General features: G+C 48.6%; 2 protein-coding genes across 2 annotated transcripts; both read right to left on the minus strand.

Annotated features, from left to right (window-relative positions):
• Positions 1-299: 299 nt before the first annotated feature.
• Positions 300-10766, minus strand: KIF18B (kinesin family member 18B; the record flags this gene model as incomplete). Its single annotated transcript, XM_080922458.1, has 15 exons — positions 300-376; positions 594-679; positions 1105-1188; positions 2209-2734; positions 2993-3198; positions 6470-6585; positions 7134-7302; positions 7654-7751; positions 7884-7958; positions 8432-8608; positions 8717-8914; positions 8993-9103; positions 9332-9436; positions 9731-9888; positions 10448-10766. 15 exons carry the CDS (start codon positions 10764-10766, stop codon positions 300-302), a joined length of 2505 nt encoding a protein of 834 aa, XP_080778584.1.
• A 20286-nt stretch (positions 10767-31052) lies between these two features.
• On the minus strand, positions 31053-38287 carry C1QL1 (complement C1q like 1). The gene is made up of 2 exons (XM_080922775.1): positions 37451-38287; positions 31053-31659 (listed from the first exon to the last, which is right to left on the minus strand). Exons 1-2 carry the CDS (start codon positions 38045-38047, stop codon positions 31480-31482), a joined length of 777 nt encoding a protein of 258 aa, XP_080778901.1. The 5' UTR covers positions 38048-38287; the 3' UTR covers positions 31053-31479.
• Positions 38288-71164: the final 32877 nt, after the last annotated feature.

Raw genomic sequence — 71164 nt, forward strand, 5'->3', positions numbered from 1 at the left:
CTTTGGGAATGAGAAAGCCCAACAGGATCCTTTAATATATCCACACGGTTAACACGCACAAAGAAATATGTATATACCAAGAAGCTGCGTGTGGCCAAGATTAATAAAGAAGGCACATAGATGAGTGGTTTGGGAGGGGCGTTAGTAGAATTAAGGCATGGTGGTGTTAATTGCTTGCTCCAAGGTGAGGAAGGCAGGTCAGGGACTCTTGGCATTGGCAGCTCCAAGGACAAGAAAAGGCTTCTGGCAGATCAGAATAAGCGTGGATGCCAGGAGTCCCTCGTGGTCAGGACGCCCATTTAACAATATTCTGTCACCCCAATCAGTCCCTTTTGAGTCTTCTGGTCATCAAGGCAGTGGGGGCTCAAGGGTGGATCTGCAAGCCAGTTAGATAGAGAGAGGTACAAAAAGACAAAGTGACACTCTGTTCCACAGCTCTTACCTCATTCTGTCCCCCTCTTCCCTCATGAGGGTCCCTGAAAGGCTTGAAAATAATCCAGGCACTCCTTCTACAGGGGTCCCCATACACCCTGCCCCTTACCCCATTTTCATCTGCCACCTCTGTCCAGCCATACCTGTCCTCAGCTCGTTACCTGGGACTGTGAAGGGTCTGTCCGGCTTCTTCAAAGTGCTACTTGGGAGGCGAGCAATGCAGCTGCGGCCTCGGGAGACTAAGGGCCTGAAGGAGGAAAGTCGGAGACAAGGTGAGAAGATCACAGGCATGTTCTGAACCCAGGCGTGTGTTGAAAGGGGTTAGCTAGGTACTAAGCCTCGAGGGCAGAAGCTAAACAGCAGTTTTCAAAACCATGTGAGAATGGGAGGCACAAGGAGGACTAGACTTGTGAGAAACAGTCAAGGAGGTGGAGGCAAAGTTTCCAATCAGCATTTAACCAATGAACAATGACTCTCCCATGGATAGGGGGCTAAAGCCCACATCATCTCTGGGAAAATCCCGTGATAAACACCAGACTCCAGCCAGAGAACTCGGTGTTGGTCCTGCCCACATCTCTTAGCTGCTTTCTCCGAGGTGAAAACCGGTGGGGACCTGTGCTCAGTCAGTGCCCACTGCTCTAGTTGGAGCTTTCTCCCTGCCACCAGCCTCACCTCACAGCGCGCCTCTTCTTGCTGGCAGTGGTTGTAGGAAGAGAAGGCTTGTGGCCCTTTGTGCTGAGCATGAGGACAGGCACACTGTGGGGGCGGGAGAGACAGGTCAGGAGGAAACCAGAAATGCCACCGACCAGTCTCCTCTCTCCAGCTGCCTCGAGCTCGCAGGCAGGAAGGTTGGGCCAAATGACCTGAGGCTTCTTTCTGCTAAAAGGTGGTCTCTCTCCCTGCCTCTCTTAGCCTGGGCTGACAGCTGAGTGACAGCCCTGTTCTAGGAGAACATCCAGATGTCAGTTTCTTGTGTGTCCTGGGAGCTGGAGTTCAAGCAATTTCACCCTTCCACCTGCCCAGCTCTGAGCCTGTTACTGTGAGCCGACTGACTCAGGGGGCATGGGCTGAGGATCTGACGGCCTCTGCCTTACATGTCCGGGTCACTCTGCCACTTGTTCAGGCCTGAGCAGATAGCTGTTCCCTTCCCCCACCGTGTAGTTAGAGGACAAAGGTAACAGCTGTCTTCAGACTAGAAAATACTAAATAAAGTTTTCCTTCCCTAGTGTCCTGCCTTGACCACTTTGGGTTTTTTGAAACAAAAAACTGTGTACCCCTGGCTATCCTGGAGCTCATTATATAACCCAGGCTGGCCTTGAACTCACAGAGATCTGCCTGCCTCTGCCTCCCAAGTGGTGAAATTAAAGGTATGTGCCACTATGCTATTTCTTATTCTAGACACTGGGATAGAGAAAAACCTGGAGTACCAGTAGATGAAATAGCTATCTGTCTGTGGAATACAAACTCAGAACAGGTCATGGAACCAAAACAGAGCATAAGAATAGATAGGGCTGGGTCTGTTAGTTCTTGGTTCCCTCATGACCCGTCCTAAGTCAAGGTCCCATTAGCTACTCATGAGCACGCCACAAACCAGCACAGAGTTGGAGGAATAAGGCAGGTACATGTTGTCTTACAACTGCATACTCTGCTTTCCTGGGCCTGGGCACAAGGCCGACAACTGACCAAGAAAGAGAAGACAGATGGCAAATGTCTCTGCTCCAAGAGTCAGGCTACCTTCCACCTTCTGGCAGACATGGGAGATGCCTGGAGACTCACCTGGGAAGGAAGGGCTGTTCTGTGTTGTTCAGCTCCGGGGAAACGTCCTCCCAGGTAACAAGTTCATGGAAGCTGGGTTTGGAGGGGGACTCCTCAGAGACATTGAAGGTGGTGTTGAGGTCACGAGAGGGTAGGACCAGAGGAGTGGAACAGTTCTGTAAGGCAGAAGGGCCCAGGGGTGCCCGGCTTTTAATGACTGTGGCTGGGCAGACTCGGGAGGAGGGAGAGGGGGAAGAGGCCCTTTCTCCTCTGGGAGTTCTGGGCTCAGAGGCCGGCTGGGCCTTAGGTAGAGAGCCCCTCCTTAGGCAGGGAAGGAAGGACTGGCGCTGGCGCTTCATCTCCAGATTTGGGGCTGGTAGGATGCCTGGTTCTTCGGGGTTCAGTTTCCTTTTTTTCTCCTTGGTAGGCTTTTGGAATGTCTTATCCAAGGTGCAGTCAGGTGCAAGTGGGATCCCCAGAGTGTGTGTGACACCATTCAGTTGCTTTGCCATGGTCCGGGTTACTGGACCACAGTACCTTGAAGATTCTGGTCAGAGAGAAGGAACATGCTGAGTCAAGACTGGGGCTGGACAGAGAGAAAGAGGGGGGATACAGCAGAAAATATGGGGGCGGACAACAGAGGCACAAAGAGCCCTTAGCCCCTCGGTTCTCTTTGGCCCATTTGTCCATAGAAAAACCTTAGTTAGGCTCCAGTCTCCCACCCCAGCATAACCCAGCAAGTGAGGTTCCAGTCCACTGTGGCTACAGATGGGCTTTAGAGGCTGTACTAATAGGTGACACTCACCAGACTCTGAACACAGCTCTTGAGCTAGCAGGTCCCCCCTGGCCACACCAGGAGACCTGGGGCTCTCAGCTCCCTGCTCAATGCTTTTCGAGAGCACTAGCTGCTGCACGGTCTCAAATTCTGAGATCATGTCAGGAGTCAGGAGGTTGGCTGCCTGCAGCCGGGAGTACTGTCGCTGGGCTACGCGCAGCACCTGGAGGGCCAACCTGGAACAGAAGACAGAGAGTTTACATATAACTTAGACTGAGGCTGACCAGGCAGGTGTTTTGTGTTGCACACTGTCCCATCGCTCTAAATATGACTGAGGGCAGTTGGGCTCCTCTGCCTGGTCCCAGACTACATTACCTGCTTCACCCTCCTCCTGGCCATGAGTCTTACTCTAGCATACCCTTAATGAAGGCCAACACCCCTACAGGCAGTGGGAGGTGTCACCTATCATACATGCCCCACAGCAAAGACAGTGACCTGGGAAATAGGAAAAAGGTGCCAAGTGACCTTGGTCTTGGGAGGTTTGAATTCCTCCTCAGCTCTGCCACTTTATAACGCTGTAGTCTTTTGGTCTCTTGTGGCCCAGACTGGCCTTAAACATGCTATATAGCTCAGGTTGAGGTTGAACTATATTACCCTCTGGTCTCCACCTCCCAAACGCTAGGGTCACAGATGTGTGCACCACTCCCAGCTCAGTGCTGTGACTGATGTTCATTTACCTAAAGGGTAAGATAACAGTTCAGAACCAGATCCAGTCAGTCCTCCTCAAATCCTAGCTCAACATGTCCCAGTGGCAGGATCTTAACTCACAGGTTAACTTTGAAACAGGTGGTAACAAGTGCAATCACCTCATAGGGCTGCTGAAAATATTAACTAAGGGTTTATTACTAATTTATTGTTTGTTTTTTTAAGACAATGTTTCTCTGTGTAGTTCTAGCTGTCCTGGAACTAGCTCTGTAGACCAGGTTGGCCTTGAACTCAGAGATCTATCTGCCTGCCTCTATTTCCTGAGTGCTGGGAATAAAGGTGTGTGCCACCACATCTGGCTTTATTGTTGGCTGAGTTGGTTTCCCCATATAACTTTGGTTGGTCTGAAACTCAGAGATTCGATGTCTAGCCTTCTGAGTTCTAGGACTAAAGGCATGTGCCCTCATATCCAGCCTAAGTAACTTACTTTACATGCAGGATATTTAAAGAATCCCCATCACACTAAACTATTATTTCTGTAAAATTGTATCTGCTGTTTTGGAATATGGGGAGATTAAATAAGATGGGCTATGTTGACTGTGGCTCTAAGACCCTTAAAGATGTATTTAGAGATGTGTTTTCTAGCAAATGGCAGGGATCCTGAAAAAGTGCATGAAAACCAACACACATTTCACATGCACGGGGGACTATTTAAAGGAAATTCTGAGGGTAATGTGATTATTGATATTGTAAATTTAGATTCTCATAAAGAAAAATTCCTTCCTCTAAGGCATGCCTGTGATAAAAGAATAAACACAATTACCTTGGCAAGGACTATTCACGGCAAATGATTTATCCTCAGGTAACCACCTGTCTGGACTCTCTGGACCCCTTCACTGCCCTTGGTCAGCATGTGCTCAAGAAACACAAACTCATTTGGAAAAGCAGCCTCAAGGCCTTTGTGAAAGCAGGCAGGACATTAATTAAGGAGGACACAGCAAAAACTCTGTATCTTTTTGAGCCACTATTTATGAGGAAGATTTGAACTCTTTAGAAAGAGTGGATATTGGGAGAAATATATACCAGCCTAGATATCAGATGACCCGGGTCTTACGGGCTCCACTGTGCCCTGGATAAAGGGCACAGCTTCCCTTTGTATACATGAGCTTTCAAATTAGGTTTCAAGCACACATAAGCTAGAACAACTGTTTTGTCTGTCTTGTGTATTAGATCTCAGCATTAAGATTTCATGTGACACCTTTAATCATAGCATGGGAGACAGAGGCAGGTGGACCTCTGTGAGTTGAGGCCAGCGGAGTCTACATAGTGAGTTCCAGACAGCTAGGGCTATGTTAAGATACTCCTGTCTCAAAACAACAAAAACAGAGCAAACAAACAAGATTAAAAAAAACATTTTTACAACTAAAAATTAAAAAAATCTTGAAAAAAACTGAAAAGTATCTCACATCTATTCAATGTCCTGATGGCCCAAATTCTAATCAACTCAGAGTGAAATTTATCTGGTTAGAGATTTTCCAAATGCAAAACTACTATGACAGCCTGTAATAACTGATTCTTGGGGACCCTGTGTCATGTTTTATTAGTTTTCCATCTCAAAGAACTTAGAGGCATAAGAGCTGTGATTTTCAAATCAGAGCCTAGATGGAAGTAACTTGTCAGAGGCCACAAAGCCACAGGCAGAGCCAAAATGGTGACCGAGTGGCCTTTCTCTTTATAATGGGGGATACCAGAAGCAAGACACCGAGTCATCCATAGGAGCCTGTGGTTGGGAGGCCAATGGGACATCCCACCCATGTACCCCTGGCTCCTCAGGGTCCAGAGAGCTGGCAGCCTGAAACAGATAACGAGCCTTTGATTATTCAGGCCGCAGCATTTTTGCTGAGTCGGGAACAGACACTCCCCCAACAAGAAATAAGATTAAGCAGGCCCTTCTGTCCAGAAGCTTTAAATATACTGCCTAGTGTGAACCATGTTGGGGAGGGGAGAGTGGGGCTGGCAGCAGCAGTGATAAGTGGCTGGGGACATGTGCACTGGGGGGCATGGGAAAACCAGAGAAAATCCCCTATGTGACCCAGAGAAATGATCCAAATCTTTTCTTCTTTGGCTTGGGGTGGAGGTTCTTATTTACTTCTGGGGAAAGTAGCCACAATCTGTCGTTAAGGATGTATAGGAAACTGACTCCCAGTTACCCTCTTCCATGTGGGGCTGTCTCTTCCTGGCTGTGGATGGCAGGTCTGCCCATAGACTGGAAAGCCAGCTGCCAGCCCCTGCAGCCTGCCCTAGAACTTGCTGCCTGTCTTGGGGTTGGTAAGATTTGGTGAGTGGAGTGAGGATGAAGGTGGGGGTGGGGTGGTATTGTTTGCTTTCCATGCCTGTCTGATGGCTAGAAAACAGCATGGGGTAAAGATGATGAAAGGGGAGTTAAAGCAGGTAATGTGGTAGTGGTGCACGCCTTTAATCCCAGCACTCCAGAGGCAGAGGCAAGAGGATCTCTGAGTTTGAGGCCAGCCTGCTCTACAGAGCAAGTTCGAGGACAGCCAGGGCTACACAGAGAAACCCTGTCTCCAAAAGCCAAAAGAAAAGAAAGGAAAGGGAAAAGGAAAAGGAAAAGGAAAGGAAAAGGAAACGGAAAAGGAAAAGGAAAAGGAAAGGAAAAAAAAAGAAGAGACTCGACTGTTAGCTAAGCACCAGAACTTTCATGACATTCTGAACATCAGCTGTCACCCCAGGAGGCTGACCTGTCACTTCCCACCTTGGACTCATTGGAGATCAGACACCTACTGTTTAGGGTTGTCCACATCCAGTTTCTGTGGCAAGTGTGGGCTCATGCCTGGCTCTGCCTGCACAGCTGGACTAGGGGATCCTGGCAGGTTCGGTTCTGGCATCTGGGTTGGAAGCTAAAGGAGGAGAAGGCATTAATGGAGTAGCTAGGATGATCTCCTAACATTTTTCTCCTGTAATGCTGACACGACTCAGAAGACCAAGGGACCTGTCACTAAGCCCAAAGACCTGGGTTCAATCCTGATAGAAGGAAGACTCAACTCTCACAAATCATCCTGAGTTATACATATGCACAGGGGCTGGAGAGATGGCTCAGCGGTTAAGAGCACTGACTGCTCTTCCAGAGGTCCTGAGTTCAATTCCCAGCAACCACATGGTGGCTCACAACCATCTGTAATGGGCCCTCTTCTAGTGTGTCTGAAGACATATGCACTATGTGGACACACAACAACACACTAAATAAACATATGTTCAGAAATAAATTAAAATCCTTCCCTCCTTCCTCCCAGCCACTTTCAAGCACATTAAGAACCTGACAGATTCAAGACATGCATGTGGGCAGAGAAAAGGGAATTGCCTTCCTAATATCCCACCAGCCCAAGTCTTTTTAAGGCCCAGGTTTCACACCCCTTTCCACCCCCACCCTCGATCCCCCCAGTCCTACCTGTTTGTCCTGGGGGAACTGCTCCTGCTCTGAAGCATTTTCTTCCACAATTTCTTGTCCCTGGGCACCTGTCCCCAGGCTCTCCTCCTGAAGAGCTTCATGTCTTTCATGGAACTCTGGGGTATAAGACTGGCTGGAGTGCCCAGGCTGTAATGAGGAGCTAGAAAGGCTAAGGAAGAAATTACTTTTGAGAGGTTATTTTGGAGGAGTAAATATGGAGGCAGAATTTTTTGGTATATGGGTGGCAGAATCCATCTGCAACATGTGACAAATGGGTAGGCACTGGGAATAGGAGCTGGCAGAGACGTACAAGTTAAGACAATGAGACCCAACCCCTATGCTGATCTTCTCCTGATGAGGAGACAAATATTTATTTGGGCTGGGATGTTAGTTTTCCATCTAGGTAACTTAGTTGCTGGGTCCTGGTGAGGAAACCTTTGTTTTAGGTGTTGGAACATAGGCAAATATTCCTTCTGGAGGTGACTTGAAGGATGGGGCAGGAAAGAGCAGCCGAACTCACCTCTGCGGCATGCTCAGTTTGGGGGGCTGTGGCGAGTGCTGCTGCAGGGACTGGGCCTCAGTCTCATACTTCCGAACCTTCTCCCTCAGGTAAGCCACCTGAAACAGAAGCCCAGTCTACAGAGCCCCAGGTGTCCACAAAGGCCAGGAGTAGGTACAGAACCCCAGCAGGACTCCAAACTTCTGTGTTTTGCTCCCTGCCCCAAGTCTGGTTCCCAGAGGGTGCCTCACCTCAGCCCGGAGCTGCTGGCAGATGATAGGATACTGACTAATGTGATGGTCCAGGCTGATCACGTTGCTCTTCAGCTGAAATGAGGACACAGAAGAGATTGGTTTATTCAAACAAATAACAGCTAGCCCCATGATAGGGATAGGGAAGCCCACTCATGTTACTGAGAATCCCTCTCCAAAGTCAGTAATGTGCCTGGGAACAAACCAAAGGGCAGAGGATTATGTGCAGCCTGAGCTCTGATTCTGACTCTAACACTCTAGCCAAGCAGAGGGCTGCTCTGTAGCAGCTCCAGGTGAGTGGAGCTCACTGTAGAGACAGGCAGGGTAGACCAGAATTCCTCTGCCTTTGGAGCCGTCAGTGCATATCGGTACCTATGCCACTGTTTTGAACATAGGGCTTTGCTGCCTGTAGCAAGTCTGGACCATCCCACCCCAGTCTAGCCGGAATCTTCCTCAGGACAGAATAATACTGACAAAGACATTCGTGGGTACAGGCCACTTTCCCCACCTCCTCTCAGGTTGGGGGCTCCCTCCCCACTGGTTCGCACCGTGAGTCTGATCTCCTTGGCACGGTCAGCGTATTTGAGGGTGTTATAAGTATCCTCATAGGTCAGGCTGGAAGGACTGACAGCAGCAATCATCACAGTGCGGCAGTTGCCCCCGATGGAGTCCTTGAGCAGGCGGGTCAGTTTGCTGTCTCGGTAGGGCACATGAGACTTTCGACCCTGATGGCAATAAGCACATAGCTGGGTTAGGTTGCCCTGCCCTGGAAGGACCACTGGGCTCAGGTGCTCATCTTCTCCTCTTGGGGTGCTGGGCAAGCTCTGTGGTACCTTTGCATCGGCCAGGGCATTGAGGACATTAATGAGAGCTAACAGAGAGCGGTTGATGTTGGCTCCCTCCCGCAGACGCTCTCCTTTGGCATGGGTGTTGGATGCCCTCTCCGAGCCAGCCAGGTCTATCAAGCTCATCTTGGCTACTTGAAGGGTCTGGGTCAGTCCTGGAACCCGGTCCTGCTGCTTCACAAAGATCTGGGGAGCAGAGGGTAGGGGTGAGGGGTGTAGACATCAGACCCCTCAGCTTTAGGCTGAGCACATGCTGCTGCTCACCTGGAAAATGGCATGAGAGCGGGAAGATGTGGCGTTGGCATCTGTGGGGTGCTGTGTGCGGCTGCAGTTGCCTCTGGTCAACATCTCGAGTAGCTGCTCGGCTGAGGCTGGCTACAGAAAAGACACCCAGGGAAGGGTTGTGTCTTACCACCAGGGCTTTTCTCCTGGCAAGAAGGCTGTTCTTCAGTGCCTGTCACACTCTACCACCATCACTGTCACCACCACTGCCACTCCCTGCCCCCAATCACCTCCACAGTATCCAGGAGATTTCCAAACTACATTTGAGGGAAACCCAGAGATCAGTGGAGTGGGTGGCCACACCTGAGGCCCAGTGAATACCTGGTGGAAAGAAAGTCCAGGTATCACAACACCCTTATCAGGGTCCTCACGGATGGTAAGGGGTCCTTTGGGTTCCAGGAGGTCACGGATCTGCTCATTATACACCTTAGGAAAAAGAGAGGAAGACACCTGAGGAAGATCATCCTCCCTAGGACAGCAACACAGAGAGCATACACTGGGGTGAGGAGGGCCAGACTCAGTAAAACTGATGTTCAGCCATCAACCCTAAAGTGGTACTGTGCCGACGATATGAAATGACAAGAGCAGGAAGGACAGGTTCCTTTTTCATGTGGTCTCTCACTGGTGTGTTCCCTGGAGCCTCTTCCCACCCCCACCCCGCCCCTCTGCAGGTATTCTGAGAATGAAGTATGTTGTGGGCCAGAGTGGAAGCAGCCTTACCTCCAAGTAACTGATGAGCACCTCAAATTGCTTTTCTTCCTGGCGGGCTTCAAGACGCCTGTACAGTTCCATGGTGGTCAGGTACATGATGCCAGGCTCTCCCTCCCTTCCCAGCATAGTGTGTGTCTTCCCAGCCCCAGTGGCTCCATAGGCAAACACTATAAAGGACAGAATGCGGAACAGGGTGGCAGCAGGGCCAAATCTTCCTTCCCTAGATCTGTCTGAACACACTTCCACTAAGCTCGACCTTCCCAAGTCACTTCTCCCTGTTGCCTATGACCACAGTCCCAAGGCTTCAGTCCTTGGTACCCCTCAGCGCTCAAGTTTAGCCTGCAGATTTCTGGTCAGTAGGATCTGCACTGGAGTTGAGAACTATCCCTTCCTTCTCTAGGATACAGTTGTCTTCTGATGCAGGTCCACAGTCTCTGCATGCACACATGCACACGTGCACACACGCACACGCACACACACACACACACACACACACACAATTTTATGATCAGTGTTTCCTCCCTCTAGAGTGTTGTAATCATTCAGAGTTCAGACTTGGTGTCAAACTGATTGGCTATTGTAGACTAGGACCCAGTAGAATGCCTTGCATGGTCAAGTGAATGAATGGACCCCACCCCAAAAGCAGAGCGATCAGAAGATAAATGAAACTCTTTTCTCAGAAAGAAACAGAGAAGCAAGCCAGAAGCTATCCAGCAGAGTTCTCACCTGAGCAGTTGTAGCCCTGGAGAAAGCTGTCAAGGATTTTCTGTGTAGTGTGCTGGAACACTTCCTGCTGAGTGGCCACCTCACTGAAGACCCGGTCAAAGACAAATGTCAGGTCTTTGCCCTTTTTCTTGGGGCCATTGTGGGAACCACTCCATTTTAGACCATGAAATCCCACATCACGCTCCTCAGGGTCAAACACCAGCATCCGTTCATCTACCACCTGAATCACAGGCTGCCGCTGACTCTCCAGCTCCTTAGGGGTGGGGGGCCTCACCCGCACGACCACCCGAACCATGCTGTCTTCCACAGCCATCACCATGGCAACGCCTGTGCAGAGACAAAGACCACACCAACTCAAGAGTATGCTTCAGTATTGAAGGTCCTTTCTCCCTTCTTCCTAGTAGCCAACCTTTACTCTACTTTGTCCTCCAGAGAGCAAGACATCAGTACCAGAATCAATTACTAATACACATCTTTCTCACTTGAAATAGCATTTGTCATATTCAAATAGCTTTGTTTCTAAAAGTCTTTTACTGGACTTCCTATATTTTCCACTAAGCCATTTGGTTATAGGGCCAGTGAGGTGGCCCAGCAGGTAAAGGTGCTTGCTGCCAAGCCTAATGACCTAAGTTCAATGCCCAGGACTCCTGCACGTTTTTATCTGACCCAACATACGCTTTGTGTGTGTGTGTGGCATGGCCCCCTCATGAGAAATAAAATGTAATAAACAATTTGCCTATACTCATACTCCTACCATACTTTTCCTATTGTTAAAACACACTTTAAATTTAGTATCAAGACTCTCTCACTGGACTTTTTTGTAACTTTATTAGTTATTCACAGGCATTTGCTGTGCTATTTGACTTTTTAAGAAGTTTTATTGGCGATAGCCTAATTTTGAAAAAATATAATCCCAGTTACAGAAAAAGATGAAGCAGGAAGACTACCAGTTCAGGGCCTGCCTGGGATATAGAATAGGGTCCCATCCCAGGTAAATAAGTAAGTAAATAAGAAAGTTGGAGCTAGGAGGCTAGAGAGATGGCTCAGCAGTTAACAGCACTGACTGTTCTTCCAGAGGTCCTGAGTTCAAATCCCAGCAACCACATGGTGGTTCACAACCATCTGTAATGAGATCATGCCCTCTTCTGATGACAGCTACAGTGTACTTATATATAATAAATAAATATTAAAAAAAAAAAAAGGGAAAGTTGGAACCAAGTTTGTGTGAAGCTCTGACTTTCATGGTAGTTCCAAGAGGGAAATAAAAGAAATAAATTGAAGTTGGAGTGCAGCTTCATGGGACAGTTACACTAGCACAACTGAAGCCTTGGGTTTGATCCCCAGGACTGAAAATACAGTTCTAAATACATAAGAGAATGCTGTCCTTTTCCCTCAAAGACAACCCTGATAGTATTACAGCTACAATGACACCAAATTTACATACTTATTGAATAGTTTAGGCTGGGTGTGGTGGTGACAGCTTTAATCCTAGCACTTCCAAGGCAGAGGAAGAGTTCTGTGAGTTCTAGTACAGCCAAGGCTCCTAGGTAGACCTAGTCTCTAAATCAAAACCACCTAAATAAACAAAACATTTTAGGCAAAAGTGTGGCTACTGATAGTTAGCAATTTTCAGTGGCTATTTTTCTTTTATGTACTGATTTTTATTTTATAATATATTTTTTGAGATAAGGTCCCAAGTAGCTCAGGCTGTTTGTTTGTTTGTTTTAAACTATGTAGCTGAGCTCTTTATCTTCCTGCCTCTACTTCCCATATGCTGGAATTACAGGTGTATACCATGATCAGGTATTTTTTATGACTTCTATGTCATGTTTAAGATGACTTTGTGGGGGGGGGGGTGGCTGGGATGGGGAGGCAGAGGCAGGTTAGTCAATCTCTGTGAGTTGGAGGCCAGCCTGGTCTACATAGTAAGTTCTAGGACATCCAAGGCTACATGGTGAGAGATCCTGTTTCAAAAAAAAAAAAAAAAAAAAAAAAGGTGGGGGGGGACTTTGCAACCCTATAGAAGAACAATACCAACCAGAGCTCCCAGGGACTAAACCACTATCCAAAGAGTACACATGGAGGGGCCCATGGCTCCAGATGCACGTGTAGCAGAGGATGGCCTTGTTGGGCATCAATGGGAAGAGAAGCCCTTGGACCTGCCAAGGCTTGATTCCCCAGTGTAGGGGAATGTCAGGGCAGGGAGGCAGGAGGGGGTGGGGAAAGGCGCCTTCATAGAAGCAGGGGTATGGGGTATTAAATAGGGGTTTATGGGGGGGGAAACCAAAAGGGAATAACATTTGAAATGTAAGTAAAATATATCCAATTAAAAAAAAAAAAGACATTTCTTCTCCAAAGCAACTCGTTTTTTCTTACAGTCTTGCCCAATACCTTCCTTTCTTACATTTTGTTCTTTATGGAGATAAAATTGTTGTGAATAGTAAAGTTCTTAAAAATATCTTTTTTCCAACTGGCAAGCAATTATCTCAAGATCATTTATTGAAGACAACTTTTTTCCCACCTATTTCAAATGCAAATAGAAATTTTTAGAGTCATGAGCTTATCGTGGGCTTCGCTCCACTGTCGTTGCTTTCTTGGTGCACCACTTGTTTGAAAAGACTTTGTGTCTTATTGATACGGAAGCTTCCCACCTAGGACCTGCTGTCTCTTTCCACACATTCACAACTTTATAATCTTCAGTAAAATTTCCTAATTTTCCTCTCATGAATATCGCACTCTTGATTAGGTTATTATATAGGTCATTGCTATATTGTAAATAGACACCTTTTAAAATTGCATTTCCAAAACCATATCTTGCCAGAATATAGACAGGAAAGCTTTGAATATCTGGATGCATAACCTGCAATCTGCCCAGAATGCCAAATGTTCTTATTAGTTCTAATAGACTGCCATTGATTCTCTTAGGCCTTTCAATTAAATGATAATATAGTTTGCAAATAATGACAGTTGCTTTCTATTTCCAGCTCTTTTTCATTTGGTTGCCTAGCCTCCACTGCCTGGGAGGGATGCAGGAATGGGTACTTGATGCAATGATTACACTGTGTCTCCTGAATCTGTTGATGCACAGGGTAATACAACAGATTTCCCAGGGTTAATCCAGTAATAATTCCAGAGGCTTCCAGCCTCTAGTCATATGCTATTCCTTCATATCTCTGTGCCTGTCTATTTGTCCTTTGAGCAGAAGTCAGTTTAGGCCAGCTCTAGGGACATATTAACATGGGTGAAGGAATAGGAGCTGTTCCTGAGGGATATAAACAGAGGAATGCTTTCCCTATAGAGGTTATATCTGCTGATCAGTCACAATGAAGGTCATTCAGCAAAGGAAAGTGGACCTTCTGCTGAGTATTCTGGCCAACAGCTTGGGGTTTCCTTGAGGAATGAGGAAGAAGTGAGCTGATTTGAAACTCCTGTTCCTTCATGAACTCCTTAACTTCTTCCCAGCACCAAACAAGGGAAAGATACCAACCAACAATAATCCTTTTATGTGTGTATAATTCAGTTTCATCCCGGCAATCAGATTGTCATAATAAACATATTAGCGAAGTGCCCACTCTATCACGGTCTGTTCAAAGTAGCTCACACACATCATCTCCCTCTATCTCCACTGCAACCTCACAAGATAGATAGTATTATTACACTCATTTTTCAGTGAGAAAATTGAGACAGAGAGGGTTAAGCAACTTGCCCAAGGTTCCAATACTAGTGAGTGATGGCGCACCAGTTCCAACCCAGGCAGTCTGACCGCAGAGCCTGCTGTCTTGTCTGATAATGATATTATATATTATGCTCTGATGGTCACATGACGTTAATAGTCCCTTATGTTTAATATAATGACTATAACCCCTTTTAAAGGACTAGATCATATGTTTTAAAAGCACTTGCAGATATGGACTCTGTCTCATTTCCAACACTCAAGAGTTTCCTTTTCTCATTTTACACTCACACCCCCAGGAGACCTGCTTCTCTGTGGGAACATAAAGACAGAGCATGCTTAGGTCTACACTGGCTGCCTCCCCAGCAGTCCCTGAGGCTGGGGGGGGGGGGGAGCTGAGGAGGAGCCACAGAGCAGCCTAACATTCTAAGCAGGAAATTAAAAAGGGCACTGGCAAGGAGTACGCATAACCTTTACAGCTCTCTTCTCCCGCCTCCCGAGGGCCAGAGAGGCCAGTCTGTTTGCCTAATGAGATGTTCTCTTTCTTCCCAAGACAGTGCTAGGGGCACCAGGTGCAGAATGTAAGGTAACGCTTGGCATGGGTGCCCCAAGGACGCCTGGGTCCTGGTCTGTGTTCTGCAACCGACTAGTGGGGAGGACTCTCCCTGAGTCGTACAAGCCCATCAATGTCATATTGGCTTCTTGCTTTGAGAGCCAGTGAGAGCAGCTACCAATCAGCTCCCACCCCAGGGGGATGGGGAGATTAATGAGAGAACGTTTGTCAAGTTTGCTTTGATCCTCGTTTGGAAAGAGCATTTTAGCCCAAAGTACAAGGGAGATGATTCTTTAATAAGATCTTCAGGGTTTGCAGGCAGCCACACTCAAGTCCTATTTCTAACCCTGGGCAGCTCATTAAAGCCCAGAGGCTAGTACACTCCTGAGCTGGGGCTGGGAAGCCAAGATCCAGATGTTTTAGGGATGGTTTCTTCTGCCCATCCTTGTAGGGATGGGATCAACCTCTGAAACCCTAGAGGAGAATTTCTTAGGCCTTGTGGGGATCCCCCTGCAGACAATGATAGCTAAGAGAGAGGGGAAGGAGGGAGTTTGGCTCTCCCACAGTACTCCTACACGGGTAGCTAAAGCCCCTTCACTGATGTTCATCATTCCTCATTCACTTGTATCTTGTCTCACACACTCACCCTAAGTATTTGGAGGCCTTTCCCAGCATGCAGCAGAAGCTGACTAATACTTCTCTTGTGAATGAATAATGGCCAGAGAAGAACAGAGGCTTAACCCAAAAGCCTAAAAATAAATATCATAGCTAACATTTACAGAGCACTTCACTGAGCGTATCTACATGGAAAGCACTCTATGCTAAATGCTTTACAAATGGCTTCCTTTAGCTTTCCCAAGGATCCAGTTTTGTGAGAATTGTGGCAGGAGTCGTGGAACAAGGACAAGCCATCGAGCAGATGGTAAGCAAGACTAGAATCTAAGTCCACACTGAGACACTACTCCATCCTTATACCAGTTCAGCCAATAGGTCAATTTAGTAGGTTTTTTGCCCCGATTGTGGGCTTCGTATGTCCCTCATGTTGGTATCCACAGAACAGTGTGTTACCATAGCTGGTCCTTCTTGCCCACAGCTTGTTTTTGAAGTAGAATATCATACATAGGCTATGCCTTTTCTATCCAGGGCTGGGTGTTGCACATGTTCTAATGCTGAGTTGTAACGGTTTTTCATTCTCTGATGTGGATATACAGCTCAGGTTGGCCTTGAGATCCTGGTGCCTCTGCCTCCCAAGTGCTGGGACTATATGCACATGCCACCGCATGTCTGCTTTGCTTATTCCCTCTCTTATAAATTGTGATTTGTTTTTCTTGTCTTACCATTCTGGCTAGAAATTCCAGTACAATACTGACTGGAAGTGGCGACAGTGAGCATGCCTGCATCTTTACTGAGTCACGGGGATGCTGTTATTCCATACTGTGCGAGTTCAACGGTATTTGTCTCCATTCCCAGGTTACTCTGACACACACCTTTGGCAGTACAGAGGATTGCACTTAAGACCTTGAACATGCTAGTTTCTGGTTTCTGAGGTTTTATGTGAAGTGTTGACAAGTACACCCGTAAAACGGGTAGACTTGTAATTTTAATTGTGTTCAAAATAAAATCTAGATTCTTAAGATGGAATGAAAGGTTTGCTTTTCTACATGACTCCTGGGAATTCAGTGGGTTTTTTTTTTTTTTTTTTTTCCCATTTGTGTGAAGGTAAATTTTAAACTAATTTAATCACCTCGTTGGCCTTTGATCAACTAAAATTTTCTATAGCGTCTATTTTGGGAGGATTGTGGTAGGGGTGGTAAGAACTAAACTCAGGCTTCAGTGCATGCTAGGGAAGCATTTGCCACTGGCTGACATCCATAACCCCATGCCAGCTCTCTGTTAATTACAATTATGGCATTCTACTTAACTGACTTCAGTGTATTTTTAAATGTGAATTTAATTTTTTTCTTTTGTATTTGTGCGTGTGTCTCGAAACAGTCCCACTCTGACTGGTCTTGAACTCAGAGATCCTTCTCTGCCTTTCAGGCACTGGAATAACAAAAGGATCTTACTGTGCCTAGTTTGTATTTATAATTTGTTTGTGGAGAGAGAACGTAGTTTATACAATATTACAATAATTACAGTTGATGTATCACTAGATAAAAGCTTTACGAATGTCTCTAATGATACTTTTATACTTTTTAAAAATGATTTATTTGTTTTATATGAGTACACACTATAGCTGCCTTCAGACACACAGAAAAAGGCATCAAATCCCTTACGGATGGTTGTGAACCACCATGTGGTTGCTGGGAACTGAACTCGGGACTTCTCAGCCCACTTTTATACTTTCTAAAAAAGGTATTAGGGCTGGGAATGTAACTACTTGGCAGAGTGTTTAGGGTCTTGGGTTTTATTTCTAGACCTTGAAAAGAAAAAGAAAAAAAAAAGTACAAATGGAGCTAAATCAGGCAACATAAAAACAAAGTAATGGAGAATGAGATGCCTTAAAATCCTGACTGGCTGGGGGTACTGTTCCATAATGAAGTAGGCGGAGAAGAAATAGGATAGGGACACTGAGAGAAGTGCTGTAAACAATGAAAATCCCATTCACAAAGTTAAAATTAATGTATGTATGTATGTTCTCCCGAGTCAAGCTTAACTACCTTCTGTGCCTCGGTTTCTCAATATGCAAATTGTAATATTTTTATTATTATCTGTCTCATCAGGTTTTTTGTTAAGCTTGAATGAGATTGGGGTTTTTAAGGGCCCAACAGATATTAGATATCGCTAGGACAGTTATATGATACAGCATTTCCCCATAATGCACTAAACCAATGAAACCAATACAACCAGGCTCTACCTTGTACATGTGACGTCAATAGCTCAAATGTTCAAGGCTAAAAGAATCCATCATCCAGGTACTAACAGAGGCCTGGTTTTCTTTCATGCACGCCAGTGTTTATGAGTGCCCCAGTAACCAAATTGACTCCCTCCGTACACACACAGCTTCGTAATCAGCTCTGACAAGAGGAGTGGAGAGGAGCGTGGCTTTTCCATTCTCTCAAGCCGGGCGTCCCAGCTCTCCAGTTCTGACCTGTAGAAAGACCCAATTCCACCTCCCACGCGAGGAGGGGTAGCTGCTACGGAGTCGGGTGCAGCTTTCAAAGAACCGGGTATACACGAGAGGCCCCTATACGGGACCCAGACCGTGGGACTCAGTGATCGTGATCGGAAGTGCGCTAGGTGTAAAGGAAGTACCCTCCTACTCGTCCCTGACCTGCCCAAACAAGTGCTGATTCAGGTTCCAGCCGATTGCAGCGGGCCCGCGCGTACGACAGCTGCACACTGAGCCCGCGGGGCCGCCCCACCGTGGACCAAAGCTTACCTTTCGTCGGTTCCGACCGCTGCTGTCGCGGGTCGCTTACGCGCCCCTCCGCCTCCAACAGGAGCCCTCCGACTCAGGAGAGAGCTCCCAACACCCGATTCCACCGAACCAACCTTCTTCCGGCGCGGCGCGTTCAAACTAGCTGGTCCGCCCATCCGCGCTTCCCATTGGTCACCGCCGAGGCCGCTGATTGGCTGTTTCCTAAGTAACAAAGACAGCCTGAGGTGCGCTTGCGCGCTAGTTCTCTTGCTTGCTCGGTGGTTTTTGGCAGAATCAAACTAGATTGAGAATTGCCGCCAGAAAACCAGTATTATCGGTGTAACGAAGGGACCCGCCCCGTCTCTGTGGTTTTTGGGCTGAGTTCAGCATTGGTTACAGCGACCACACATTCGACAAAATTTTAAATCTGCTTTTGTGGCCCAAATAGGCACCCTCCTATTCGGAGTGACTCCTGCTTTTTAATCTCATCACGCGCAAGGCAAAGGTTGGCGAACCTATGTGAGTTTGAAGCCAGCCAGCCTCCACATAGAGAATTCCAGGCCAACCAGAAACATGAGATCTTTTCTTACCTGATCTCTATTTTCAGTAAACTTGGTCGGTCCTCACGGTGGCATTGTGAGCAGATCTGGGGCATGTAAGGGTGGTAAAATTTCCTTCCCCACAAGAGGAAAGAGGCTAGTAAGAGTCATTTAATACTGGACAACTTGACTCAAATTCTTTATTCACCGCACTTAGTTTAGTAAGACGAAACAACAAAATTACATGAAGTTGGGATTAGTACAAAGCAACAAGAACACTGAATACTCTTGCCTTCTCCATCTCCAAAAGAAACCAGTTGCTCAGTGATAGCTTCTTGGTTAAGGGCACCCTCCTCTCTTACTGCCCCGACCCGCAGGACAGTCAACGGGAACCGGGATCACCTAGGAGAGAATGGGGGAACAAGAGGCACGAAGAAGTCCAGCAAGAGGTTTCAGAAGAGAATACTTTAAGTATGTGGCCTAGAGACTGTTTTTGTGGTATTTTGGTGAAGAATGTGGCTACTTTTTGCCTTTGTCTGAAGTCTACGTGAGGCTGAGGTAAAGAGATTTATATCAATTGCATTGACAAAGAAAGTCTCCAAAAACCCAGTAGAAATTTTATTCTTTGGATAAATCTCATGAAGAGCATTTTGTACTAAGCATAGCAACCTTAGGAAGGAAAAATACAAAATAAATGGTATTAAAGGGGCACCAGAAAGTGAAATGTAGCAGAATTTTGTGTTCGAGGATATTAAATTGCATTAAGGGAGTGGTGACCTTGGGGCAAAATCCCACCCATCTAAATTCAGTTCCAGGCATGCCAGGAAGGGCAAAGGCAAGCACATTTCTGAGTTCTAGGCCACCCTGGTACAAAGTAAGTTCCAAACAGACAAAAACTTAAATTCAGGCTTGGTGGACCACACTTTTTATTCCAGTGCTTAGGAGACTGGCATGCAGATCTCTGAGTTCAAAGTCAGTCTACGGAGCAAGTTCTAGGACAGCCAAACTTAGGCAGAGAATAAACTCATTGAAAACAGAAAGCTGATAATAATATAATAGAACAAGGGGGCCATTTTCCAGACCCAGCAAGCAGCAGAATTTAGCAGTTTCTGCCATTCGGCTCTGGCTTTAGAGTCAAGAGGAGAAGGAGTCTATTGAGACAACTGATGCTGGTCAGCTGGAGTTAAGAAATTAGCAGTGATTAAGAAGAGACCAGCATCACCAAGGTGAATTCTGGGAAGTGTTCTCTGAGAACATAAAGAGGCTGTGTTCCAGAGATAGCCAAGTTTGTACCTTGTGCTGTAGCTGGTTATATAAGACTACCCAGGTGGTATTGGCTTTGAAGGTATGAAGGCTTGGCACTGTGAGAGGTCATGGAAGGCTATTGGTGAAGGTACAGTCTCAGTTGCAGTTGAAGGCTCAGGACTGAAGGGGTCATAAAAAGTTGAGGCTTGGCACCATGAAGAGAGCCTATGAGAGGCTATTGGTGAAACCTAGTGGCAATGGAAGACCCTAGTGTATGGAGATGCCAATACCATGGGATGATCACCAAGAAGAGCAACAGCTATAGAGTCAACCAGAGCCTAGAGTGCTACAGAAGGCAGAGCTGGAGAAGTGACAACAGCCCTTTGGAGTAGCCCAGAAGATCATGTGAGAATCCCAGACAAGAAGCTGTGAAGCTGAATTGCCTTGGAGACCCCCAAGATGTTAAAGATGCCAGAGCTGTGGGATACTTTTGGAGGAAAGCTGCTAACAGGGAGTGGAACCAGTCAGTGCAGGAGAAAGAACTTTGTTGTAGTCAACAAAGATAAAGAAGTGGAGAGCTGAAGATTGCTTTGACACCAGACTTAAGATGCAGAATTTGGAGTTTGCCCAGCAGGTTTCCTGTCTTGCTTTGGGGATCCCAGTTAAGTGATTGGATGAATTTCAGAAGAGACTTTGAACTTTGGACTTCTAACATTATTAAGGCTGTTATAGACTATGGGGACTTTTGAAGTTGAACTAAATGTTTTAGCATTATTTTATGGCTAGTTATGGACCCATGTGTTTGAACAAATCTATGAGGGTCAGGGAGTGGAATGTCATGGTTTGAATATGTTTGGCCCAGGGAGTGGCACTATTTGGAGGTGTGGTCCTGGAGTAGGTATGTCCTTGTGGGTGTGGGCTTTAAGACCCTCATCCTAGCTGCCTGGAAGTCAGTTTCTCTGAGCAGTCTTCAGGTGAAGATGTGGAATTCTCAGCTCCTCCTGCACCATGCCTGCCTGGATGCTGCCATGCTCCCACCTTGATGATAATGGACTGAACCTCTGAACCTGTAAACCAGCCCCAATTAAATGTTGTCTTTATAAGAGTTGCCTTGGTCATGGTGTCTGTTCACAGCAGGAAAGCCCTAACTAAGACACTGGGCCATAGTGGGTATGTTAGCTTAGATGTAAAGAAAGATGTGGGGAGAGTCTGACAAAGTGTCTGTTTCTAGGATCTTAGAGACCAAGATAAAGTTTTTTTTTGGGGGGGGGGTGAGAAGATCAGTTGATCTATAATTAGTCCAAAAAGAATGTCAAGGCCTAGTGGCTGGAGAGATGGTTCAGTGGTTGAATGGTTCTGCTGCTCTTCTAGAGGACCTGAATTCAGTTACCAGCACCCATATTGGGAGGCTCACAGCTGCTATAACTTCAGCTCCAAGAGATTAGACTTCCCTTCTGGTCTCTGCCCGCATGCATATACCCACTCACAGACACATACATGAACATACCATTTAAAAAGAAGGAATCTTTTAGAAAATACTTCAGCTAGGTGTTGTGGTGTACTTCTTTAATTCCAACACCCAGGAGGCACTCTTGAGTTTGAGGCCAGACCTGCCTACATATCGAGCTCCAGGATGGCCAGGCTCTGTTTCAAAAAACAAATCAAAAAACAAGAATTTTAAGGCTTAAGAGTTGAGCACGTAGCTCAGTGGTAGAGTGCTTGCCCACCAATCAGGAGGCCATGTGTTTGATTCCTAACACTGTAGAAAAACAAAACAAACGTGTGTGTGTGTGTGTGTGTGTGTGTGTGTGTGTGTGTGTGTGCGCGCGCGCATGCGCGCGCGCGCGTGCCCACGAACTCAAGGCAGGCCTTGTATGATAAAAGCTGCTGTGTTGATGATTGAAGTTTAACCCCTAGAATTCAATTTGTGAAGTGGAAATTTCTGGGTTCTTTGAAGACTCAGTTAGGTCAAGGATGCTTTGCTGGGGCACACAGGTGAAAGGACCTGTGATGTTTAGAAAGAATGTAAACATGACCACAAATGGTGGGGTGAGCCTTGTGCTTTGGTTTGAATTGCTCAGCCTTACCAGTCTTTGCTGATAACAGACATGTATTTCCCTTGCTTTGAGTTGCTGATCTTTGATTGTCATGACTTCATAGAGAGTAACTTGCTAAAGAACTTGTGATATCCCGGCGGCTTCTTGCCACCTCCACAGACTCACACCAATTTAGTGAAATCTTGTGGTTTATTCTGGATGGAGCTGCAGCTGCGGATCTGTGTGTGGTGTCTGCGGAGGGGACTGAACTGAAAGCCCTGGTTTGTGTTTAGTGGTTTGCAAGTAGACTGAGCTGCTGATATCCTGACAACAAAGGTTGGTATCACCCCAAAGAACTATTTCTAAGCAGGTCTACTTTCTCTGTGGCCTAATTGATTTTTTCTACTACCTCTGGTGGGTGGTGGCCTACAAAGGAGGTTAAAACATTTAAGATCCTTTTTAAAGTAGGTTGTGAGGGCTGGAGAGACTGCTCTTTCAGAGGTCCCGAGTTCATTTCCCAGCAACCACATGGTGGCTCATAACCATCTGTAATAGAATCCGATGCTCTCTTCTGGTGTGTCTGAAGATGACAGTGTGTTCACATACATGAAATAAATAAATCTCTAAAAAAAGAAAGATAAAGTAGGCTTTGAAAAATATAAGCCAAGACTATTGTGGTGTGTGCATAAATAAATGTGGAATAATATACAACTGTAGAAAAAAATATCCTCAAGACATAGACTAAAACTGAGGGTTGTGTGCCGTTTTAGTTTCTGTCTTCCTTCTGTGCAGGCAAGAAGTACTTTGTAGCTGGTGTGGTCTCCATCTTTGGAATATCCATACATCTAACTGACTGCTGAAACAGTCGGCCCTAGATGATTAGGTGATTCAGGATCTAGAGAAGCACATCTGGACATTTTTTTTTTTAATTCCATGGCTCAAAACCAGGGCTGTGTGCATGCCAGGCAGATGCTGTGCAACTGACCAGTATCCCTTACCCATTTAATTTATACATCTTTGCATTAAAGCCTGGCACTAACTACTTCAAATATTTAGGGGGGGCTATATTTGAGGGCTATAGAGATACTACATGATCTTTCAGAGGACCAAGGTTCAATTCCCAGCACCCATATGGCCACTCACCATGGTCTGTAACTATAGTTCCAGGGGATCTGAGTCCCTCTCCTGGCTTCCACAGACACCAGGCAGATAGGACACCCATATATATATAAGTAAATAAATGTTTTTATAAAGAAATAAACTAATTTGATAAGGTTTGAACCAAGTTCAGAGTCTCACACATAGTAGGCAAGAGCTCTACCATTGAACTATAGCCTTGACCCGCCATTTTAAATTAGTTTTACTAAACTCCTCAAGCTGCCCTTAATTTACTATATCCTCTTAGTTAGCCTTGAACTCAAAATCTTCTCATGTCAGCCTGATAAGTAGCTGGGCTACGGGCCTGGACCATCAGGCCTTGTTTTAAGACATCATTCTTGCCATCTTTTAAGCCCAGTCTAATCTTGATGTCTAACTTAGTACAGAAGCCGAGCAGTGTAACTTTTTTTTTTCAATCTTATGTTTAATGATATCTCTTAAATGCTTTAACCTCCCTTGTAGTCCATCACCCACCAGAGGTAGTGGAAAAGGGAAGATGAGGAGGAAGTGGACCTGCTTCTCTGGAGCAACTTCCGTCTGTGTTTAGAAATCGGCAGTTCAGTTCACAAGTTAGTAGCGGTATCTTGATCTACTCAAAAACACTTCATGGATACATACAGTCGAGTTTGGTAGAGTTGGTTTAGCAACAGTGGTAACACAACCTAGCAGGGACAACCAGGCTTCAGTATCAGCTGGAGTCCAAAGGAGGGACCAACAGGAACACCAGGAGAAGTTCTCAGCTGTGCCTCTCTCAGGGAAGTGAAGATCACCAAAGATGTGAAACCCACAAATGTTGCACAGCTAGCTGTGCCAGCAAGCCAAGCTCTGTCTCCATCACTCTGTGGAGTCCTATTTCTACCCTCCAAACATTACATGTCCTCAGTACCTTCTTACAGTCAGCCCAGTCCACAGAGTCCCAACAAATGCAGCTCAACTACGTAATGTAAGACAGATCAATAAATGTGTGTTGTTAGCAAAGAATCCTTCATCTTGAGTCCTTTCTTGTGTTGGTTTTAGCAGAACATCCCTCTCTGCTGTGTCTGCTTCTTGAGTCGGCCTTAGCCTTTCACACCTGTGTCCACTTTTAATGAAATGTTTTTTCACTTGTTTGCCCCAGCAAAACACCGCCCAACCAACTTTTCAAAGAACCCTTAAGTTTCCACTTCCAAGCAGGATGAGAACTAAAGAGTTCATTTGCTTTGTCATTAAGGAATTCTTAAATGGCCTTGACTTGGACAGCTTCAGGGAATGGCCCCCCCAGATCAGGATGGAACAGAGGAAAGTAGTAACCATTCTTTGAGGACATTTAATTCTCAAGGGGAACAGAGAGACATGGAAGTAGCGAGAGGAAGGGGTTGTCTTAGTTAGGGTTTTATTGCTGTGAACAGACACCATGACCAAGGCAAGTCTTATAAATAACAACATTTAATTGAAGCTGGCTTACAGGTTCAGAGGTGCAGTCTGTTATCATCAAGACAAGAGCATGGAAACATCCAGGCAGACATGGTGCAGGAGGAGTTGAGAGTTCTACATCTTCATCCAAAGGAAGCAAGGAACAGACTAAGCATCCTCAGGCAGCTAGGAGTGTCTCCAAGCCCACACCCAGAGTGATACCCTTCCTCCAAAAAGGCCACACCTTCTAATAGTGCCACTCCCTGGGTCAAGCATGTGCAAACCATCACAAGAGTAGAGTCAAAGGAGGCCTTTTATGTGTGAGAAAAACTTAAGGGAAGCTGATGGGAAGGAGCCAAAGAAGAATGAGCAGCTGATGATTGATGCAAAACCCAAAATTATCAGGGGTACAGAGATGGCTCAGTCAGTAAAGTGCTTGCCACGCAAGAAGTCCCTGAGTTCTATCCCATCACCCAAGAAAAAAGTTGAGCACTGTGGAATGTACTTGTAATCCCTGGGGAAGCAGAGACCTGTGCAACCCTGAAGTTCACAGACCGGTCATCCTAGCCTAAGGGGAAATCCCCAGACCCCAGGGAGAAACTGTTTCAAACAAACAAACAAAAAACAAAGTAGTAGGTGTGCTGATGCACAACTTTAATCCAGGCACTCGGGAGGCAGAGGTGGTGCGTCTCTGTGAGTTCTCTGCCAACCTGGTCTATAGAGGGAGTTCCAAGCCAGCTAGGACTTCATGATAAGACCCTGTCTCAAAAAAAAAAAAAAAAAAAAAAAAAAAAAAAAAAAAAAAAAAAAAAAAAAATCAGGGATAAATGTTACAGGCTGGGTACTCCAAAGAATAGGTTCCAGGAAGCAGATCAATGTGTCAAAAGTTTTAATTGATTGATTGATTGATTGATTGATTTCAGAGATATGCTTTTGGAGTTAACACCTGTAGAAGAGAATGATGGAAGATGGGGCAATGGGAGAAAGTGTGCTGAGATCTCTGAAGCTAGGAGGATACTTCAGTGAGGTCCTTTATAACGACAGGAAGCCTGGGCAGGGAGCCGAGTTCTTAAACTCTGAGGCAAGTGAGCGAACAAGGCACTCACATTGGCAGAGGTAAATCCCTCAGGAGAGGGATTTTTCAGGCAGCTGAATACAGCCTGCTGGCAGCTCACCCAGCAGTCAAGGGAACAGGTCCTTCAGCCCTGAAGGACACCTGGGTAGTGCCTCACTATGCCCATGTGACCATCCCAGGGTGGGTGGGAGAGGCAAGAGTTTAAGGAGGGTGAGAGATGTTTAAAATAGCTACCATTGTGGCAGAATAGCTTTTGGTTTGTTTTGGTTTGTTTTTGATTTTTCAAGACTGGGTTCTCTGTGTAGCCCTGACTGTCCTGGAACTCTGTAGACCAAGCTGGCCTTGAACTCACAGAGATCTGCCTGCCCCTGCCTCTGCTAGGATGAAAGGCCTGTCCTACCACCAATCACTGGCAGGATAGTTTTTATGTGTCAGGAAGCGTCCTGTTCTAAAGGAGACACTGTCCTCTTTGGAAGATCCCAAGGCTGACCCTGGAGACAGGTGGCTACTGGTGGGCTTCACTGAAGAGCAGGCAATGGATCTGAGCTTTGAAGAATAAACAGGAATCCTGCAGGCAGCTGCAGTGGCCAAGGGCCCTAGGGATTCAACTCTAGGTCAGTCATGGGGAGGTCTTTAGATCTCATGCCCTTGGCAGTTTTCCTGTCTGGCTGGAACTTCTTACTAAGGGACCTAAGGGACTTCTACCGTGGGGACCTGAGGAGACACCCTCAGATTTGCCCTTCACCAGGAGGTATTACAGAAGGTGTGCTGAGCAACTTAGGGGAAGCATTGATATTGATGCTCACACTGAACAGGAAGAAGCACTTTCACACCAAAATTGCACAGGGGCTCAGATTTTAGAGACCAATATATTGTAACACAAAAATCAAGAACAAAGCAAGCCCCACATAGTATAATTATCTCAGATTAACCCCTTTCTCACAGTTGGTGGAGGTTCCTCTGCCCTCAGATGCCCGCCACCATGTTGTAGGTGTCTATACTATGCCCATAGGTATCTTGAGTCTCTAGAGCAATGGCTCTTAACCTTCCTTATGCTGTGACCCTTTAATATAGTTCCTCATGCTGTGGTGATCTCCCCAACCATAAAATTATTTTAAAGAAATAATTTTTATTTTATTTTATGTAAGTACACTGTAACTGCCTTCAGTCACACTGGGATCCCATTACAGATGGTTGTGGGCCATCATTTGATTGCTGGGGATTGAACTCAGGACCTCTGGAAAAGCAGTCAGTGCTCCTAACCGCTGAGCCATCTCTCCAGCCCTAAAATTATTATCACTACTACTCCATAACAGTAATTTGCCACTGTTATGAATTATAATGTAAATAGCTGTGTTTCCTAATGGTCATAGGCTACCCCTGTGAATGAGTCATTGACCTCCTAAAGGGTTGCGACCTGCTGTTGAGAACCACTCACTGTTGTAGTGGGTTCTTGTCCAGCTTCTTGGCACTGAGTCTTGCCTGTAGGTAGGTGTTTGGTGCCATTCGCTGAAGTGAACAGAAGAAATCTAGACACAAACAGATGGAGGCCTCAGGGTGTCTCTGTACTCACCCCAAGTTGGATGCCACAGAGCAGAAGGGTGGGAGACCCCAGAATGGAGATTAGAGACCACATTCTGAATACTTAGCTCTATCTCCTGGGTTTCCATTCCGGATCCTCCCCTTAGAGTTCCACACCCCCTTGGTCATTACCAGGCCAGAAAACAACCCCAGTACAATCTTATAGAGACCTACATATCAATCTCAGGACTGGCAAATAGCTAAATCACTTGTCTCAGGAGACTTGGATTCGAACATATACATTTTTCCATAATTTGTAAAACAAGTCTCATTTGCTTCCTCCTGAGAGCCCTTCTCGTAGATTTGGTTTTATCCGGCCCCATCTTGTAGATGAGGCAGCAAAGGGTCCAAGAAATGAACTGTCTTTTCCTAGAACGTCTAACACAGTCAGGACTTGAACACGGGTCTTTGGTCTCCACTCCCCGTTTATCCACTAGGTACTGCTACCTCTGGTCCTGACTCTGCGCGGGGCAACCTTTGTTTGGGCTTTTGTTCTTCCAGCTATGAAATGCAAGCTACCCATTCTGTGGTTCTGATTCTCTGCTTCATCGGGTAAGACAACTGGTGGCCGATGGAACTGCCTGGGGCGGGAGAGTCCTGTGGTCTCCTTCCTCTTTCAGCCATTCCGTGATATTTCTCAGTAACCCTTCCAGTCCCTTCCTGTCCCACACGTGTGGAGACTTTTCACTTCCACTTTATTATCACCTCATTTGTTGAACTTTAAGGCTTGTTACCTGGGAGCTAGGAACTCACACCTCCAATTCTGTTTTTCATATATACCATCATCACGTGTGAAAAAAAAAAAGCCTTATTAACAGCATCTAACCTGTCACAGCTTCATCTGGGGGTGGAGTGGGGGCATTTAGATCAGGAAATGCAGAGGGCACCAGGGCAGGGGAGACAGCGTGGCTGGCTGCAGCGGGGAAGCCTCTGGACCCCTGGAATTTGCTCTCAGCCTTTGAGGGTCCTGGGGCTGTTGTCATGGTCCACAGAACTCCAGCCAGGGTCAGAGTTGCTTTGAGTAGTTGGCCACCGGGGACCCAGAGAAGGTCTGTAGCTCCTGCCTCCTCCCCAAACTTCTCTCATGCCTGCCCAGCTCTCCACCTTCTGGATGCTTGTCCAGGATTGATTGTCTGGGCCGCTCCCCCTCCGAGCAGTAAATGAAATATTGGTTACCAGGAGTGAGGCAGGAGCCAATTAACCCCTAGACCCCGACATGGCAGATGTGTTTGTAGGAAGCTGAAACGGAGAGCTGAGTGCACCTGCCTGGCCTTCCTGCAAAGTCATCCAATTAGGGCAACCCCCAGCAGTGGGCCCCACTGCCCCCTCTGGACCCAATAACCTCAGAAACCAGGGTGACACCAGCATCTATGGCTGGCCACTGCCTGGATGTGAGATGGCCTGCCATTCCTGTGAGTGAACTCCAGGGATATCCCCGCCATCACTCCAGTCCTGACAGAGTCTTCTTTCTTAAGTGAGTATGCATCTTTCTAAGGGGGCAACAATCTGGGGAGACTTCTTGCTTCCCTTCCCTAGAGTAGACTCACATTCTGCCTGCCCAGCCCTCTTCCACCTCCCACCCAGTCCCACCCCTGGGATATCCCTGTGCCTGCAAAGCCCCCAACTGAGGAGGCTGAAAGGGGAGACACAACCTCAGCTCTTAGGGAGCTCCCGAGCTGCAAAGAAGGCAATCTTGTCAATGACACCCAGCTCACCGGCAGAAACTGTCTCATCTCAGAGAGGCCTCCACGAACAGAAAAGTAAACTTGTGCCTGCCCACTGAACTATTACACTGAGGAATCAAATTTGTGTTTGAAGCACACCCACAGCTCTCCATCAAGGAGCTAGATGACAGTTTGAAAAGGAAATAGACTTTGAGGTCCCCTTAGTCTGATGCAGGAGACACAAACCCTGAAATCAGAAACTTCCCAGGTTGAATGGTGAAGACACAGTTCTTGCTCCTATCAGCTGTCTCTTGTTGGAGGGGAAAAAAGCAGACTTTTGTCCTTATGGAGCCACTGTCTGCTGAGAAAGACACCTTAGTAGATTCCCTTGTAGCTGAGATGTTGCCTAAGTGTCGAGCAGCTAGCACTGCAGGCCATCCCTGGAGCTTTGCAAAGGTAGAAAACTTGCCTGGTCCAGTCCCAGCTGTACCACAAACATGCTGCCTTTAGGACCACAGGAAGGTCATGAGCTTTCTTCTGAGAGTCCTCATCACCAAGAATAGAGATTTCAGTCCCATCTCTCAAAATGACACAAGGATTATCAAGTCACCAGAAAGGAAAGCAAATCAGCCAGATAGCCAGGCACTCGCTGTGGACATGATTAACATGCTTTTGGTTGTAACAGAGGTCCCGGGCCAGTCTCTATGGCCTCTCGGCTAGTGTAGAAACTCCCCAACTATGGGTCGTGGGTAGTTCTGAGTCAGTGTGCTTATTAAAGAATCAAGAGGCGGCTGTGGACATCACTGGGGGACAGGAGGAGTGCCTTCTAATCTAATCACACTTCCCACGGGGACTCTAGTTCCATCCAGACCTGCCAGGGGTTTTATTGGGTTTGTGGGGACCCGCAGATTTCAATCTCCAGATCCCACAGGGAAGGAACAAGCATTAAACTAATTTTATTAAATGGCCACAGCTGGCAGTGGGGGAAAATAGGGGAGCGAAGGAAAGATAAAAAGAGCCATTCAAATCTGCTAGCACTGACAAGGGTCCATACATGGGGCCTGGCCAGGAGGGTGGCTCTCCCTCCTTCCTGTCTCCCCAGCTGAGCCAGACTGGGAAGCCAGATGGGACCTTTCCTCAATGTAGAGCCTCTACATTCTCCAGAAGCCCCATCCCATGGCTGCAACCCAATGGATCAGGCCTCAGTAGGGCTGAAGTGGAAGGAAAGGGGTGGGGCTGCCCCAATGCTAGCTGGCCTCAGCTCTGCTTTAAAGAGGTCAGTTCCTTACGACTATGGAGCACTGGGAAAGAGCACTGTCCTTGGTTCAGATATTAGCATCTGTTCCTAGCCCTGTGGTCCTAGCTGCTCTTGGATTCAGTTTCTTTTTAGCTAAAAGTGGGCAAAACAGCCAAGTATAATGCAGTGCACCCGTAATCCCAACTGAGAGGCTGAAACAAGATCACTTGAGCTCAGGAGTTCAAGACCAACCTGGGCAAGATGGTGAGCAGGACTCCATCTCAAAATTAACATATCATTAAAATAGTCAAAACAGCACCTATGGGCATGGGGGCACTTTCCATGAACCTATTTTGCACCTCACATACCCATGAGGGCATTTTTATAAGGTACCTACCTACACAGTGTCTGACACACAGTAGGTGTTTTCCAAATATTAGCTATAATTATTTAGAAACACCCTATTTGCGTGTTACAGACTTTTAGTTCGAAGAGGTTGGTAGAGGTGGTAGCAGGCCAGAGAGAGGCAGTGTGGCTTGGATTCAAGTACAACCACAGAATTTAGTCACCCTGTCACTCAACCCCATTCATCCAACTCCAGCTCATGTGAGAGAGAACCTGGAAGCATCCTGCAAACTTTAAAGTGATGCATAATCAGGAAGAGCAATGACCTTCGAGCATGTACATTAGACCTCCTTAATCTTCAATCCGGTGAAGCGGGTCTGCTTCCCCAAATTTTACTGATGGGGGAGGGGGAAGAGGCAGGGAAGTAGCGATTGGACCAAGGTCAACCAGCTTTTAGTGCAAAGCTTGGTCTTTTCTGTAGCTTTCACCAGCCGGAGAGTAACTTGCTTAGCACTGGGTAACTCAGGAACACAGGCTTCGGGTTAAAGTTGCTTGTACCTTGTTCACAATGTTGCCAATTAAAAAATGGCAGGTAACAAGACTCCTGCATCTGGTTTCCTCCAGAAACTTTTTACCATACTCCTTGCCAGTCTAGAGGACAAGGTCCAGGGCGCCTCCTACAGACTTCCCCAGGGCACAGACTGAAATCCCCACGGGGGGTGGAAATGTTTTTATTATAGCTTTGGTCAGACCGGGTGCAGCTGTTCCAGGGTTTTGTGGGTGCTGGGAAGCTATCCAAGCCCTAACCCACTCCTCCCCAAGGCAGGGTCACCCTGCAGGAAGCAACCGCGCCAACTCCCCGCCCTCCAGACTGGGGCTGGCTGGCAGGAGGGGGTGGGCAGTAAACAGTCCTATTGTACACATATACAGTGCAGGCTGGGACCAGGAGGGCAACCTGCCACCCGGGCCGGAACTGCGTGCGGGAAGAGGGGAGCTTTGTGTTCCGCGGTGGAAAGACTGGGTGGTTGGACGCGGGCTAGGGGCTATTCAGCCTGGGAGGGTCAGCAGCCTGGGCCAGGCAATTTGAAAATGAGTAGGGAATGGGCTCTTGTTTGCCTCTCCGGAGAGGGGAGCTCAGGGATGAAGAGCCACGGATGGAAAGGGGTGCGGGGCTCAATCCGAGTAGATGATGAAGCCAGAGAAAGTGCTGTATTTGTTGCTGTTGCCCCCGTGCGCTTTGCCTCCATCCAGCTTGATGAAGACCTCATCACCTGCGTCCAGATGCAGGATCACGCTGTTGCTGGCATAGTCGTAGTTCTGGTCTGCATCCTGGGCAATGGCACTGGCCCGCACCTAAGGGGGTAGGGTTGCGGGTGGGGGTGGGGTTGAGGTGGAAACAGGGATGGGGAGTGGGCAGTGTGAGAGGGGAAGGAGGTGAGGCAGCCATATGGTGAGGATCTGGAGGCCCTAACACCCAGCCTTCTAGCCATTCAGGACCTCGGCTTGCTTTTCCCTGTGGTCCCGCCCTAACCCCTTCTAATCATGAATAACATTTTTTGGGAGGGAACATACAGGAGGCCTAGATTCTAGGGCAGGGCACACCTGGGCCGGAATTTGACATCCAGATGGAATGTTACTCTGTAACTCCTGCAGGTCTTAGCATCTGCCTCCTGCCCACCTCAGTGCCTTCATGGTGGCCCAGCTTGGAAGTCCTTCCTTGCATAGAGCTACATTGTATTACTGGAGAGCAAGGTCTTTCCTCTCTCCTTAGCATTCCTTCCTTCTTGCTTCAACACAGATGTTTTCATGTCTGCCACACCCACCTGCTCTCATACCAACAGATGGCCAAAGGATACAGCTGGGTCACATAGGTGGCAGCTGAAGCAATAACAGACTGCTAGGAAGAAACTGCCCAGAACCAGGCAGGGTCTTTCTTTGGTCTTATCAATCCAGTCTCTCTTGGTGGATCACTGAGACTTAAGGCCTGGTAATGCTTTCCCCTCTTGGATTTAGACTGAGGTTATTGCCCACGGCTTCTGGGAGTTACAGCTTTATCCCCATGACCATTGCCCTGACCAAAGGACCTCCAGCCTTTTATGTCTCATCACAGGAGAGCAGAGAACAAGGCAGGAGAAAAGGAACTGGGGCCTCCTGTCTTCTGTGGTCCTTATCTTGAAGGGCAGATGAGGACAGGAGGAAAGGGGTCACAGGATGTACTAGCATTGGGATTTGAAGGTTTCATTGACTTCTGGAAGCTCTGACTAGCTTTTAGACATCGGGGGTTGGGGAGTGTTGGTAGTTGAATTATCTGTGGACATTTCTGAGGCAACAAGAGGATTAAGACTTAGGACCTAGGGTCTTCCTGAGTCAAAGGATAAGGAACAGGAGAAAAGGGACTGGAGAGTTGGCTAAATGGTTAAGACCACTGGCTATTCTTCCAGAGGATCCAGGTTCAATTCCCAGCATCTACATGTTTGTTCACAACTGTCTCCAGCTCCAGGGCATCATAGCCCACTTCTGGTCTCTGTTTGGCACCAGGCACAGATGTTATACACAGATATAGATGCAGGCAGAACACCCATACACATAAAACACATTTTTTAAAAATTAAAAAAAAAAAAAAAAAAAAAAAAAAAGGAGAGAGCAGGGAGAAAGCCATCCCTGGATTGTGGCTTGCAGTGGGGAAGGCTCAAGTTCTTAGGCAGGCTTTTGCAGTTTCCCTCTATCCTGGGGGCAGTTTCTCTGAGGGCAGCTCCTGTAGCCCTCTAACAGAAGACTAATGTCTAGGCTGAACCCAAATCACAGCTGGCAAGGGAGGGTAATAGGAGAGAGGCGGGAAGCGTAACTGTGGATCAGCCTTGCAAAAAACAGCTGACTCAGCAGCACAGCTACACCAAAGAGGGCCCAACACATTAAATGCAGCCCCCCAATAGCCAATGTTCTTCCAGCCTGGTCCCTCTCCTTACCCTTTCTACTCTGGGCTAGAACCATGTGAACTATAACTGGGAAAACATCTAAAACAGAGTCGGGAGAAAGGGTCAGTGAGGTAGATATCTCTGCTTACTTGCCAAGCCTGATGACCTGAGTTCAGTCTCCAGGAACCCACAGAACTGATCCCTGCAAGTTGTCTTTGAATCGCCACTCCAAGAATTGTTATGCCTCCTCACAATAAATGCATGTAATAACATTTTAAAGGTGGGCCTGGCAGTATAGAGGTGCATACCTTTAATCCCAGCACTTGGGAGGGAGAGGTAGGTGGATCGTTGTGAGTTCTGGGCCAGAGTTAGTTTACTCGTATGTCAGCCAAAGCTACACAGAGAAACCCCTATCTCAGGGGGGAAAAAGTGGGAAGAAATAAGGAAGAGAGACTCGGCTTATCTAAATCCACAGTTTGTCTAGAAAATTGGATAAGTCCCACCTAACCACTGCCACCTTTACAAAAGCCTTAAGATGGTAAAGAAAAAAAATTAAGTCTTGATAGGGTTTTAAACTAGCAGAGAGGAGCTGAAAGCAAGCAGCCAACTTCTGTATTGTTCCCTGGGCTCCAATCCTGGTAGTATTTATTATTACACGTGCACTTCATTATCTTTGCTAATAAATTAGCACTAATAACAATTATTTTTATTACCCAGATTAATTTAGCCTTAACTCATTAAAACAGTGTGCACTCTAATAGCCAAATCCATTAGGACACAGTCATCTGTCAACAGGAATCTCCCGGTGATGTGGCAGGCATCAGAACTATTATGTTTACATTTATTATTTATTCATCACCATGATTGTTGCTGTAATTATCCTAATTATCCATGGAAGCAGCAAGAATTTATGCCCTTGTATCCTTAGACAGTAGAGGATCCTGAAATGGAACCCAGGGGTCCTGATTCCCTTACCCAGGATTTGAAGCAGTTGCATGCAGATCCTCTTGGGAGCTCTAGGGAGGATGGAGGGATCAAGGTTGCTATGGAAGCAGGAAAGCAGCCTGTGCCTTGTGTCAGGAGGGACTACCAAGAGAGGAAACTGAGGCAGTTGTTTGGCCAGGGGAACCGAGCTACCAGCGTATAGTTGGAAAAAATGTTCCTGTTCTTAGTCCAGGCTGGGGTCTTGGGTATGCTGGTATGGCTCCCAGAAGTTACCAGCCTGGTTCATAGAGGACTGTCAGCTTGTAGGCTTACTTGGTCTCTTCTATGCCAGGTACTAGGCTCTGTGCTGAGAATGCTCCCAGAATCTAGAGAGAATAGGTAGGTCTCTTTCCACCCTTTAGATGAGAAGCTGATTGTTGGTGGGTTTCTCTGTGTCACCCTGGCTGTCCTGGAACTCACTGAGATCCCACTTTGCCTGCTGAGTGCTGGGATTAAAGGCGTGTGCCACCACACCTGTCCCTCAGTAGGTCTTGTTCTCAATTTATGTATGTCAGCTTTCATCCTACAAGCCCTAACTCATATGTAGTACTCACCTTCCCATCCCCCCTCCCTGGACAAACAGCATACTAACCACTGGCACATCCTCTTTCAGCCTCTGCCTATAGTCATGTTTATCCATTTGTGCCCATTCTGACCTCTCAACCACATACATGGGGGTAGTTGTGAGCAACTCAGCTGCCCATAACCTAGAACCCTTTTCCTAGGCTCCTCCTCCTAAGCACTAGTACCAGGAGCCATCAGATTGGAAGTGTTGACTATACCCTGTGGATATGATGGGCTGTACAAAGGTCCTTAGGCACTAGGTATATGGTTGACATGTCCCTTTCTCTATTCATCCTGCCCAGGCAAGGACAAAAGCACAGACTGGAAACCTCTTCGAAAGCAGGAAAGTAGGACCTCAAAACCCATGGTGGCCCCTGATCCTGAAGGCACGGAAAGTGGAAGAGCTGCTCTCCTCTGCCACCACCCGCTCTGCAGCCCAGCCACTCTTTCCTCTGCCTGGTTAAATGTCCTCAAATCTCTGAGCCAGTCTTCCACTACACGTGACCTCCTCCTTCCTCCTTAGTGGTGTCTCCTAACCTGGTGAACAGAGTCGACATCCCTTCCTTTCTGCCAAGTGGTCCCGAGCTAGGGGAAGACGGACTCATCAAATCGCTCTCTCAGGCGACACATTTGGAGGCAGAAGCCAGGTGCATCCACAGCCCACCTTTAATGCAGTGTGTATTGAGTGTTAGTATATGGCCACTACTATTGTGCCCATGACATAAGCCATCAAGTCCTAGAGTGTAAATGGGCTAACCTCATGGTGCCAAACAAGCTTCAAACCTTGTTCCCTGTGGAGGGCAAAGCTAACATGCAGGTTCATTGGTGAGATTCAGCCAGCCTCTTGGACAATCTGGAAGAAGTCACAGAAGACTGCAGACTCCATTGTTATTCTTGGTTATTTTTTTGTTGTTTTTCGGGGGGGGGGCATCTTGAGTACCTGTTAATGTGCTTAGTCTTTGAAACCCTAAAATCCAGTGAGCCTCCAGTAGCCTATAGTCCTCTCAGCTAGTAAGTGTCCCTCCATCAGACTCTGACAGCATCCTAGCACTTCTGGGGGTGGGGGGGTTGTTGGGATGGTAGGAAGGGAGAAGTTGGGGGAATGTTTTACCTCCAAGGGACTAAAGCAGGCAGGCTCCACTACAAGCACCTGCTATCTTGGGAGACTCCTCATGCCCTATTGCTAGGGCCCTGCTGTGACCCCCTGTGGTGGGTCTAAGGGTCTAATGACCACTCTCAATCCCAGCAAGCCCCTAGTCCCTGAAACCTCCACTTTGGGCTAGCTCAAACTTTCTTTGCAGAAAGAAGACTCCGTCAATGAAGGTGACATTGCAGCATGCCTTATTGGTGATTAATAAGGGGACTTGTGGGGCTGTCTGCATGAGCCTTTGCTAGATGCTGGAGCCTTCCCATTTGGTCAGGGACCAAGGACAAAGAGGAGAGACATCAGAAGCCTGATAGACACAAATGGGAGAGAGACACAGCAATAGAGAAGGTGGGGGGGTGGACCCAGAGAAGAGAGACAAAGATGAATGGCAGATTCCGGTAAGAAATGGTCAAAAGACAGAGAAAGGAGAGGCAGACACTATAGTGGGGACTGGGAGGAGCAGGCAGAAAAAAAGAGGACAGACTTCCACACGGATAGGCTTTCTGTCCATTCTCCTATCCCCAAACTTTGCAGATACCAAAGCAAGGTAGTGCTGCAGCAGGAAGGGTTCCGAGAAGATCTGGAGTCTCAATTGTAGGGGATTCTTGCCAGTTCTACTAGCCTACCCTCAGCTCTGACCTCGGCCTCTGCTAAAAGAAGGTTCAATCTGACCACGCCCCCGGGGTGGGGCCCATGTAACCCAGAAGTGAGAACGCAGGGAGCCGGGAACCCAGGGTGGGTGGTTCCAAGGACAACGCAGTGCATCCGTGTCTCAGACCTATACACTCCAGCTCCCTATCTTCTAGGATACTGGAGGAGCTGTACCTGGAGACTTTAAAGAGGGGAGTTTGTATCACTCCGCGCCGCCTCTGGAGGAAACTTTTCCCCGGAGGTGCAGGATAGCTCTGATGCTCTGGGAAAAGGTGGCGCATTCCAGGGGCTTTGCAAAGGGTGTTAGATCAGCTCGGTGGTCCCTTCTCTAGGGCCAGGAATGTACTGCAGCTAAGGCTATTGGGCGCCGAACTCCCTCTGCCTTTGTGCGCAAAACATTTCCTGCAGCCCTCCTTCTCCTCCAGAGCGCACAGCCACTCGTCTTAGCGCCCTCCGGCGTGGAGACTGCTTCTCCTTATCCGTGCCCTAGAGCAGCCTTGCTGTTCCCTTAAAGCCAGTCGGCGTCAGCTTGAATCTTGGCTCTCAAGAGAAATCAGTCTGAATCAGCCTCCCAAGGGCCAAACCCCTAAGGACCAGTCCGCGCGCCCTAGAGCCCTGTGATCTGACTAGTTGGATTTATCTTTACGCATTTCCACTCCGCGGGTGCCCTGTAGCCTTTCCCTTAGAGCTCAAGCCCAAGAGCTGAGGACTCAGGGGTGCCCGCTAATTACAACCATTCTTCACGTGATACTTAAGGGGGCTGCTTTAGGGTCTCCACCTACGCCTGCCCGATGTGCCTGACGACTCTGATCCAATACGCATTCTCCTGGGGCTCCCTGGGAGCCCTGCCCCCAGGTCAGCCCCATGCCCCCTCATGGCCCACCTGGCCGTTCTTGCAGAGGTCTGCCCACATACTGGTGCCGTCACCGCCGCGCATGAGGACGTGGTAGGTGAAAAAGTAGGTGCCAGGAATGTTGCATGTAAACTTGCCGCTGGCCGCATCGTAGTTGTTGCCTAGGTTGGTGACCACGTCGTCAAACTTGAGCACCTCGTAACCCTCATGAGGGTTCTTGAGGCCGGCGTAGAAGGCCACGCGTGGCACCGTGGTATAGGTGGCCGTGCTGATGGCGCCGCTGCCTCCTGAACCCGGCAGGCCTGGAGGGCCAGGCTTGCCTGGTTCACCCTTCTCCCCGGGCGGCCCCACAGGACCTGGAGGTCCCCGGTCTCCTGGAGGCCCCGGGGGGCCCGGCTTGCCCGTGCGGCCCGGCTTCCCCTGGGGGCCCTGCACCAGCGTGGAGGGCGGGGGCGCACCACTCTGCTCGCTCAGAGCGTCGCCGCCGTCGGACCGCGCGCCGGCGCCGGGGCCCCGCGCGGGATAGGGGTCGCACACCATGCGGCAGGTGCCCAGCATCTCATAATGGCCATCCGGACCGCCCGAGCTCACCAGCACCGGGATGAGCACCACCAGCACGAGCAGCATCACCACGCCCGCGGCGGCTGCCAGCAGCGTCTTCCGGCCGGCGCGGAGCCTGGGGAGAGCCGGGCCACCCGGCCGCGCCGTCGGGGCAATGATGCCGGCGGGTAAGGGGCGCAGGCGCGACGCCCGCGCTCAAGGGCGGTCCGGCGGGGCTGCGGGCATGGGGCCGGGGCCCGGGCGCCGCGCTGCGCTGCTTGCGCTGCGGAGCCCAGCAGCCGGCTCCGGCCTCGTGCTCCCCTCCTGCTGCGCTGCCCGACTGAACGCCGCGGCCGCCGCCGCCTCCCGCCTAGTGCCTAGCTCCTCCCGCCTTCCCTGGCTGGGGCCACGCCTCCGTTGGGCCCCGCCCACCCGCTCCTCGGGACTCGGAGAGGGCGAGGGGTGGGGCTGCGGGAGGGACAGACGCCTAATTGGGCCGCGGAAGCCTCAAGGCGGGAGGGGCAGAGAGGGGCGGGGCCTATGAGACTGGTGGGCACCACAGAGGGAGCTGGAGACTGTGGCTCAGAAATTGGGAAGGGGCTAGAGTTAGGAATGAGTAGGACCAAAGAGCGAACTGAAGGAAGAGCCACAGGGAGAGGCAGAGAGCTCAGCGTGGCGTCGAGATAGATGTCCCGAGAGTCAGTCCTAAGGAAAACCATGACAGAGGGGCAGAGAGACCACCACCTGCAGGAGGTCGAAGGCTGCAACATTGCCCCTATCTGAAGGGGACACAGATGTTGGAGGGGGGAACAGAGTGAGGAACAAGAGAGTAGGACAAGAAAGAAGGACAGGATGAAGGATAAAGCTTCGAAGGAAGACCAGGGAGGGGCGTTCTGTAGGCACCCGGGCCTACCAACCAGATAACCCGTCTAGATCCTTTGCTTTTAGGATGCCCGGAGGGAATCTCTGAATTCTAAGAGAGCAGCCTGACTTTTTATCTGATTCTAATTATATCAGGGGCATCCTCTCCCAGGCGGCGGCATCTTCAGCCCCTTCTTTTCCACTGCTGCAGGAGATATCTTCTAGGCTGCCTCTACCTGTGGCCTTTTCCCCGAGGCTTTCTCTGATCTCAGCTCCTAGCTAGACAAGGGAGAAATAAGGACCCTGAAAAAATGAGGTACCCCTCCCATGTCATCTCTTAATGTTAACCAGTCCTGGGTATAACCAGTGCTGTATTTTCCAGCAGCTAAATGAGGAGGGTTGATCTTTCCTAGCCCCTTGGGGGAACCCTCTCTCACCACATCAGGTTGTATGAAGTTCTAAAGTGTTTAGGTTGCATAAACTGAAATGTGTCTGCTTCCATCAAAATATTTATCATATTATGTGAGTCCCAGTTCAAGCCTTCTTCACTCTCCCTTACCAGAGGAGGAGGGCTGAGTCCTTCCGAGGCCTCTGGCCGTGGACAAACAATGACACTCCTTCTTTTTGCCTGCAAGACTCCTCCCAGTTCACACTTCCATCCCCCGCTTCCCACTGTCCACTTGATTCTCTGACTATTCCTACCTAAGACTGAGACTAAGGGAAGCCAGAATAGCTAATGTTAAGAGAAGGGGTGGGCGAGCCGCTGCCCAAGAGGACCTTCCAGATACTAGCCCTGGGTCACAATGAAGTCCATCACCAAGGAGGAGAGAGCTAAAACAAACTGCATCGGATTCTTTGTATGTATGGCCACATTTGATCTTCACATCAATCTAGATCTAAAGCCCACCATCACCTTCGTTTTACAGATGGAGAACAGAGGCTCTGCGAAGTTAAGAGATTTGCCCCAAGTCGTGAAAGTAAGATATGGCGGAGATGGGATACAAGCCTGCAGTCTTGCTCCTTGCTGTTTCAATCTCAACGGGACAGGGTCTCTGGGGCCTATTTATTTTCCAAAGTGTAAGGTGATGCGAGCAAGCATTAGGGTCGCTGCACTTCTCGATGCAGACTCAGGCGGGTTAGTCCTCAGCGCTCAGCTGTCAGCGGTCTCCTGGTCCCTCGGGACATTTTCTTAAGCGCGATTCCCTTAAGAAGGACCGGGCTACTGAGTGACCCGTGGGGCATTTGCGCGGACATGGGAATGATCTGTCCAGACCCCCAGCCCCCAGGACGCTTCCTCGAACTCCTTATCCCCTAGGCTGCTGGCGTTCTTTGGCTGCCCGAAGCCGTGGCTTGGAGGGCGGGGGGAGGGGAATTCACCCGTCTGCCGCGGCAGAGGAGGGGACCGAAGGCGGCCACCCACCAGTGCTCGCCTGGGCGTCCAAGAGGCGCGCTCGCCGCCGCACCGCGATCCGCCCCCCGCTCCGAAAGCGCACCCGCTCCCCTGGCGCGGTGTGTCGTCTCTGTCAGCCCAGCCGGATTCTCCCCGCTTCGCTGGAGTGGAAAATAACGGCTTCAAACTTTGCAGAAAGGAGCTGGTGCCAGCACTTTAATTAACAGCCATCTTGGCCTGTGAGCCTGAGCCACCGCCTTCTCCCCTGGGTTCCTCCCCTGGACTCTTCCGGCCCCGCCCAAGTCCCATAGGTAACTATCTCTACCCCTGGCCCTCAGCACCCCTTTACCAGAGAGATCAGGTCTGGCCAATAACGTGCTTCACTGATGGCTTCTCTCCAATTTAATTCGTAAAAAAAAAAAAAAAAAAAAAAAAAAAAAAAAAAAAAAAAAGAAAACTCTTCCAAGCTTTCTTCATTCTCAAAAGCCGGATCCAAGACTCTGAAATTTAAAACTAGGTGCCAAGCTCACCTGGTGATTTTAGATCAATGGCCTCTCCTCCATACCTTCAATGTCTTCTTCTGGAAGAGGGTGGTTGTGGGGTATTAAATGAGACGTAATGTATGCAGAATGTCCGGCCTTAGTTGCTAATACAATTGTGTCACCTCAAGCGTAAGGAAGTCCCTCTCACCATCCACCCTTGGTCTAGGTTGTGCTGTATTTTCCCTGAAGATGTTGACAGAGGGTGTGTGCTTCTAAGTTTAGGAAGAGAATCAGCTGAGAAAGTAATGTCATCTGGAGTGCTGGCCCTTCAGCACACCTACGTGTGCCTGTCAGTTTCCCCTCTCTAAGTTTTATGATGGGTGTGTCTCAGGCTCTCTTGTGCTCACATGTGTGTGCACAATGTGTTCATGTGGGTATGCATGCAATGGCCCACACGAGGACATTCAGAACAACTTTGTGGAATTGGATTTCTTTTTTCATTTTTTGGATTTCTTTTTCTTCTTCTTCTTCTTCTTTTTGTTGAAGATTTTGTTTTATTTATTTATTTATCTTAAAGATTTATTTTATGTGTGTGAGTACGTCAGACACACCAGAGGAGGGCCTCAGATCCCATTACAGATAGTTATAAGCCACCATGTGGTTGAGCCATCTCTCCAACCCATTAGATTTCTTTTTCTATCTCTATATGCGTTCCCCAGGCTCTGAGTCAGATTGCCAGACTTCCAAGGCAAATGCCTTTACTTGAGTTGTCTCAATCAATCAGTCAATCAATCAATCTTCCTTTCTTTCTTTTCTTCCTTGAGACTGGCTCTTTTTATGTAACCCAGGATAGCTTTAAACTCAGTCTTCCCGCCTAGAACCTTTGATTGCATGGGTTCCATGCAGGAACCACCCCTGGCTCCAGACTCCCTCTCCCCCCCAACCCCTCCCAACAGTGTTTCTCTGTGTAGCCCTGACTGTACTAGAACTTGCTCTGTAGACAAGGCTAGCCTCCAACACACATATCTGTCTGCTTCTACCTTCCAAGTGCTGGGATTAAAGTGTGCCAGCTACTAATACCAGGTGCTTAGGTGTTCAAGAAGGCCCTGAAGTGCCCTCTGCCAGCAGGGTAGGCAGCACCTTGTTGTAGCTGGCATTCTGCAGTAGTTGAGGATGGGAAATCTGGCTTTGATTTCTCTCTTTGTGATGGTTCTCAGTGCTGGGGTTGGTTGCTTGGGGTGGGCCCAGGAAAAGGGGTACAGGATTCCTAACTTATGGCGGCATGTGGGAAACCAAGTAGCTGTTCCCTGGTGTTTGTAGGTGCTCTGAATGAACGTGAGTGGGTGTGAATGTGTAAGAGACTGTGCTAGCAGTGTCTGGGGAGTAAGAGGGGAGTAGAGCTTTGACTCAGCAACTGGCAGACCTACACTCAGCTGTTTTTGCTTTGGCTGGAGACACCTAGCTGCGTACTAAAGATGGTAGTGGTGATCTGCCCATGAAAACAGCCCAGGGGGCGCACTGGCAGGAGACACAGACGGTAAGAAATCATAAATTACAGCCAACGTGGGGTTTTATCTGCTTAGTAAATGCCAGAACTCACTCCAAGCACTTTATATGGACTCCCTTCCTTAAAATTAACAATTGATTATCATGGATGTAAAGTTATATGTCTTCTTTATTATGTTGTGTGTGTGTGTGTGTGTGTGTTTGTGCATTTTCCTTGCATGTATGTCTGTGCACCACTTATGTTCCTGATGCCTGTCAGGGCCAGGAGAGGGTGTCAGATCCCTTGGAACTGGAGTTACAGATGGTTGGTTACATGTAACCAGCTACTGTTTGGGTGCTGGAAATTGAACCCAGGTCCTCTGGAAGAGCAGTCAGCACTCATAAATGCTGAACCATCTCTCTAGCCCCTAATGTTATTAAATGCCTTTCTTTATTTTTGAGGTACGTTCTTTTTATGTAGCATCAGCTGTCGTGGATTTTGATATGTAGACCAGGCTGGCCTTGAACTCATAGAGATCCACCAGCTTCTGCCTCCTAAGTTCTGGAATTAAAGGCATACACCGCCATGCCTGGCCATTATGTCTCTATAATGGAAACTTCTAGGCAGATACTATTGTTTGCCCCATTTTATAGTTGGGGAGTCCAGATTCCGACAGGGCTCTGTACTAGCACACAGATGCACAGATGAGGACTGGCCAGCCCACAGGGCTCTAGGGAGGTACTACAGAGGAAGCATCTTTTATTTTATTTTATCTTTCACACCTGTCTGTCTATTCATTCATCTTTCTTCCTTTCATTCCGTAGAACAATTTTAACTGACCAGGGGTCCAACTTATTACCACAGGACATAATGATGAGCAAGAAAAGGCTTCCGACCTCATGTAGTTTACGGCATGTCGCCGGTCTGTGGACTATTAAAGGAGCAGCAGCTATTACACCTGGCAAGCATACTGCCTGGGAATGGGTAAGAACACGAGCCGTCCACACAGGATGCTTCTGGAGGCAGAAAAGAAGGAAAACTTCCTGACCCAGGTGTTATTTAAATTAAACCCTGAGAAGAGGAATCTGCAAGGTGCAGGGGATGGCTGTCTGAGGTGTTAGGATGGGGAATAGACAAGATGCACAAACAGAGGGGACAAGGAGAGGGGACAGCATGTGCTAAGGACTGAGCTTGTGGGGCCCTATGGGCCGGGACAGATTTTACAGTTTATCTCAAGGCAATTAAAAACTACTACTGAAGGACATAGACTAAGAAATATGATCAGGGGCTGGAGAGATGGCTCAGCGGTTAAGAGCACTGACTGCTCTTCCAGAGGTCCTGAGTTCAAATCTCAGCAACCACATAGTGGATCACAACCATCTGTAATGGGATCTGATGCCCTCTTCTGGTGTGTCTGAAGGCAGCAACTGCGTACTCATATAAATAAAATAAATCTTAAAAAAAAAAGAAAGAAATATGATCAGAGTTTTTGCATGCTGGGAAGGAACTCTGGTTCCTGTGGGGAGGAACGACTGTAACAGAAATGGTTGTGGTTCAGGTGAGACTGGATAGTGACCTAACCAGGGCAGGCAAAAGGTAAAGTCCATTAAGCAGCAATTCGCTAACACGATAAGGATGGGGGCAGAGCAAATCTTGAAATGTTTATTAGAGAAATGAAGCATGGTGACTGCTGTGTGGCCATTGCCTGGGTACCAAGTTGGACCACGTGCTCCTGTGGTCTCTTTATTGAACCCTTACCAGAAGTCTAAGGAGTAAGTGTTGCCATCTCCACCAGAGGACACGGAGGAGGAGGACAGCGAGGGTTAGAAGGGTTACGTAACTTCTAAGGACCTTGCAGCCAGTGAGAGGGAGAGTCGGGACTGGGACACTGGTCTTCTTGAGCTGGATTGGGGCTCTTCATCTCTCCATCCCTCCTGGGCACATCCCTGAGAGGGAAGACAAAGAAAACTTTAGGATCAAGGCCCAGGTATATAAAAGGCACATTTTTGTTTTCTGGCCCTGAAGCTCTCTGGCTTGAGCTAGATAGGGAGATGGGCACCAGAGACAAAGAATGACATAGAAGCCCAGCTTGGCTACTGGCAGCTTGGCTACTGGTGGGTATAGTGTGTTGGGGGAACTTTTTTTTTTTTTTTTTTTTTTTTTTTTGAGACAAGGTCTTTCTATGAAACCTTGACTGTTCTGGAATTTACTCTGTAGTCTAGGCTGGCTTCAAATTCAGCGATCCACCTGCCTCCACCTCCCTAAAGGCATGTACCCCCTTACCCAGCTAGGACTTCCAGGAAAGCTCTGAAAGGCTGTGTTGCTCACAGTAAGGAACTCTCCCCAGTGGCAACCATTAAAATATCTTCATCCCCACCATGACATTTTAATTTAGACATTTCCAGAGCTTTTCTGAGAGGCTCTTCATAACTTAAGGCTCCTCCCCCTTGGAGAAGAATGACATTGGGTCAGAAAGTTGAGTTGTGATTTGGGGGTGGGGGGTGCATATCTCAGTATGCTGGCTCTCAGAACTCTATCCTGACCCATCTCAGAAGTTGGAAAGAAGACCTTCTCCAGGTCTCTGTCTCCAGCCCCCTCTCACAAGGAGACAGAGGGATCCAGGAATAAAAAACAAAGTCCCAGGTCATTAGCAGGTTTTCTTACCCCTCTGTCATGAGACGACCCTGGACCTCATGCATGGTATGGGGTGAGGGAGCTCCCCAAGAGATCTGCCCAGTCCTGTGTATCCTGCTCACTCATGCTGATCAGTAGCTGTCTATCCCATCCCAGTTTCAACTCCAGGGAGGCAGCTCTAAAAAGGCCCTGGCTGAGGGTGGAGGAGAACTGAGGGGAGGGGCCATCTCTATCAGGCCCAGTCTGCATCTCCCAGCTGCATGTATAAGTGATGAGTCTCTGCAGGCAAACAGGAACCAATATAATGGCGGGTGCATGGGGTCAGCTGGAGAGACAGATATCGGGGACGCAGGAGTGACAGGCAGTGCAATTATGCTGAGCCTCCTGCAAAGGCGACAGCAAAGACCCGTCTGGTCAGTATGATCAGCAGACTCCCCTTAGGTACCCCCTCCACAGGCCTCTGTTCTTCGGCATCGCCAGAAAAGAGGGAGAAGGCAGGATGGAGAAGAAACCAGGGCTCCTGAGAGACTCCAGAAGAGCTTCAGAGGTTTCTGGGTCTAAGGATGGGAGGATCGGGGAGAAGGCTTTTTAGTTCCCAAGAAGGACGACATGGGGCGACTTTGTCTGTATTTGGAGGGGAGAATCTGGGGGTTGAGCCTAGGGTTCCTTGCCTGGTAGGCAAGTCCTTGAGCACTAAGCTCTATTCTCAGTGTTATGCCCTCAGCCCACTTTTTAATTTTTATCTTGGGACAGGATCTTGCTAAATTGCCCAGGCTAACCTTGAACTTGCTAGTCTCTTTAGCAGTTAGGGGCATAAGCCTGTGTTTTCAAGCACCTCTCTTTTAAGGAAAACCCTCCCTGCTCATCAGGAAGCACAGATCTTAGAATCTAAAGGTCTTAGAGACCTTTCCATTCACAGTCAGGGAAACTGAGTCCCAGGGAGGGAGGGTTGTTTTGTCCAAGGTTGCAGGGTCAACATGAGACAGAACAATGGTAAGTCCCTGACCACAGTTCTCAAGATCTCACGGGTAAGAGGCTCAAGAAGAGAAGAGGCAAATAACACACCCGTGGGTGGTCCACACAGACCTTCTGGGGATGGTAGAGAGGGATGGGTGTGAGGCCTGGACCAGTGGCTGCAGTAATATCGCTCCTCCTCTCCTTGCTGTGTTCAGAATGGGTCTCACCTCTTTATGAAGAGGAGCACATGAGGACCACGGAAATGAGCAGTCTCAGATGGCAAAGCCAGTGGACAAGCGGAGCTGAGCAATGGGTACATAGTACATGTTTATGAGATGGAGCCCTAAACAGGGGTGCATTCATGGACATGAAGTCTATGCAGTAGTGTGAGCCCTGCGTTCGGAACGGACTTGACTTGAATCTCGTTCCTGCCACTCAGAAATCCCTACCAGTTTGTGAACTAGTGTGGTGTTTTCATTTCCCACTGGGCTCTGCAAAGACTCTGGCTGGTCCTTCCCCTACAGTAGAAATAGTTCCATCTTGGAGAGACTCTACTGTTCCCTCCCTGCCCCAACATCACCCCAATATGCAAAAGTGGAGGGGGATACAGATCTAAGAAAAACTAGTGTTTCGTGGGCTTCCTGGGGTTCTCCACCCTACCATGGCTGACCATGTATGTGTTGGGGAGAACTTGGCACAATGTCCTGTCAGCTTCAAGCTCATTGCATTGTGACTGCCTGTGTTCCATCCCTAGCCCAAGGCCAGGGGCATACATGAAATGGGGGCACTGGGCATCAGACTCCTGGTCCCAGCTCGAATTTTCTGTCCTTTGGGGAAATGAGCTATAACCCTTCTGCTTTTTCCTCCCCTGGCCTCCTGCTGGGATAGAAGGGGTTGGTGTGTGTGTGTGGTGGGGTGCTAGAAGATTAATTAGCAGCCATGCCAAACAGCAGGCAGTGGGGTGCAGAGTAGGCTAGCTTTCCCTGCTATAGATCCATGCTCTCTGGGAGAGGCACCAGCCGGCTGCTTTGGGTTCTGGCTCAGCTATTTTAGGAATATTCTTAACCCTTCCAGAACCACTGCCATTGTCAGATCTCTTTTCCAGAACACAGACCAGCTCCAGACTGTCCACCCCACCCCCACCCGGAGCCTCTGCTCTCCCCCCCCACTACACGTTGAGAAGGGTCAGGGTTGACTTTTGCCAAAGAAAACTCCTGACTCCTGAAACCCCATTCTCTGTGCTTTGCCCATCTGAAGTTCTGGACTTCAGAGAGTGATCTCTTGGAGCATTTTCTCATCTTATTAACTGGGAACCAAATTTCGGTCCGGTTAGAGCAGGAAATTATCGTAGTCACTGAGCCCCCTTCTCATCTTGAAAATGGTTAGACCTGGATACCAGAGAGTAAGAGTAAAAGCCCCCGTGCCCTCTGCACTCTCTGGCAGAACGTAGTCCCTGTCTGCTTATGGAGTTCCAGTTGAATGACTCATACAAGCAGCCAGCAACCCTCGGAGTCCCCATGTCCCCCTTGCCTATTTTTATTTATTTATTTTTTTCATTGCGGGGCCTGGAAAACACATAAACAGTCCAGGTATTATCTGGGCAAGGTCAAAGGGCATCCCATCAGAGGTCAGAAGGGCTCACCAGCCAGGCATATGAAATTGTAGATAGTCTGTATTGGGTCTATAATTGGCTTATTTGAACTGGATGGCTTGGAACATTTGAGGCTTGAGATATCGGATATTTTTTTTAAGATGTATTTATTTTATGTATATGAGTACACTGCCGCTGTCCTCAGACACACCAGAAGAGGGCATCAGATCCCATTACAGATGGTTGTGAGCCACCATATAGTTGCTAGGAATTGAACTCAGGACCTCTGGAAGAGCAGTCAGTGCCTTTAACCACTGAACCATCTCTCCAGCCCAAGATAGCAGATCTTGAGCACATGCCTTCTGCCTGTGGCTATGAGCTGGAGTCTGCCATTAAAGGCTTCTGGGAAAACGGAGGGGCGGGGTGCAAGCTGGGTGTGGTGACCATGCCTTTGTTCCCAGCACTTAGGAGGCAGAGGCGGGCAGGTTTCTTGGAGTTGGAGGATTGCCTGGTCTACATAGCACATTCTAGGTCAGGCAAAAAAGAAGAATGGGGGATGCCAGGCATGGTAGGTGTCATGTCTGTAATTGATGCACTTGGGAGGTAGAGGCCAGAGGATCATAAGTTAGAGACCAACTTCAGCTACGTAGCATATTCAAAGCAGCTGGACAGCTCTTATGATGCCCCAGGGTCTGTGATGTGTCTGGCACTGTGCTAGCCAGGCACAGACACAGAGAATTCATTTTCAGTCTCTGTCTGGGGAAAGGCATCCTCTCCTCCAGTTCACCATGATGCCTGAGCACCCACCGTAGTATAGGCAGGCTTGAGTGGGAAGGTCCTCCTCCTTTAGGAATTCACTCACTTTTAGCCCAGCAAAAGTGCTAGAGCTGGCTGGGGCAGAAGGTAAGTCCTGCTGAAAATGCTTTAGTCAACAGAGACAAACTCTGAGCTGCATGCCCACTGGTCTCCTCCAATGCAGAACACTCCCGGACAGCATCCTCCAAGGACTTCTGGGGTAGGGAGGGGTGTTGTGTTATTTAAGGTGTCAGAAGACCCTTTCTGATATCCCAATTGGGAAGCATGGGTTGGTGCAGGAGTTTGGGTATAAAGGGGAGAACTCTCTATTAGATAGGAGTGGGGGCAGGCTTCCTAATTCAGAGCTGTGGCTGATTATTTCTAGATCGACAGGGGCACTCGGGCTAAGCTTTGCAAAGTTAGAAGCTGAACTCAGGAGTCCTGAACACCTGCCTCTCTCCACAGCAGCCCTACCCTCCCTCCTGTGGTCCTCTCTTACCAGATCCCTCCCACCAGCTTCCAGCCTGGGAGCCCCAGCTGGCGCAGGATGTCTTGCTCCTCAGCAGCTGGGATTTGTAAATATTTATAGGAACACGAACAGATCAGTGGCTGACAGGCCCAGGGAGCAGGCAGGGGCTCTGCCTGCAGCTTCTGCAGCTTCCTTACTCTCTGGCCTGATTTGAGAGAGTCCAGGATGACAAAGCCGGTGGTTTAAAAGGATGTGGGGCTGGCTACTTCTACGTCCAGAGATGTCAGCCAGAAGGGTGCCTTTCCCCATCTGTCCCTAGCTAGGTTTCCACACTCAGCGTCATCCCCATCCTCTCTCCTTACCCAGACCACCCGAGGGCCCATGAGGCCAAGGCCACGCTCACACCCACCTCACACAGAAGGACATTCACTTGTGTGTGCTCGAGCACTGTAACTCCCACATCTGCACAGATGCTCTCAGGCTGGTGTCTTTGCACACACGACAGCTCACAATCACTGATGGGGTAGGGGACTCAAGTCCCAGTCACTTCCTATGGTCTTAATGGAGGTTTCTGTAGAGAGGTGTGTGCGTGTGCATGTGTGACAAGCAAGCATAGTTAATGAGTAAGGGGAAAAGGAGGGCGTGAAGAGAGGCCTGGACCAAGGACCATTTTGAGTTGAGCTCAATCTGGGATGGGAGGAAGAACAAAAGGCATGGCAAAGAAATGGAGACTGCCAAGGGCTGAAGCAGAGGGGGCGGGGACTAGGGACAGAGTCCCCACACACACATGAGAAGCTGTCATGTTGCTGCTCCAGTGGCCTGTAAGGCCAGCACAGCCCCAGCTGGAGCCTCTCCCCTCTGGATCTTGTCAGTGTGGCTTTGCTTTGCTGCTTGGGCAGCCGGGAGTGGTGACAAGCAGGGAGACAGCGCCCAGGGCATCTGGCTGTGCCAGTCCAGCTTGACTGCCAGCTTACCCATCAGTGCCCATCTTGTCACCGAAAGGGACCCAGATGAAACTACAGATCAGCACTGTCCTTACTTTGAAGGGACATGTCAGGAAAAAAGCAAGAGGGTCCCACTCCCCAAAAGATGGACGGTGTTAATCAGACCTTGCCTAGGGACCTGGACTCCTAAGTAGGGCTTGGGGAGCATGGAGCATCTATGTGTTCCCAGGACTTCAGCACCCCATGAGGCATGCAGAGAAAGGGGAGAATGACAGGGTCTGTAGTGGGTGGGGGTGGGGGAAGGAAGCCACCGTGAGGAGGAGCCTAACATGTTTTTGGCACAAACTTTTATTTCATCTGCTTTATACTGCACAAGAATGATGTTCCCGTACCCCATGCCCCTGGGTGCTGTGTTAAATAATCGTCCTCTCGCCTCGGGTCTGTCTGAGGGTATTAGTTCTGGGGCATCAATCAGGCAGTTTGTGCTCTGCAATCTGAGGAGAACCATTTCTATAAAAATCAGAAAGGAGATGGGAAAAGAAGCAGGGGAGAAGAAGACGCGGGGAAAATGGTGGTCACTGCTGTTTTCCGGCTCTCTGGTTGTCAGGGAGGCTCTCCCTGGGACCGGACGTCCTGACTGACTCACGCTTTCACAGGTTCTTTCTCGGATTTATGTAGCCACCATTACTCACAGTCCCAGGCCCTGTGCTGAGTCTCCACAGCCCATGACAAAGCCCAGCAAGGATCCTGCTTGCTTGGTGTTAAAAATTAAAGATGAACAAACCACAGAGCGACTCCCCTGGGGTCTAGGGGCAATGTCATAAGGCATAGCTTGGAGACAGAGACATCTTGTTCTTCTGGCTGAAGGTTTGAAAATGATCTAAAAGTCAGATGGGCTGTTGCTTATAGGTAATATAGACACTGGAAAGGAAGAGGCAAAAAGATAAAAGACTTCAAGGCCAGCCTGGGCTACATAACAAGACCCTGGTTTTTGGTTTGGTTTTTGTTGATGTTGCTTGTTTGCTTTTGGTTTTGTTTTTATTTATTTATTTATTTATTTATTTATTTATTTATTTATTTATTTATTAGTACTATGAGTACACTGCAGCTGTCTTCAGACACACCAGAAGAGGGCATCAGATCCTCATTACAAATGGTTCTGAGCTACCGTGTGGTTGCTAGGATTTGAACTAAGGACCTCTGGAAAAGCAGTCAGTGCTGTTATCCACTGAGCCATCTCTCCAGTCCCTTTTGTTTGTTTGTTTGTTTGTTTGTTTGTTTTTGAGAATCGGGACTAGTAAGATGACTAAGTGGGTAAAGGTGCCTGCTGCCAACTCTGGTGACCTGAGTTTGGTCTTGTGATCCTTGTGGTGGGATGAGAGAACCAACTTCCAACTCCCACAAATTGTCCTCTGACTTCCACGCGTGCTGTGGCATGCATGTATTTGAGTGTGTGTACACGTGTGTGAACTCAAAATACTCATGCAAATAAATACATTTGCCATAAAATAAAGTGGTCCAGGAACCTCTACCATCTCAGGATCAATGCCTCCCTACCATAACTCTGCAATTGGATCCCCTGAGTGAGACACCTAGGAAAGGAAGCAAGAGTGTGCTGTGAGGGCTGGAGAGGTAGCTCAGTGATTAAGAGCAGTGGCTGCTCTTCTAGAGGACCCAGGTTTGATTCCCAGCACCTGCAAGGCAGCTCACAACCATCTGTAAATTCCAATGCCCTCTCCTGTCTTCTTCGGGGAACAGCCATGCAAGTGGTGCAGAGACATATATACACACAAACACATAAGATAATAATGATAATAATAATAATGTGTGGTATGAATCTCATCTTGGACCATCATAGGTCAGGAGACTGTAGGCAAATTCTCCCTGTCTAAGTTGCTGTTTCTTTCTCTTTGGAATTTAGAAGCTAGCATTCATTACACACTACCATAGTGTCAGACTATTTGTGTAAAGCACCAGAATTAGTGCCTGGAACACATTAAGCTTCAACTAACACTTGCATCTTTGCCAATTGTGGGTATCTGTTGCATCTTTGATAGCCGGCAATTATGTGCCAAAGCTTGGGAAGCCAGGGCTGCAGGAAGACCCAGAATTCTATTGCACCAGGTACCTGAGTTTCATGCTGTTCTGAGTCTGTTTTTAGTGGGGGGGGAGGGGCTGTCATTGTTCGGGAGGGGATCAGGAGGTCTGACTTTGTTCTTGCATCCCCAGACACTGCATACACCCCTGTTTCCAACCACTGAGTCAGGTACAAAGCCGATTGTGTGTGTGACCTTTATGGGGAGGTGGTGATGGTGGCGATGTCGGTGGCACTGGTGGTGGCCGTAATGGTATTGGTAAGAGTCGTCTTAGAAGTGTTGCTGCTGCTGGAGGAGGTGTGAGTAGTGAAAACTCATTTCAGAACGCTGTACTCAGATTTGAGAGCTAGAAGAAAGCTCAGTTTCAGCTAAGCCCCGAGAGCCTACTGTGTGCTGGGCTCTGTGGAGTTTGCTTCATTTTCACAGTGTTGCTCTTGGGAGTACCATCTCCTTCTGCAGATAAGAGCTGAGTGCTGCAATTCCAACAGTCAGAGGGAAGGATCATGAGTTCCGGGCAAGCCTGGGCTACACTGTGAGACTCTGGATAAACAGGACGCTGGGCCTGGAGCTATCGGGTGGCCTGCTAGAGGCATGGGAAGGTGTGGAAATCCTTTGGCTTCTAATCCATGTTCTTGATTTTTGTTTGTTTTAATTGGCCATGCCAGGCCTTGCAGATGCTTAGCAGGCACTCTACCGATAAGCCACACCCCTAGGTCCCTCTTCACTTCTGGTGGGATCAAAAAGCCACCTACTTGCTTGCTAACAGGACAGGTAATGGCCTTCAGGGTGCTTTAATGACTATCACTTTCATTTTGTCTTCACTTCTCCATCTCTGTAGCCTTCCTTACAACAGAAGTTGGGGTCCTACCAAGAAGCATGGCAAGACCACTAGCCCATGGACCCTCAGTCCTGCCAGCTCAGAGCTCCTCAGCTCCCAGGCAGGCTTTGTATCTGTTGTTCTCCTGACCCCGTACACTGTCAAACCCAATCTCCCCTCCAGCCCCAGAGTGAGACTGACAGACAGCCCAGTTGCTGCTTGACCCATTAAATTGATAGCTCCCTTCCCAGATCTGACTGCGGGCCTCCTTTGGCCTAAACTCCAGGCTATTGTGGCTCTGAAAGGCACAGAGGTAGGAAAACAAGGGCTAGCACCCCTCTTCCCTTGTCTCTGAGGATCTTGTGATTGTGTTCTCCTGGTTCTTTTCTGGTCTTGGGCTTTAGCTTTGTATTGACAAACAAACGGACAAACAAATAAACAAACAAATAGGTAGCTCTATCTCAACAACACACCTGCAAGAGAACTGTGCTGAATATAGTTATCACCACCACCAGGAAGCCCAGGATTCAGCTCATCATCCCAGCCATCTGGTCTACCTACATCATTCCATCCCATGTCAGGGATATGTGAGTATGAGCCACAGTGATGCTAGTGGTTGATGGTGATGCTGGTAACTGTGATGTTGACAGTGATAAAGGATGTGAGGGTGATGTAGTAGCTCTCCGGTGATCTACGTACAGTATGGAGAGAAAGAGATTGGCTAGTCATTATTGTCCCCCATGGTCATTGTCTTTCTCATCTTCAACCTGAGCTGTCAGTCAAGGAACTCTCTCCATAACCAAAAGTGATCTTGAGTTTACGAAGCTCCTACCTGTGCATCCTGAATGCTGGATATGGCCCATCACACTTGCCTTTATATTTCTGGGATTACCCTGGACTTGGTGTGGGCTAAACAAGCACCATTCCAGCTGAGCACATGCCCTGCCCCCACCCAGTTCTTTAAAAGTAGCTGAGATTTTTTTTTTGAGTGTTACCCAATAAGCCTGCCCAATACTTTATATATAATAATTCACTTAATCTTCTCAACAACCCTATGAAGGAGGTGTTAGTATTTTACAGATATGTTTCTGAGACATGAAGAGGTTAAGTACCTTACTCGGGGTCATATAATTAGCCCCAGCCCACATGCCAGTCTCTAGTTCATTCCACACTCTGTTTTCCCTGTAGAGAGTATCAGTCATAGGAAGGCAGACAGGTAAGCCACAGAGCTGTCTGGTGACTTGTGAGACCCCCGCTGTCAGGGGTTCCAGGCCACGGCAAGGAAAATGTTATTCTTTCTCCCTAGGTACCAAGCCGCTAACTCTCAGCTCTGATGGGGAGGCGGGGTAGTGGATACGGGGCGGAGGACTGGGTTCCACAGTGAAGACAAGGCTGGCCTTTGGGAGCCAGCTCACCTCAGAGCTCCAGCCTGGGGCTCCCGCCCTTGGGAGCTCCATCTTCCTGCCTCCCTCCCTCCCAGGATCTCATTATATCCCTAAGAGAAACTGACAGCCCCAATATCTTACTTTGCAAATATAGTTTATTCCTTCAATAAAGCCGCCTGCGCAGGGGAATGTTTAAGCCCGGGTCTCCCCGGAGAGTCTCATTTGAATTTCTAAAGTCTTTAGTCAGGCTCCTCCAATGGGGCAGCTGGGTAATGAAAACGCAGCAGCCGCTTAGAGGGGATTCATTTCCTGTGTGGGTATCTGCTGCTGAAGGAGCTGGACTGACCGGAGGGAGAACTACTGTTGTCTACTTGGAGGTCGTGGCCCGGGCCTGAGCTCCCAGACGACCGGGCGAGGCCCTGGATCATGCCCACGCAGATGGGTCTGTGTATTCTGTAGGGGGGTGTGAAGAGGTGGGGGTGCAGTCTTCAACTCTCCTAGTCCAGGTCTTCCCTGGAAGGCTAAGTTCAGGGACCCCTCAGCCTTTGAATTCCTCCATTGGGTCTCCCAGTTGGAGGGTCCCTCCATGGAGACTTCCCAATGATCCCTATCATTGGGACCCCTTAGACAGCATTTCTCAGACCAGGATGCTTCCCCAGAGACCAAACCCACCAAAATCCCTGGAGATGAGGTGTCCCCTCTGGCTGGACCCCCTCACTCTAGGGCAGCCCCTACCCCGGGCCCCCTGGGAGTCTCTAATTAAAGGGCCGGCACGCCCCTCTGGGACTCATTAGGCCCGCTGTGCAGAGAACATTTAATCATTGCTCAGAGCATCGATTGGAAAATCAATTTCTTTGTCTCTTCGCACGAGGCGCGCTGGAGAAGTGGGGGGAGTGCTGACCTCCTTCTGCTGCCGAGGAAAGCGCTGCACATTTAATCAGGGAACAGAAATCAATTAGCCACTTACGAGGTTGGCTTTAGTTACCGAGTTGGCCCGCGCCACAGCTCAGCCGCTGACAGTAGCGAATCTCCTCTTCTGCCATGCTCCATCTCTCTGGGTCCCTTCCTTCCCAGAGTGCTCTGGGTTCTCTCCATCTAGGCAGACCCTCGCAGAACTCCAAACATGCCCTGAGAAGCCTTCCCAACGCCCAGTCTCCTTTGTCACCTTCCTGGGGCTCAGATCTACCTGCTTCAAGACGTCACGTGGAGTTTCCCATCTTAGTCTTGATCACTTGTATGCCATGACGCCAGGGAAGTAATTGTCAGCCGGAGGGTCAGATGCCTCGGGTCCACTTTACCCAGACAATAAGAATAACGGTGCCTGCCTCTCCAGAGCACTCTGGAAATCCAGTGAGATCATCATCTTTGGGAAGTGCCTGCTAAGTAGTTTGAGCTCCAACAGGAGCTGCTAAGCAGTTTGAACTCACAACAGGGGGTCAGTGTCTGCCCCACAGATAAAGATGGGTGTAAGCTAGGACCTTCTGCCTATAGCTCTTTTTCCTTCCAAGACAACGATAGGTAGGTACAGGCCCCCCTTTCATTCTCTCCATTACTCCTCTGTCTTCTGGGGGTTACCTAGGAACCAGTTCTGCTTTGGGCCACTCCCTCACCCGAGAGCATGATCCCTATCTCTATCTCCAGAGGTACAAGCATTCCAGAGATGCCTCACGTACTCGAGTTACACACACCCAATTACACAGTTGTACACAGATTGCACGCCCCATTACACAGAGTTTCACAGAGTTGTTCCTACGTTAAAATCCCAGGCATCCGATACCCACATGAAGCTGTCTTTATTCCCACCCCACACCCCCCACACCCCCCTGCACTGGCCTGGTGTCACATACCCAGGCTCACCTTGGTCTCACCACCACACAATGTGGCACACTGGTGGCACAAGCACCCTCCCACACGCCGAGCATATCCACGCGGGCTGGCGCACACCAGTTCCATAATAATATTAGACATGCCATTTCTTTTGCGTGACAGTTCCAGTGGAAGCGCTCTGAGCTGTCAGTCGGATGAAAAATAATGCATAATCCTCGTCTTACTTCCTTCCCTTTCCTTTCTTTCTTCCCTGTTTAATGAGCTCCTAAAAATATTCCTTGCTGTCTCGCCGAGGATGTGGGCTAAGTGTGAGTCAGGTCTCTCTTCCCTCTCCCCGTGTCCCCTACTGCTGTCCCCTCAGCACCCTGAGTTGTATGGAGGATGAAGGGTCACAGTGAGCTGCGGTGCTTGGCCGAGCCCAGGTCAGGTGTTAGAGCACCGGGTTAGGTGTCAAACTTGGTACTTGCCTTCCCCCGATTGGCCCACCTGGAGATCAGAGGCGGGAGACACGGGTGGGAACAAGCACCAGGCGATAGCCCTTCCCCTCTTCCCCAACACCAATTGCTTCTGACCTGTTGTCCGGACTAGCCCTATCCTTCATTCCGCTACCTCAGAAGGGAACTACCTGCAAAGAGGCACCATCTCTTCTTCACCTCCTAATATTCCTGTCCCCTCCTATCAGAACTCAGGGGGCAGAGGAGAAGAGGGACCTAGTGTTTTCCAGCACTTTCCTTTGGCCTTACTGGAAAAGTCTCAGCAGACAATGTTTTTTTCTCACTTCATCCTTTAAAACCAGGATTAGCTCCCCCACAAGGCCCTCCTGATTCACACAGATTTTTGGTCCCCTATACTTGTTGCTATACGTTGATGATGAATTTGCTGAGGAGATGTAATTGTAAGTGATGGCCAGTGGACATCTTTTCTCTCTGAGGGACTTGCTAACCCTGTTTGGTTCTTTTGTCATTTTCACCAAACACCAGATCAAAGTTCTTGCAGCTGCAGGCTGGGGCCCTGCCTTGGTCTCCCAGCTTGGCTGAATGAAAGCTTGTGTCTCTTAGAGGGACAGCAGATGGGTGAGTAGGTAAGGGGAGGGAAGGAGAGAGGGATGGGAGGTGATGGGGAAGGAGCTTAGAGGCCTGAGTCAGGGGCCTAACTGCTTCCACAGCTTCTACCCAAAATCACTATGATTTGTAGAACTTGAGGTCTTCTCTCTTTTTTTTTTTTTTAAATATTTATTTATTTCATGTATATGAGTACACTGTAGCTGTCTTCAGGAACACCAGAAGAGGGTATCAAATCTCATAAGGGATGGTTGTGAGCCACCATGTGGTTGCTGGGAATTGAACTCAGGACCTCCGGAAGAGCAGTCAGTGCTCTTAACCACTGAGTCATCTCTCCACCCCCCTAAGGTCTTTTCTTGACCTCAATTTCTCCATTTACAAAATGGGAGAATGCAGGGCAGTGCTGGCCCATGCCATTAACCCAAGAGCTCAGAAGGTAGAGGCAATTGGATCTCTGTAGACCAGTCAGGTCTACGGAGCAAGTTCTAGGACAGCCAAGGCTACACAGAGAAGCCCTGTTTCAAGAAACCATAAAAAGTGAAATAAAGCAGCATGGGAGAGCAAAGCCAAGTCGTGACAACTCTAACAACCCTTACTCAGCAATTTAACATAGGGCTCAGGGTAGAAGTGCCTGTCTTTCTGACATGCTATCCTACTCTGTGCAAGAAGCTTCTGGTGCTGGAATATGTGATTCTGTAGGCCTTCCCCAACCTTCTGTTTGCCTCCCATGTCTTCTGTATTACCTTCCAGTCTCCTTACTCTGCTCTGGGCTTTCCGTTCGTCTGTCCCCTCACTGTTTTCTCTGGACTTGCATCCTGCCCATTAGTCCCCTGGAGTCTGTTCCTTCCACCTGCTCTGCTTGCTTCCCTCCCCAGCCTACCTGTACTGGAGCCCCCTCCCTGTGCACCTCGCCAGCTCTTCCCAGCAGCTCCAGTCCCGAAAGGTTAAGCTAATAGCAAGTCCTTTCTCATCAGCTGCTCTTGTTTGCTCTACATAATTGCTGTAGTGGGGAGGGCTGGGCAGGAGCCCTCTGAGTGGTGGTAAAGTATATAGGGAGGGGCTTGTGTAGACTCAGCGTGAAGGGGACACAGGAAGAGGACAATTGCAGAAAAGGGATAGAAGGCCACGTGGGAGCTGAGCATATTGAATTAGCCAACTGTGGTATAGTAGTCACCTGAAGAGGGAGGAATAGAGTCCAAAGAAGGGTTTTTCTAAGACAGCACCACTCCTGGGAAAGAAGATGCCACCAGCAATGGCTGTCAGTAGTATTTTTAAGTATGGACTATGAGCCAAATGCTTGGCTGGCTGTATATCACTGATATTTGCACTGGTCTGAGGAGGCGGATTCAGTCTTTGTACCCATGACTCCTTCTTCTTGTGCCCATTTTACAAGAGACAAATTCAGGAGGTAGAATTATTACTGAAGCCACTCATGGCTAAATGTCAGAGCCTCAGGGATTAGTAGAATGTGACATCACACCCGTCTTAGACAATGGTGGTGATGCTGTCTCTTCCTCCTCCTCCTCCTCCTCCTCTTTTTTTTTTTTTTCTTTCTGAGACAGAGTCTTACTATGTAACCCCAACTGGACAGAAACTCACTATGTAGACCAGGTTGGCCTTGAACGCACAGAGATCTACCTGCTTTAGCCTTCTTAGTGCTTGGATTAGTTATGTGCCACCACTCCCACCCACCCTCTTTTAAAGACAGGTTTTCGCGAAGCACGGGCTGGTCTCAAACTGGCTAGACAAGAACGGCCTTGTGCTCCAGATCCTTCTGCTTCTACCTCCCGAGTACTGGGATGACAGTGAGCACCACCAGGCTCAGCTGGACACTGCCATCCGTCAGAGAGTGCAACTCACAGGAATCTGGGAGGCAACTGAGTTGAACCCGTGTCCAGAGTGACATAAGGCAATGGGCTTGTCCAAAGTCAGGTAGGAAATCATTGTCATGAGTATGAGGTCATCTTCTGGGTCTTGGGCACCTTAGGAATGCCTATGGTTTGGGTTGTCAGAGTAAGGGGTGGTGGGACAGACGAGGCATGCCTCCTAGGAAGTAGAGTGTGGGGTTAGAGGGGTCTGATGTGCATGGTTGAGGAAAGACACATCTGGAGAGCCCCACTCTCTCTGCCAGAAGCAGCAGCCATGGCCTCCTTCTGGGTTGAGTGCTTTTAATAATTTATCAGGGACAGAGACACACATGCAGGTGCAACAACGGGGAGTGAATGAGGCCAGCACTGGAAAGTTAGAGGTAAGAAGCCAGCCTGCATCTTCTCAGTCCATCTCAGTGATGCCTTTGAGGCTACCCTGGCCTCCACATTCTGTCTGGTCTCCCATCTCAGGCCTGGTCTCCACGTCCATCTTCCCTCAAGATACCTTGCCTCTCACCTCCCCCCATCCCCAAGCAAAGGTCACACTTTAAGGGCAGGCACTGACTTCCCAAGGCAAAGAATAGACCTCTCCATCAGACTAGACATTTATCTAAGTCACAAAATGGTGCCTCCTCTGTCAGACTAGCCTATGCTGCTGTGCTTTGATGGTTATGGAAGCTTCGGCACTGAGGCCATCCTGAGCTATCACCCAGACCCCAGCTCTGCTCCACCTCACAACATTGAACTGGCCTGTCCCGCCCTGTCTCATCCTGTCTCTCCATCGCTCGCCTGTGGGAACTTTGAGATTTTCCTTGATTGGAGTTAGTTCTGTCCTAGTAAACTCCCTTCCCTCTGCTTCCTGTATCCCTATCACACTCCATCCCAGCAGCCATTCCTTTGGTAAGCATCCCTACGTTCCTAGGAGGACCTGGCCCCTTCTCAACATCCATACCATGAATAAGAGCTTTGTGACAATATATGGTGGGAAGGGTGACTCAGAAGTCACCTTTCTCAAGACGACAGCTTTTACTGGGACAGTTCCAGCTCAGAACACTTGCTGTCAGTTGAATAGGGAAAATGGTCTCTTTTTGAAGGATGACCAACTCTCCGAAGAAACTGTCCCCATGGGAAGCTAGGCTAGCCTGTGATATTCATGCACGCCTGTAACTTGTCTAGGGCCAGTATTCAAGAACTATATTCGTTACTTACTTGGGTACATGTTGGGTACCTCAAGTCCTCACAGCTGAAGCTCACTGCAGACTCGGTTCCATGTCTCCACCTCCCACGCATCCTACAGGATGTGAAAGACCAAGTGTGCAGACATCTCATTGATATTCTGAGTGGCCAAGCCACGCCATGCCTTTCTCTAAGAGACCTTCATCCTCCCCTCAGCTCCACCTTCAAAAGTTGTCCAAGGAACATCAATAGTGGGAATCAATTCATCAATGAGCATCTTGGCCTGTCACAGCCCCCATCCTTTCCTTTCGGAGTTTCCCTGTATCACTAAACACTCTATGCCCCATGCTCCACACTTCTTTCTGGTTTGTTGTTGTTGTTGTTTGTTTGTTTGTTTGCTTGTTTTTTTTTTTTTTGAGGCAGGGTCTTAGTATCCCAGCCTGCATTCAAACTTCCTGTGTAGCAGAGGATGACTTCCAACTTCTGATCTTCCTGCCTGTACCTCCCAAGTGCTGTGGTTGCAGGTGTGTGCCAACCACCCCTGGCTTTATACAGCACTGGGGGCTGAACCCAGAGCTTTATGCATGCTAGTCAAGCATTCTACCAATGGAGCTACATCCCTGGCCCTCCACACGTCACCTGTAGAACCAGGTCTTGCCTTTCTACATACCAGACCCCAGGAGGCCAAACCCCTTCCACTCATTGGGCCATTGCCTGAGCAAAACAAGCTGCCCAGCTTGGGGCTGATTATGAAGTAGAGGCAGGAACCTGGGGCATCGTAGCCTGAGAGTTATTAGACACCACACAATATTGAGAGGGGGTGCAGTGCCTTAGGATGTAGGGGACTAAGCAACTTCTTTCCAACATCTAGATCCTGACACAGCCTCTTACCACTGACTATGCAAGACCTGGTCACCCCTTGACTTCCTTGACCTCCAACAATAATGATCCATGCTCAACCAGGTAGCCAGTGTCTACCCAACCTCATTGCTCATCAACCGACACCAGTGTGTGAATGCAACAGCTCAATGGTGGCCTCTCAACACCAAGTGCCCATCATGATCAGCCATCCAACAACCAGTAATGGCCTTCATTAAGAACCTCTCAAAACTGACATCTCAAACTAACCATAGCTAATAACTTTCCTCCAGCCATAGCTCTAGCAAAGGTTCCTGAGCATTGTCTGTTACTGTCTGCTGGTAACTGCTGGGTTTACCTGGCTCTGACAGAAACTAACCTGAACTTCCTCCAACTTCGTGGACTTCCCAGGTAGCCAAGAGTGGATCTGTTGGTCTCTGGCCCACTACTTCTTCATCTGACCTGGCCCTAACTTCCATAGCAACCAGCTATGAGCAGGAGACAGAGTTGACATGGGAAGACTTTGCTCGTCTTCCTGAGGAATCCAGCTGTTGTCCACTGGACAACTACAGCATTCCCTTACCCCAGGCAGGATGCTAATTGCTGAAAGTGATAGTTCACAATGTGTTGTATTTCTGGAGTTAACTGATCATGGGGGACACCCCAGACCACCACACTCAGTGGCTCACTTATGGCTGAGCTGAGAGCTCACAGAAAGAAGGTAGGCTCTGGGAAGGAAGCAGAGGATGGAGGGGACACATAAGAGCATGGACCAAGACTAGGGGAAGAGGGAAGGATGAAGCAAGGGCAAACGAGGGGGTGAGAGTTGGGAAACGATGCAATTCTCAGCGTGGCAGCCCTGTGAGCTGTCCCCATCTCTTCCAACCCCTCCTGGAACTCTTACTCAATGGAAAGCCCCATGGAGACTTTAGGGGAGCAATAGCTCATGATCTCCCTTCATGAAGAACTAGGAAACAGTGCCATTAATTAAATGGGAGAACAGCTGCTCTGGGCCCAGAGACCAGGCGACAGGAAATCAGTCTGTCCCTGGAAGGGCTGATATGACCCTGACTGACAGCTTAGGAGACTGACTAGTCTCTACTCTGTGAGGCCTGCCCAGGGGCTACATATGCCAACTGTGATGTCCTCCTGTCCACTGCCAACCATGGACCAAGCTCCAACCATGGAGAATCCCATATGGTGAAAAGGCACTGGTCTCTGACATGCTCTAGTCAGCTCAGATCATTGTCCCAAGCCTCAGTCTCCCTATCAATGAGCAGGCTAAGATTCCCATGGTGGGCAATCTCTGCTCCTCCTTCCTCTCCCAGGTACTGCTACCATAGGCCCTGTAACTTGTCCAGAACTACAAGACTAGGATGGATAGCAATAACATCTCCTGGGTTCTTTGTTTTTCTCTTTAAGACAGGGTTGCTCTGTGTAGCCCTGGCTGTCCTGGAACTTACCTTGTAGATCTGGCTGGCCTCAAACTCAGAGATCTTCTTCTTCTTCTTCTTCTTCTTCTCCTCCTCCTCCTCCTTCTTCTTTCTCTTTCTCCTCTTTTTCCTCTTTCTCTTCCTCCTCCTCTTCCTCCTCCTCCCCCTCCTCCTCCTCTCCCTCTTCCTCTTCTTCTTCTTGCTCCTCCTTTCCTCCTCCTCTTCCTCCTCCTCCTTCTTCCTTCTCCTGGGTTCTAACTGCATCCTGGGACCTAGAGAGAGTCATCATTAACCACCTGGGTAGAACTCTCACACAATATGTAGTGGGGTGAATTTAGGACCTGAAGAGCAATCTGCAGTCCTTTCACCTCACTATTTTCAGGTAATGGAACAGAAACTAAAGTGAGGGGAAATGTCCTCTGTCATGAGAACTTCTGGATTGCAGGGCTGGAAACAAGATGTCCCCGTGGATCCTTCCAGCTGCAGGTGTCTCCAAGGCTGCCGCCATCCACTGTATTGTGGGCTGCGGGCTAAGCATGGGGGCGGAGATGGTTAGGATGTGGTTTCTGACAGCCAGATCCTTACTGTCCAGTGGAGGAGATGGGACTGTTGCCTGGGAAACCACAGGAGAACAGCATTCTCTGAGCCTCCACATGGAGACATTTACACACGAACTGCAAGCAGAAGGCAGGAGTGTGATTGTTCCAGGCCAGACCCCAGGAGTTGAAAGAAAAAAGAACCCAGGAGGCTGCAGGCAGCTGGGAAGGCTTTAGCAGGAAGCAGGGCTTCCGATTTTGTCTAGGTCTTCAGAACTGTATAGTACAGGACTGAGAGAAAACACTGTAGTTGTCAGTGCAAAGGCACAGAGGGGATAGGGCATAGGTGGGGGAAGCTTACAACCAACTCCAGAAACCAAGAGTGCCCACAGGATGCAGAAGCTGGGAAGGCAGGCCACTGAGGGCCCTGTGCCCTGTCAAGGCATGATGGTTATTTTCTGATTCCCAAACCTCAGCATATGGCAGAGTCATTGTGTGTGTGTCTAAGAGCCTAATGGTGCAAGATATTTAAAATGTGGGTCATCTTGAAGAAACAGGAATTTGGGGATGGAGAATTTTTTTTCTCCTGTATTTTCACCCCTCTCTCTATTTGCACGTTATACTATCTAGAACCTGCCCACCTTCCAGAAATTTCCAGCGTAGGTGTAGAAGATGGCCCCAAAAGGCATGGGCATCTGGGTGTCTGCCTCCTGACTTTGCTTGCTAGTCCTAGGCTGAGCTTCCTTTCCCACTGTTCTAGTTCAAATCCGGTATTGCTCCTGCTGGTCCCAGGGTTCTTTCCAACAGGATAAAAATCAATGAACAATTTGCTGCTATTTGTAGATCTCATTTCCCTGCCATCCCCAGCCCCAGCCAGTTCTGACCAAGTTCAACCCCACCCACCTGCCTCAGTGAGTCCTGGTGGGATGGTGGGGGCAGGATTTATCATCTACCTAGGTGAACACCTAAAAAGCAAGAGGAAAGAAACACGGCAAAAACCCAGTAATCAGTAGGGCTGGTGGCACAAGTCTTTAATTCCATCACTCAGGAAGCAGAGGCAGGCAGATCTGTGTGAGTTTGAGACCTGCCCCATCTACAAGGCGAGTTCCAGGACAGCCAGGACTACACAGAGAAACCCTGTCTCTAAAAAACACAACAAACCAACCAGACAAACAAGAAAACCAAAACCACAGTAAATTAGGGATTGAGGATGTACCTTAGTTGTAAGAGCGCTTCTCTGGCATCTCATCTACAAAATCCTGGGTTCTGTCCCCAGCACCACCAAAACCAGAAGCAGTGGCTCCTGCCTGTAATCCTAGGAGGATTTTGTGATCCTGTGATTAGGAGGAGGAGGCAATAGGGTTAGGAGTTTGAAGTCATCCATTGGTACATACCTAGTTCATGGCTAGCTTGGGATAGATGAGACCCTGTTTGAAAAAAGAAATACACGAATGTGCTTTTATTTATTTATTTTAATCTTTAGAATGTATTTATTGACTTATGTAGGAAGTGTGTGTGTGTGTGAAGATTGGAGGATAATTAATTCATCGTGTGGGTCAGTTCTTGCCTTCCAGGATGTGAAAATCAAAGTCAGGTCACCAGGCTTTTACACAATACATAGCAGGTATTCGGAAAGTAATTGGTTGCAGCACCCAGTGAGACAACGTTCTGCGGTAGCACACACCAGCCAGGTCCTCCTGAACACCCTGCAAGGCTGGGTGGGTGAACCCAGTTTCTCCCCAGGGTAAGAGCGGATTCTCCAGAGATGCACTGGGACACTATGGTGGCCTTAACTTTAGGGAACAGAAAGAAATTAAACTTTGTTCCTTTGGGGGTTCCTGACCTGCCAAACAGGATGCTGGTTGAAGAAGTTGTGAAGTACCACGCATGGAGGTACCCTAATAAGTGACTCAGCAGCACCAGGGACAATTAGTTCCTTGGGTTATAGGGAAAGCTGTAGGGAGTCGGGGCAGCATGAGCCAGCAGGCAGAGGGAGAAGGATGCTTTCTCCCTGGTAGGTGCAGGGAGAAATAATTTATTTATTATATATAAGTACACTGTAGCTATCTTCAGACACACCAGAAGAGGGCATCAGATCTCAGTACAGATGGTTGTGAGCCACCATGTGGTTGCTGGGATTTGAACTCAGGACCTCCGGAAGAGCAGTCAGTGCTCTTAACCGCTGAGCCATCTCTCCAGCCCAAGTCTAATGACTCTTAGGATAGGAACGACTACCCTGAACCTTCTCCCACCTGTTCAGACCCACTTCCACACCAGCAAACTGGTACAGAAACCAGGCACAGTGGTACACCACTGTAATCCCAGCCCGGCCTCAGGAAGCTGAGGACTAGATGTTCAAAGCCACTATGAGTTACACAGTGAAACCCTGTCCCAAAGTGGGAGGTGACTAGGGATGCAGCTCAGTGGTAGAATGCTCGCCTACCATCTCACAGAAGCCACGAGTCTCTGGCTTCAGTCCCTGGCACCACACAATGTAAGAGTGCCATATCTTCGCCTGGCATAATAGCACAAGTCTGTAATCCTAGCACTTGGGGGATGGGGGCAGAAGGATCAAGAGTTCAAGGTCATCCTCAGGTATGTAGCTAAGTTTGAGGCCAGTCTGGGTTAAAGGAGACTTTAAATCGATTGGCTGATTAATTGAAAACAAACCCTGAGCTGGAGTGATTGCTCGGAGGACCCAGGTTCAATTCCCAGAGCCCCCATGGTAGCTCACTGTTACTCCAGTCCCAGTATCTCACATGCTTCTTTCCAGTTCTTTGGGTATCAAGCCACTACAGTACACACGCATGTATGCAGGCCCTCATCATAAACATAAAATAAAAGTAAACAAATTGTTAAAAACAGAACAAACAAGCAAACAAGAACCAAGCAAAACAGAACCACACATGCTTTTTCTTCAAGGGCCCCAGGTGCCCAGTGCTCAAACACAGCGCACACAGTTTTAAGTGTGGATTCCATCTCAACTTGCCTGGGTTTCTTTTTTAACTTTGCTGAAATACAATTTACACACAGTAAAAATTGCATACGTTTTAAGTGTTTCGTTTGAAGAATTTGAGGAAATTTATATACATGAATAAACACCTCAGCAATCAAGAGAGAGAACACTTCCATCATCCCTCAAAGCTCCCTGGTGCCCCTTCCCAGTCGATCGTCACCAGTCCCAGGCAACCACCGCTCTGCCTCCTGTCGCTGTAGATTAGATCTGTCTTTCCTAGTGTTTCATATAAATGGAATTATGTAGTATGCACTCTTGGTATCTGGCAGCTTTCCCTGAGGATGAGGCGTGTACTTTTAAAAAAGATTTATTTTATTTATTTTTAATCTTGTATCTATGTAGGAGGATACGTCCGGACATGGGTGCATGAACCCTTGGTGTCCAGAAGAGGGCGCTGCATCACCTGCAACTGGATTTACGAGAGGCTATGAGCCACCATAACAGGCCAGAAGCAGAACCCAGGTCCTCCTCAGCAAGAGCACTGAAGAGTGAGCACCTTTTTTGGGGGGGGGGGGCGAGTAAGGGGCACATGGTTTCTCTGTGTAGCCTTGGCTGTCCTGGAACTCATTCTGTAGACCAGGCTGGCCTCAAACTCACAGAGATCTGCCAGCCTCTGCCTCTTGAGTGCTGAAATGAAAAGTGTGTGCCATTGCTGCCCATGAAGCTCTCTTTTAAAAAAAGATTTATTTACTATTTTTACTTACATATGCTTGTGTCTGTGTAGTTGCATGAGCATGCGATAGTCCGAGGTCAGAAGAGGACATTGGATCCTCTGGAGCTGAAGTTATGGGTAGATTATGGGGCTAGGGAGTCGGTGTAGTGGGTAAGGGCACTTCCAGGGCAAGTGTGAATCTCCTACATACATATAAAATCCAAGCACAGCAGCATGTGCCTCTCACTCCTGTTGAAGGGCTGAGACAAATGGAGCCTGTGGGCTCACTGGCTAGCCAGCCTAGAAGAAACAGCAAGCTTCTGGTTCAGGGAGAAAGCCTAAGGAAATACAGCAGAGACCAATGGAGGACACCCGACATCCCCCTCTAGCCTCTGCTTGTGTGCACTTGAGCACACACATGCGTATGACACACACACACACACACACACACACACACACAAGCAAGCCCAATTAGATTGCATTGTTGGGACTTCAAATGATGCTCAGTTGTACAGTGCATGCCTGAGACATGTTTAAGGCCCTGGGTTTCTTCCCAGTACTGCAAAGAATATACACACTTATACATATACACATATATACATGTAAACATGAACATACAAACATATACACACATGTATTCATATATACACTTACATATGTACATATAATGCATATACATATATACACATATATACATGTGCAGTTATACACATATATACATATACACATATCTACATATATCCAGACTGTCTTTTTGCTGAGCTGTATGAGTTTCCTGGGCAGAGCCTCTGTGAGCTGCAGGGCTCTTCTGGGGTCTCAACCTCACATGCTCCTCTTTTTCTTCGTGTTGTTACTTAGCTTTTCTGACTTTTTGTTTCCTCCTCAGCAAAGTAGGGATTGATTTACCTGCTGTATGCGTGGGTGATGTGACAATGTGCGTGTTCAAGGTCCTTTGGGGTGATGGCTTTTTGTTTTGTTTTCTTTGACACAGAGTTTCAGGGATGTTCTGGAATTCACTCTGAAGACCAGGCTGACTTTGAACTCACAGAGATCTGCCTGTCCTCGAGTGCTGGGAATAGAGGCATGCACCACACCACTGCTTGGGTTGATGGCTTTCGAGGGTTCCTTGGGCAGACAGCCAAGGAGGAAGACATACAATACAGTCATTTTGTCCCCATCTAGCCTAGCAGAGTTTTGGGGGCCCCAGGTTGCTATGTCTAGGAGCTCATCGTCCTCTTCCATCATTGGGATAGGACCATCCTTTGGAGCTCACAACCCCTGACTATGAAGCTGTAATTGCTCATTCACAGGTACAACCCCTCAGTTACAAAAGCTTCAGTGGCCGCCCATCCTCCTCCTCCTCCTGCAGCCTGTGCAAATTCAGACACATGAAAGTGGAACTCCCCCCACCCCCACCCCCCTTGCTAGCAGTACAGAGCTCACTGGCCAGCCTATGCATAATTCAGAGGTTTGGTCCAAAATAGTTCCATGCAAACCCAGCCCTGTAGATTTGCAGGGAGGCAGAGGGACAGAGACCTTCCCCAGAGGAACGCCCACCTGGGTGCCTGGCCAGGGAAGTGTCCTGAGCAGCCTTCCTAATACCTTATCACATCTCCAAGCCCTCCTCTGAGAACTGTCCCCCTCTGGTCATGCACACCTGCTGGGACCTGGGGCCACTATTTGTAATCTTCAGCTTCCTCAGGACACAGGCTGAAAGACACACTTCTCAGCTTCAGCCTGGTGCTCTTGTCTTAACCACAACAATCAATCTGCTGCTAAGTCCACAAATGTTTACCCAGCACTTGCCAAGGCAAGGCTGGGCCAGGTGCTAGGACACTGAGAGACTCACACTTACCAAGGAGAAGGACAGTACTGAAACCACAAAGAACAGACCATGGAAGAATAAGCCATAGGACACAGTGTGTGTGTGTGTCTGTGTGTGTGTGTGTGTGTGTGAGAGAGAGAGAGAGAGAGAGAGAGAGAGAGACAGACAGACAGACAGAAACAGAGAGACAGAGGAAGGGAGATTGATTGAGCGAGAGAGATTGAGAGAGAGAGATTGAGAGAGAAAGAAGGAAGAAGAGAGATTGAGAGAGGGGAGAGGCGGAAGGGAGAGAGAGAGGGAGAAAGACAGAAAGAGAGAGAAAGACTTCCAGCTGAAGGCCTGACTTGAACTGGGCCTGTCTGGGCAAAGGGTCATTTTGAGGAGAAGAAGATGCAGTTAGCTGGACGCGCATCTGGAAGGCACAGGCCATCTGGATTTTGCTAAGATTGGCAGATAGGACCAGGTGAGGAAGTCACGGGGCAAGCCTGGAGTTCTCGTTAACCTTTGCTAATTCAATGAGGATGTCCGCTGTTTCTCAGTACATAGTCCCCAACATTATATGACACGGTGTTGACCAGTTTCCTTTGGATTCATACAAATCCTAGCATTCTCATGACCTTGAGCAAGTGACCTAACCCTGGACCTGTCTCCCTGCCTGGTAATATCAAGCAGGGTGTCCTGGTACATGTGTGATTCAGCACTCAGAATACTGAGACTGGGCGATTATGGATTTGAGCCCAACTTGGGCTGCACAGTGAGACCCTGTCTCAAAAATCAAGAGCTATGGAGACAACTCGGTAACTGAACACATCACTAGCATGTGACGTGGCCTTGGGTTTGAGCCACAGAGCCACAAAATAAATAACTAATAGGGAAATGGAAATAAACGGGTGTGGTGTTGCATGCCTGCAAAAACCCAGTACTAGAAAGGTGGAGACAGAAAGATCACACACACACACACACACGCACGCGCACGCGCACACACACACACACACACACACACACACACACGAAAGCACGCACACATGCACACATTCTTTAAAAAGACTGAAAATAAACGGATATAGGACGGTTAGCCTAGTGGTTGTCCCTGAGGCCTCAGCGTACTGTTTCTCTGCTAGTACTTGAGGTAAAGGGGTCACACCGAGGGCTTCCTGGCTCTTGAGCTTTGACACGAGATGCTGACTGCTGCGTCCTCCCCACAGACATCCACTGGAAGGAGCTCTGGTGGGCCACTGCTGCTGGGAAGACTCAGTCACTGGGCATCCTGGTGACCCCCTGCAGTTTGCTTTGTTTTGTTGTTTTCCTGTAAAAGTTGGGGTTTCTGGGTTTGAAGGGCTCCTTCTCTCCTCTCCAGCTCATGACACCTACATTTTTTTTCTCTTGTCTCCCCACCTCTTCCCTACTTTTCTCTATTTCTTGCTGTTTGGCTCCCGTATATCTCCAAGGACCTTCCCAACCAACTTTATTTGTTTTGGAAGTAGAGGCAGTTGGGGAATATCCAGAGGGCTCCTGCCTGGGAGGGGCCCAGGGCCCGGGTCCAGCCCTATCGATTAGAGAGGCTGGGAGGCATCAACGAATATATTCCCGGCCTCACCAGTTGCAGCTAATATTAGCTCAGGAAGGCAGCTCACTGATGGATTAGGAGAAATTAAGAATTCAAATTCTGTAATTTGAATTGGAGGGCCGCTGCTTGCTGACAGCTAATACTTCTGCAGAAATTAATGAGTGAAGGAGGGATGACGGGGCTGGGTTTCATCTTTGACAATAGAGTTCCCCACCCCCACAATCCAGGCATCTGAACCCTACCCCCATCTCCAGGCCGTCACTCTCCCGGGAGGGCTGGGGTCCTGTTCATCTTACATCTTACTCTTGTGCCCTCTGGGGTCCCAGAGAACTCTTCTTCTAGCTGGCTCCCAGCCAGGCTCCCTTCCACCTGCTGGGGTACTCAACTCCAGGGGTCACGGAGACTGAGGAGAAGTCAGGAAAGGGCAGGTGGGCTCTGATGAATTCTGCGCCTCATAGCCATGTCAGACTCTGATAGTGTTTGACCCGCCTTTGTCTCAGGACGGTTAGTCTATACAATACCTTTAGGGAGAACAGGGTTTCCCAAAAATACAGTGGGGTGGTGGTGGCGGCCTTCTATCTGCCTCTCCCCTTCCCTCTGTCCCTGCTGCCGAAATGCCCTCTACTCGAGCACACAGACTCTTCCGGGAAGCCTTCCCAGATTTCATCCCATGTGTCAGACCATCGACTGGTTTCATTTCTTTTCTAATAATAAATTTTTATCCGTGGGGAGAGGGGCGCATGCACCATGTTATGCATGTGGAGGTCAGAAGCCAGCCTTGTGAAGTCACTTCTCTCCTGGTACTTTTATTTAGGTCTCAGAGATGGTACTCAGGTCACCAGGTTTGCATGGCAACAGTCTCCACCCACTGAGCAACCTCACCCGAAGTTCTTTGTTTGTTTGCTTGTTTTCTTGCCTTAATTTTTTCTTTGTTTTCTCTGCTATGTGTCAGGGTTCCGGGCTACTCCTGAGAAAACATGTCCTGCCAGATTGTTCGTTTTCATGACATGACACTGGCCCCGCACCTGCCACTCAATAAACGCTCAGTAGCCGGCAACTTCCGTGTCCTTCGTGTCTGCCTTGGTGTCTCTTCACCTTCATTTTCTGAATGTCCAGGATGTGCTTGCTGACGCCTGGCAGATGCCGAGGTCGCCAGTCCCAGCGGGACATGGGAGACATCTTTGCTTTTCCAGTGAGGAGCACCTATTACCCCTTCCCCAACATGGCATCCTCTAAGCCAGTGGTTCTCAACCTGTGGGCCGTGACCCCCATGGGGGGAGGAGTCAAATGTCAGATCTCCTGCATATCAGATGTCCACATGATGATATTTATAACAGTAGCAAAATTACAGTGATGAAGTGGCAATGGTTGGGAGTCACCATAGCATGAGGAACTAAAGGGTTGTGGGGGTAGGAAGGGTGAGAGCCGCCACTCTAAGCAGTTTTTACAGTATCAACATGGTGTTTGTCATGGGAGGA

This window comes from Micromys minutus, assembly GCF_963924665.1.
Source record: "Micromys minutus genome assembly, chromosome: 10".
NCBI classification, from domain to species: Eukaryota; Metazoa; Chordata; class Mammalia; order Rodentia; family Muridae; genus Micromys; species Micromys minutus.

What these genes read in the sequence shown, in the direction of transcription:
- C1QL1 (XM_080922775.1), bottom strand. Translation starts at nt 38,047, where the DNA reads ATGCTGCTCGTGCTGGTGGTGCTCATCCCGGTGCTGGTGAGCTCGGGC. An exon ending in ACCTCTGCAAGAACGGCCAG is followed by an intron (nt 31,660 to 37,450) that starts GTGGGCCATGAG and finishes CTACCCCCTTAG; the next exon opens with GTGCGGGCCAGTGCCATTGC.